This window comes from Callithrix jacchus, chromosome 10 (genome assembly GCF_049354715.1).
Source record: "Callithrix jacchus isolate 240 chromosome 10, calJac240_pri, whole genome shotgun sequence".
Classification (NCBI taxonomy): domain Eukaryota; kingdom Metazoa; phylum Chordata; class Mammalia; order Primates; family Cebidae; genus Callithrix; species Callithrix jacchus.
Genome location: NC_133511.1, coordinates 9653612 through 9725700, shown reverse-complemented (window position 1 = coordinate 9725700; position 72089 = coordinate 9653612). Strand labels below are relative to the sequence as shown.

The 72089-nt window shown below is 40.0% G+C and overlaps 1 protein-coding gene across 22 annotated transcripts; it reads right to left on the bottom strand.

The window, feature by feature from the left end:
* Positions 1 to 22051: 22051 nt before the first annotated feature.
* On the bottom strand, positions 22052 to 55214 carry LOC108593711 (uncharacterized). Of its 22 annotated transcripts, XM_078339402.1 has the most exons (8): positions 55141 to 55214; positions 50755 to 50835; positions 50089 to 50289; positions 46732 to 46815; positions 37904 to 37977; positions 37647 to 37802; positions 36073 to 36180; positions 32640 to 32890 (listed from the first exon to the last, which is right to left on the bottom strand). In XM_078339402.1, exons 4-8 carry the CDS (start codon positions 46760 to 46762, stop codon positions 32858 to 32860), a joined length of 402 nt encoding a protein of 133 aa, XP_078195528.1. In that variant the 5' UTR covers positions 46763 to 46815; positions 50089 to 50289; positions 50755 to 50835; positions 55141 to 55214; the 3' UTR covers positions 32640 to 32857. The 22 variants fall into 22 exon arrangements, 4 of the variants coding, with proteins under 4 accessions (XP_078195528.1, XP_078195527.1, XP_078195530.1 ...); XM_078339401.1 differs by lacking the exons at positions 50089 to 50289; positions 50755 to 50835; XM_078339404.1 differs by lacking the exons at positions 50089 to 50289; positions 50755 to 50835; positions 55141 to 55214 and adding an exon at positions 49576 to 50078.
* Positions 55215 to 72089: the final 16875 nt, after the last annotated feature.

The following is a 72089-nucleotide window of genomic DNA, read 5'->3' as shown; positions in this document are numbered from 1 at the left end:
TATTTATGGCTGGGCTTGGTGACTCATGCCTGTAATACCAGCACTTTGGGAGGCTGAGGAGAGCAGATCCTCAGAGGTGAGGAGTTTAAGGCCAGCTTGACCATCATGGTGAAACCCCATCTCTCCTAAAACTACAAAATTAGCTGGGCGTGGTGGCGTACATCTGTAGTCCCAGGTTTTCAGGAGGCTGAGGCAGGAGGATAGCTTGAACCTAGAAAGCAGAGGTTGCAGTGAGCTGAGATCATGTCACTGCACTTTAGCCTGAGTGACAGAGTGAGACTGTCTCGAACAAACAAACAAACAAAAAACCAATTCCATCATCTTTCTCCTTTTTGAGTATGTTTCTATTAACTGATAATTTTTCACATTGTAAATCACATTTTTCTGCTCCTCATGTTTATTCTAGTAATTTTGATTGTCTTGTAAACATAGTAAATTTTATGTTGTTGAATGCTGGATTTTGTGGTATTTCTTTAAAGAGTGTTAAACTTTGTTTTAGAGTAATCTAAAATTAAGTGAAGATTAGAAGAAGACTTTCATATTAGATCAAGAGTTTAAAAAAATTCCTTAATATAAATGTCCAGAGTACCTTTTCTATGGTTAATTTTATCCCAGTATGCGGTGTGACCTTTCTGAGATCTTGACTATGCCCTAACTCTTTATCAATGTTCTCTGTACTTCAACTATTGGGAACTCGAAAAATTCCGTCTTCCCTCAGCTCAGGGAATCGTCCTACTTACAAATGTCCAGTAATTACTCTTTCCCTAGAAGTTGATTTTTCAACTTGACCTAGTAAATGTGTATTTTGAATTGTGTGTATGGCCTCAGAACTGAAATTGATAATGAAGTCTCAAGTTTTGATAGCCCGTGAAGTGCATAAATAACTTAATTTTACCTGAATTGATTTGGGGGGAAATTACCAGTAGAATGCCTTGGTCTGATTATTTGATGGAACCAATTGTTGTACATAACACAGATCTATATATATATATATAAAAATCTATCTATCTATATATATATAAATCAACTTCTTTTTTTATCTTCCATTATTTTATATATATATATATATTTTTTTTATTTTTCCTGATTTTCCTGGCTGTGTGGAGTTTCATCCTATGCACATGAAGATTGGTATTCAGTCCACAACTCAAGCAGACTCATGTGCAGATTTCCGGTGCCCTTTCTCTTTGTAGCTCCCTGTTCTTTAGCACTGTCTTACAAATTCTGCCCATCTCAGTCTCTCCAAACTCCAGTCTCTGACTCCTCAATTCAGCCCTACTTCTGGGCTCTGCTTGGGTTCCACCTCTCTGCACTGTGCTTTAGATATTGTCTCCAGGTTGAAAGCTGGGGCAATTGTAAGTCTCATCTCATTTGTTTTTTTCCTTTCAGAAATCTTAGTTCTGTGTTACTTGTTCCATATCTGAAACTTGTTTTCTGTTCACTTTTTCCAGTTGTTTGTAGTAGGAGAGTGATTCCAGAGGCTGGTACTACCTAATGCCCAGAACGAGAAGTTCCAACCAAAATGTTATTATTAGGAAAATCTTAGGAACATACCACAATTTCTCTCATAGTCTTCTGATCTTCCTATGCCAACATATACATTTAATTATTCAGTTGTCGTATTCAATTTTTTTCTGGAAAAAGGCTATTAATTACAAGCATCATGAAGATGTTGCATTGCTGATGTAGAAGAAGGTCAACCAGATACAAAGCAAATCAATGTGCAAAGCTATATTATGGTCAGCCTACCCACCATATCTTATTTCCAGAGCTCACTTCACAGACCAAGTAGGCCAGAGTCTTTGGCTTGTGACAGATCTCTAGGTTCCAGATAGAAAGTTTCGTGGTCTCCTTTGAATCCAAGATTACTTTCTCTTTTTTAAGGAAAATATATTGTGCCTTTTACATTGCAGTGCACTTGAGTTCTGTTTCAGTTTACCTTTGCCCTGAGCATAGCGACAATGCAGCATATTCCTCACTATTCTTACTCTAGGAAAAGAAAGCCTTGGCAGCAATCTGGAGAAAGTTTCTAATTGGATGCAGTCCTTCTGAGAAAGGTGAAAAATGACCCATTTCCTAATAATGGACTTAACAAATAATAACCAGCAATGTGACATGACAAATAGTTTATTCAGAATAGGAATAAGAATTAAAATGAGGGATGTATGTTAAATAAAATAGTAACTAACATATTACTGATACTTAACGGACACTGGAGTATGAAGGGTGATAAAATGACTGTTGTGAGGTGTGCCCCTTTTCTGTCTCTAAGTGTCCTCTGCTGATCTAGGAGAGTCCTTCCTATTGGATCTACTCCATTGTCTGATAAGATGTGCTTAGCTTGTTGAGCACCTGAGTATGTGCATTTCCAACTTCTATTAGGCACATTCTCCCCTCCATTCTAGCTGGTAACAAAATAAAGCATGATAGCTCTTCCCAGACATAATAAAAGATAATGAGATTGAATAAAACAATCCATTTTGATTGCTTATTTGTTCATTTGCCTAGGTTCTTTTTTTCTTTTTGCAGGTTTGTTCTATACAGTTTTAGAGGAATTTCCTTCTTGGGAGAAAAATGCCAGTAGATGAACACACTCATAGAGCTGAAAGACTATTTTCCTTTAAGCATTATTCAAAAGAAACTAATTATCTTTAGAGAGCTGGGAGAATTTGCAATGACCTTTCAGGCTGAATTTGTGGTGACTTCACAGGAAGATTTCTGATTGCTAAGCTATACTCATCTAATTTTTAATTTTAATCTTTTTCTATAAGATATTAAAACATGATTCATTTCAAAACATCATTACACTTGCTCCTAGGCTAGTTTCAATTGTGTATCAGAACTGGATGCTGCTTTCAACATCCATCAGCTTTATTTCTTTGGTTCTGTTTTTTATGAGTATAGAATTTAAAAAGAAAAGTGCTCATGTTTGGACATATTTTAAGTACTGATGCTTATTCTCTGTCATCATAAGTAGGAGAAATATCACTGAACATCAGTTGGGAAGGAGACACTGGATTGCATCAAGTTCAGAAATGACAATTTTTATAGGCTTAGTTTGTTCTAATAGTTTTAGATGACAGGAGCTAAGAGCAGTCCTGGAATGGTCCAGGACCACATGGTAGATATATTAGAAAAACAGGCCGGGCGCAGTGGCTCATGCCTATAATCCCAGCACTTTGGGAGGCTGAGGCGGGTGGATCATGAGGTCAAGAGATCGAGACCATCCTGGTCAACATGGTGAAACCCCGTCTCTACTAAAAAAATACAAAAATTAGCTGGGCATGGTGGCGCGTGCCTGTAATCCCAGCTACTCGGGAGGCCGAGGCAGGAGAATGGCTTGAACCCAGGAGGCGGAGGTTGTGGTGAGCCGAGATTGAGCCATTGCACTCCAGCCTGGGTAACAAGAGCGAAACTCCGTCTCAAAAAAAGAAAAAAGAAAAACAGAGGACACACAAGTCCAGGAACAATAAGGGGCCTTCTATCCCTTGACATGCTTCCTGCTAATCATGTAGTTTACAGATTGGAAAAGGATTACTTTTCTTCTAAACTGAAGTGGGAAGAACAGAGAAGAAAAACTTTAAGTAATAAATCACGTGAAAAGCTGTTAACACTGAGGCAATGTAGTGCATTACTAGTGTGACATGAAGATCATATTAATTCATAGAAAGTGCTTAGAACACTGCCTGGTACATAGTGAGTACTGCGTGAGGGTTGTTAAATGTTATTACCTTGGTTAAAGTAACCCCTGTTTGCTTTCAAAGTCAGCCATTCATTAGGAAATGGGGAGCTTATGTATAGATCGAGGCTTGTTTTGGGTAATCAGTTTTTAGAGCTATAAATATTTGGACCATAGAACTTTGTCTTATTTCATCTCTAACCTGGAGGCTTATAAAGAAACCTTAAATGATTGACTTGATCTATTCTTTCCCATGCTAAATAATTTCTTCTGTAATTTGAACCTTACTTTACCTACATTTTTTTTCTACGTTTTGCTTTTCTTGGCATATTCGTAAACAGAAGAGAGAATAGACATGCAAAATAAATAGAAGAAGAAGTCATAAAAAAGGAAAGGACCTGTTGAGGAAGGCAAAATAAACTCACACATTTTTCTCTGATAATTGACTTAGAATACATCTCGTAAGTTTTCACATACAGTGTTCCATTATAATTAATATCTAAATAATCTGCAATTGAATTTCTATTTTCTCTTTGATCCTAGAGTTACATAAACTTATTTAAGTACATATACCTTTTTCTTGCCCTCCCTCCCTCCTTCTCTCCCTCCTTTCTTACCTTTCCTTTCTTAATTTTCAACTAATTAGAGATTCTTTGTGGTTTCTTTATGATTGTCTCTATTTCTTTTTTATGTGGCTATATATGGTCTGTACTGTTTCAACATTTTGAAATTGTTGAGACTTACATTGCTACCTAATATATAATTAGTTTTCACAGATATTCCATGGAAACCTGAATTGAGAGTACTCTCTATGAATTTGGCATTTATAAAGCTATTAAAATAACTTTATTTATTTTTATCTACCCAATTTTCTAAAAATGAGACAATGATATTAATTCCTTCATATCTACAGTAATTTATTTTGAATTTTAAAGATATATTTATATAGGATTGCATGTTATTTGGCACACAGGTTTATGACAGATAAAATTGATTGTGAATTGTCACTTTTTAACAGAAGTGGCTATATTTAATGTTTTCTTCCTTGATTTCTACTTTGATGTTTGTATGGAAATCTATTTTTTTGTTTTCTTTTATTGCAGTTAATATAGGCATATTATATTTTAATTTCACCATTTATCTTAACTTTTCTGAGTAACTTTATATATACATCTCCTATAGATAGCATATACAGCCTGGGCGTGGTGGCTCACACCTGTAATTCCAACACTTTAGGAGACTGAGGCAGGCGGATCACAAGGTCAGGACATTAAGACCATCCTGGCTAACATGGTAAAACCCCGTCCCTATTAAAAATACAAAAAATTAGCCGAGTGTGGTGGCACGCACCTGTAGTTCCAGCTATTTGGTAGGCTGAGGCAGAGAATCGCTTGAACTGGGAGGTGGAGGTTGCAGTGAGCTGAGATCACATGACTGCATTACAGCCTGGGTGACAGAGTGAGACTTCATCTCAATAAATAAATAACCAACATAGACATTTTGGTTAACAATTAATTGCATATATAATGGTAGCATCATAAATTATAATAGAGCTGAAAACTTCCTATTGCCTGGTGATGTCAGAGTGCAACACATTATTCCGGTGCTTGTGGTGATGCTTGTACAGACAGACCTCCTGTGCTGCCAGTCATGTAAAGTGTAGCACATACAATCATGTACAGTGTATAAGACTCGATGCTAAATGACTATGTTACTGGTTCATGTGTTTAGTACACTATGCTTTTCATGTTTATTTTAGAGCATACTCCTTTCACTTACAAAACACAAGTTAACTGTAAAGCAGCCTCAGGCAGGCTTTTCAGCAGTATTCTGTTCCAGGTATGTTCTGACAGGAGATGACAGTTCCAGGCATGTTACTGCCCCTGAAGACCTTTCAGTGGAACAAGATGTGAAAGTGGAAGTCTAATATTGATGATCCTGACCCTGTGTTGTTCTAGGCTAATGTGTGTGTTTGTGTCTTAGTTTTTGATAAAAAAAAAAAAGGAAAAAAAAAGAAAAAAAAAAAGTAAAGTAAAACGTAAAAAGAAGTTTAGAAATAGAAAAATGTTTACAGAGTAAAGATATAAAGATATAAAGAAAGAAAATACTTTTGTATAGCTATGTAATGTTTGTGTTTAAGCTAGGTGTTATTACAAAAGAATTAAAAAGTTAAAAAATGAAACATTTATAAAGTAAAAAAGTTAAAATAAGCTGAGGTTACTTTATTATTAAAGAAATAATTTTTTTCATATGCTTATTGGCCACATGTATATCTTCTTTTGAATGGGCCTGTTCATGTCCTTTGCCCAATTTTAAGGGTTATTTATATTTTGCTTGTAAATTTGTTTAAATTCCTTATAAATTCTGGATATTAAACCTTTGTCAGATGCACAGTTTGCAAATATTTTCTCCTATTCTGTAGGTTGTCTGTTTACTCTGTTGATAGTTTCTTTTGCTGTACAGAAGTTCTTCAGTTTGATTAGTTTCCATTTGTCCATTTTTGCTTTTGTTGCAATTGCTTTTGGCATCTTGGTCATGAAATCTTTACCAGGTCTTACGTCCAGAATGATATTTCCTTTTTTTTTTTTTAAGGTTTTTTATAATTTTAGGTTTTACATTTAAGTCTTTAATCCGTCTTGAGTTGGAGTTTTTATATGGTGGAAGGAAAATGCCCACTTTCAATCTTCTCCATATGGCTAGCTAGTTATCCCAGCACCATTTATTGAATAGAGAGTTTTTTCCTCATTGCTTGTTTTTGTCAGCTTTGTCAAAGATCTGATGGTTGTAGGTGTTTGACCTTATTTCTTGGCTTTTTATTCTGTTCTGTTGGTCTGTGTGTCTATTTTGTACCAATACCATGCTGTTTTGATTACTGTAGCCCTATAGTATAGTTTGAAGTTGGGTAAAGTGATGCTTCCAGCTTTTTGTTGTTGTTGTTGTTTGGTTGTTTGTTTCTTAGGATTGCCTTGGCTATTCAGTCTCATTTTTGATTCCATATAAATTTTAAAATAATTTTTTTCTGATTTTGTGAAGAATATTGTTGGCAGTTTGATAGGAATAGCATTGAATTTGTACACTGCTTTGAGCAGTATGGCCATTTTAACAATGTTGATTCTTCCTGTTGGTGAACATGGAATGTTTTTCCATTTGTTTGTGTCAGCACTGATATCTTTGAACAATGTTTTGTAATTATCTCTGTCATCTGTGAATAATGTTTTATAATTTTCATTGTGGAGTTATTTCACCACCCTGGTTAGCATATTTCTAGGTATTTTATTCTTTTTGTGGCAATTGCAAATGGGACTGTGTTCCTGATTTGGTTTTCAGCTTGGATGTTGCATTAGAGAAATACAAATTAAAACTACAATGAGATACCTTCTTGCATCTGTCAGAATGGCCATTATTAAAAAGTCAAGAAGTAATAGATGTTTGCAAGGTTGCATAGAAAAGAAAATGCTTATATACTGCTGGTGGGAGTGTAAATTAGTTCAGCCATTGTGGAAAGCAGTGTGGCAGTTTCTCAAAGAACTTAAAACAGAATTATCATTCAACCTATCCATGCCATTATTGGGTATATACTCAAAGGAATATAATTCTTTCTACCATAAACACACATACACACATATACTTATTGAAGCACTATTCACACAAGCAAAGACATAGAAGCAACTCACATACCCATCAACGATAGACTAGATATAAAAATATGATACATATATACCATGGAATACTACACAGCCATGAAAAGAATGAGATGATGACATTCGTAGCAACATGAATGGAGCTGGAGACTATTATCCTAAGCAATCCAATGCAGAAACAGAAAACCAAGTACTGTTATGTTCTCTCTTATAAGTGGGAGCTAAACAATGAGAACACATGGGCACAAAGAGGGGAACAACAGACACCAGGTCCTATTGCAGGGTGGAGGGTGGGAGCAGGGAGAGGATTAAAAAAAATTACCTATCAGATACTATGCTTATTACCCGGGTGACAAAATAATCTGTCCATGAAAGCCCTGCAACACAAGCCTACTTCCATAATAGTCCTGTACATGTGCCCTGAAACCTTAAACAAAAGTTACAAAAAGAAACAAACATTTAAAAATAAATTTAGTGTAGCTTAAATGCACAGTGCTCAGTGCTTGTAACGTCTACAATACTGTGATGTCCTAAGCCTTTACATTCTCTCACTACTCACTATCCAGATCACCTTTCAGTCCTGCAAGATCTATTTATGGTAAGTATACTATATGAGTATACCATTTTTTATCTTTTATACTGTATTTTTACTGTATCTTTTCTATGTTTAGATATACAAATGCTTACCATTGTGTTACAATTGCATACAGTATTTAGTATAGTGACATGTTATATGGGTTTGTAGCCTGGGAGCCATAGGCTATACCATATAGCCTGTGTGTGTAGTAGGCTATATTGCCTAGGTTTATGTAAGTGCACTCTATGATGGTTGCACAATGGAGAAAAATGCCTAACAACACAACGCATATCCACATCATCAAGTGACACATCACTATAGTTAGATTTTGTTTTTTGACCCGACATGAGTCTTTTCCTTTTAACAGATGAGATATTCCCATTACATTTCTTTTTATAACAAATGTTTATTACTTCTTGTATCTCATTTCATGTTTTCTGCTTTTCCTCTGTTTTATTTATTTTCTTTCTTAATATAACATCTGCAATTCTTTTGTTTAATTTTCTTTCAGTAATTCTGTGGATAAAAAGCCGATATTTTGTTTTGCTAATAAGTTATTTTAAATCTTTAGGTTCAAACTTTCTCAAGTTATTAATATAAACTGATATCTAATGAATACCTCCTATGAAGATAAGGAATTTATCAGAAATAATACTTTTTCCCATTTCTTAGGTTTCTGTTGGCCTCTTCAGGAAGTTTTTTCTAGATAGTTATTGAAGTGTTAAAACTCTATTTTTGAAAATGCATTAACTTTTATTTTAATAATCACATTCATGTCTTGTTTTTAACCTTACTTGCCAAGTCATTTGGATTGGATTACATGTTTTAATTCACACATCGGGGCCTTTCATTCCATGGTGTCTTCATCTGTGACTTCTTTATCTGCATCTCCTCTTTGCCGTTAGTACCTCTCTTTGGGTCATGTTTTTAGAGGGAATACACGGGCTGTATACTTTCTGAGAGTTGGCACATTTGATAAGATTTTTCTGTTATCTCTGTATGAAGACGATGCTTTACTAACATAAAGCTCTTGAGTCAGGCCAGGTGCTTTGGCTCATGCTTGTAATGAGCAATTTGGGAGGCTGAGGTGGGTGGATTGCCTGACTCCAGGAGTTCAAGACCAGCCTGGGCAATGTGGTGAAACTCTGTCTCTACTAAAAATCCAAAAAATTAGCCAGGAGTGGTGTCATGCCCCTGTAGTCCCAGCTACTTTGGAGGCTAAGGTGGGGGGGTCACATGAGCTCAGGAAGTCGAGGATGAAGTGAAACAACATCCCACTTCTGTTCCCTAGCCTGGGTCAAAGGGAGTGAGACCCCATATCAGAAAAAACAAAACCAAAAAACTCTTGAGTCACAACTGTTTCTTTTAAAGAATTATTGTGATCCCATTATCTTTTTGGCATTTATTGTTTCTTTTGGCATTTAATTTTGCAGAGAAGATGGCCAATTCCAGCCTGTTTTTTCCTTTTTTCTCTTAGATACCCTGGAGAGTTGGATGTTGTTGGAGAATATCATTTGTTCATTCAGCAACTTGAGTAGTGTAGAGAGGAAGTTGGGGTAACATGTGGGTCAGAAAAGAAGGGATGTATGCCACAGAAGCTCTGTTTTCTCTTTTTGTTGAGATACTGGCACTGGAGGCCAGTATTTTTATATCTAGTTTTCTGTTCAGGGACCTCTAATCTAAGTGCGCAGAATGGGTACAGCTTTCTCTGGGACCTTGCCTGGGGCTTTTATCCACCAAATTGGAGGAGTGTCCTGTCATTGTGGAATGCTATCCCTTTAATTTGAAAATGCATTTGAATATATCAGGAGGAAGTGGCCAGTTAGGTCAAATTTTGGATGAGAGAAAACTCTTGGGGCTGGCAGAGTTTCATTCCTGGCCCTGCTCCAATATACACTGTGGTGCCAGTAGAAGAAGCACCTCCCTCTTTCTCATGGTCCTTCATCTTTCTCATGGTCCTTCTTGCCTTTTCAAAGTGGGATTGAAGGTCCTACCCCAGTTCCCCATTTTAGGCAAGTGCTTCTTCATGTCAGTATGACCCTATGCTGCTATTGAAAAACTGGGCAGGTGGCTGAGTTGCTGCAGGGTTTTCTGATATACCCACAGACTTGCTTCTTCTGCCCTGCCCCCATAGCCTCTGACCTGTGGATCTGTTTTGTCCACTGTTCACCCTCATCTCTTGACCTCGTTTCTCATTATTCAGGATTGCTGGTGACATTTGTCAAGATTTGTTGACTCCTTATAGCCCTGTCCAGAGTGGGATAACCAGAGAGGGCTTTCAGTGAGAGATTTTGATCTTGTCACACCTTTGTTTTAATCTTCCCAGTATGTAGGATGCCGGCAACATGACTTACTCTCAACACTGAGATTTTGTACCAGTATTTTGTTTTTATAATTCTGTCTGTTTCTGGGAGAAGGATTTGAAAAGACCTGTCACTTTCCTTTGGAATTCAAGAGATTACAGAGAATTCTGCATAAATTGCAAAATTTGCATTTCATTTCCTTCTGAAGAATCAAACACCCTAGTCAATGGATAAAGTTTCTTTACTGATTTTTTTTTTTTCAGATCACTCTCAGCATGTGGCTCAGCTCATTCATTTTTCAGTTGATTCATCAAATTCCTTTGGATTTGTCCCCTGAATTTGAAGATCCTTCTTTTGTGAGGCCTATTGCCCAAAATGTTCTGACCGCAACTGCTCTGGAGGAGTGGGGTTCATGCCTGAGGGAAGAAAAGGAGAGAAATGGGAGGGAGGAGGAGTGCTTGCAACCAGCCTTCTCCCTGGGCCGCTGGCGGGTAATGGCTGATGGACTGTAGAGACGTCAGTTATTGGGATTGGACTCCGTCCATGCTGTCAGTGATCCAGCCCGCATCTCTTACTCTCTATGCACATAATTTATTTTGTTGATCATCTCTGGCAAAATTTTACTTTTTCAGCTTTGCTGTGCCCTTGAGAGTGCTATTGGGTATCTTTCTCCATCCCTCAGATAATTAATACCCAAAAAGGCAAACAAATCTTAAATATAATTGGGAAGATAAATCTACTGCCAATAATCATCTGTTAGAACACAAAAGCAGATACACAGGATTTTTAGATTATCTTCCCTGCTGAACATGACTGTTAGCATAGATGGTGAGTTGACTCTAACACCGTTGACGGTATATTACATCTATAATTCCTCACCCCATTCCTTAGGTAAATCCCTTACTGAAATGATTTTATAGACATTTCAGCTGCTTTCCACATATCACCTTAGCTGTCTTTTCGAGTGTTATCTTTAAACCATTCCTACCAAATGAGATTTAGATTTTGAATGTTATATATCATCTTTTTAAAGCATATTTTTACAGAAAAAGTATGCATTCTGATTTACTTTGTAAGGACTTCGAATGATGTTCTTATTTAGAATGTTTCCGTTTCTTTCTGACATTTACTAAGCTGTTAGAGAAAACTGATGAGTGTAGCTTGCTGTCTTCAAGTTACATCAGTTTCTTAGTGAGTTGAATGAGAATACATTAAACTTATTTTTAGAATGTTCCTTTTTATAAATGTATCACGTACGTCATGCAGACTTAGCAGCCCCACTAATGTGGGAAGTGAGCATGTCAGATGTCACTCCCTCTGCAGGGTCAGGCTTCATTGAACTTAGAGAGGGAGATAGGGAAGCACTGAAGAAGACTCCAAGTCACACAAGTAGTGGTATTTATAAACCTCTGAGTCAACAATGATTCAGCACTGAAGTACCCTGCTAAGAAGACTGTTTGGTTAAAGTGACAGTGGTGTGAAATTAAAGCTGAGAACATTTGGGGTTCTTGTTTGACATTGTGGATATTTGGCATTATGAGTAGGTAAAACATTTGCTACAAGACCGTTTTACTCTAGAATCATTTGTGTAACTCTTCACAAACTTGAAAAACAAACTTGCTTTCGTAGATGCTTCCTCCCAATTTAAAAAATATTAAAAATGGAAAAAAGACATCCTGTGTAGCTCATTTAAAATTAAAATTAGACATCTAATTAGATTAAAAAACAGGATTAGCATTTTACAGGATTGGCATTTACTTTATGCCAGACTCATTATGACTGCATGCTGTTGGTCTTACAATACCCATCTTACAAATCGTGAAGCTAAGGATTAGAGAGGTTAAAAGCCTTCTGAAAGTAACATAGTTACTGAACAATTTTCAGTCAAGATTCAGACTCAGGTCTTTGCTGTCAGACAGACCCAAATTCTCTACCCCAAGCTGCCTCCTGTGGTGAAAAAAAAAAAGGAATTGCCAGATTTAACTGGGCTGCGTCAAATGAGCCAAACTTCCAAACTCAAGTTGGGTTTCAAGTAAACTCCCTAAAATTTTAATTGCTAAATGATGGAGGTAACATAAGAAATGGTTTTAAGGCTGGGCGCGGTGGCTCAAGCCTGTAATCCCAGCACTTTGTGTGGCTGAGGCGGGTGGATCACGAGGTCAAGAGATCGAGACCATCCTGGTCAACATGGTGAAACCCCGTCTCTACGAAAAATACAAAAAATTAGCTGGGCATGGTGGCGCGTGCCTGTAATCCCAGCTACTCAGGAGGCTGAGGCAGGAGAATTGCTTGAACCCAGGAGGCGGAGGTTGCAGTGAGCCGAGATCGCGCCATTGCACTCCAGCCTGGGTAACAAGAGTGAAACTCTGTCTCAGAAAAAAAAAAAAAAAAAAAAAAGAAATGGTTTTAAAATTTTGGAGGATAAAAGCTTGATGTAAATGAAGATGAGACGTCTCTATCTTTGGTCTGATATTGGTAAAATTATAACCTCCAATTTTCATTCCTTTTTCTTTTGAATTTTTGAAGACAGATTCAGGTCAACTTTGTCAGAGTTGTGATGATTACTAAATGTCTATTTGAGAATTTTTTTTTTTCAGAATGACACTGGAATATGATGAGTTTCCTCAGTAGAATATGTGGGGACCAGTATTCAGGCTTATTCCCTCAACTGACAATGTGAGGCCAGACTGCACCAAGGATTTTGGGAGGCTTAGAAATACTCAGGCTCAGCAACAGTTTGCAAAGCAGTGAGGTCTTCTAACTGCCCAGGGTGGGACTCTGCATAATACAGCCCCATCCCTCCAGAGGAAAATCTGGCTCCTTGAATAGCTGGACCATTTGTACTGCTGGCCAAGGTGAATTTGCAAAGAGAGATGACTGCAGGAATACTGCATTGCGTCTTTTCAGCATGGATAGTCCTGAAAGCTGCAGAAAGCAAAGGTCAGAAAGCAAAGCTGCACATGTTTGAGCTCACAGAGAAACACATCATATATCAATCTATATGTTCGTCATCTAGCAATCTATATGTTCATCATCTATCTATATGTTCGTCATCTATCAATCTATATGTTCCTCATATATCAATCTATATGTTCATCATCTATCAATCTATATGTTCATCATCTATCAATCTATATGTTCATCACCTATCAATCTATATGTTCATCATATATCAATCTATATATTAATTTATTTGGGGTAACAGGATTGTCAAATTTTTATTTTTCAATTAAGAACATTAAGAAAACCCTCCTGTCCACTATAGTTTCATGAAAAAAGTGCCAGTTTAAATCTAAAAAGAGGAAGGATTAATATCAGAATAAAGAACAAACTTTTAGATAAAATAGATTTAGCTTCATGAAAAACTCACTCTATCAAACTTATCCCTAATTTTTCTCAGCCTGCTGGAACTATGCCACAGATCAGCACTGCCTATGCACTGTTGCCTGACGATCCCTGAATGTGAAGCACTTTGAAGCCACACATGAGTTGTAGAACTTTCATTCACTCACCAGATCTGAGGGAAATCGTGAAAAATATGAGCCCTCAAAAAAAGCAGCCTGGGCTGGGTGCTGTGGCTCGCACCTATGATCCCTGAAAACCTCAGGCAGGAGTATAACTTGAGTTGAGTAGTTTAAGACCAGTCTGGGCAACATGGTGAGACCCCGTTTCTACAAAAATAAAAACAATTAGTCAGGTGTGGTGGCACATGCCTATAGGCCTACGTACTTGGGAGGCTGAGGTAGGAGGATCACTTGAGCCTGGGAGGTCGAGGCTGCAGTGAACCATGACCATGACACTGCATTCCAGTCTGGGCCACAGAGCCAGACCCTGTCTCAGAAGATTTTTAAAAATTAAGAAGCAGCCTGGACCAGGGTCTGGTACATATTATGTACTCAAAAACATTGTTGAAACTGGAGAGAGATGAATGTCAAGTCCCAGAATTGAATCTAGGGACTGGTCCACAGAGGGGACAAAGAGTTCCTCAAGGCCTTCCTTCAGAGCTCCTCAGCCTCTTTGCCCCAGTAGTTAAAGCATTAGGTGTGGGGGCTGCAGCCGGAGGGTCAGAAGCCTTCAGGAACCAAATGGTCTCCACTGGGAGTCCATGTTGGAAGGGCCAGTCTGGGCTGGGCTACATGAATGGCATCTGCACATTCCCTCGAGGAGGTCCCCAGGTGTCCTCTGTGCCACTCTCTACCGTGGTGGGCCCTGAGATCCCGTTGCTGGGCTGCACGTGGGCCACAGAGGCATCAGGATGTGATGAGGAAAATCACTGATTTTTAAGACAGGCAGACCCGGTTGGAATCTTCATAACTAGACTTAATACTTAAAGGTGTCCTTCTCCTGAGAATAATACTGGAATATCAAAACATAAACGTGGCCAGCCATCCCAGAGTAAGCAGAAGAGGCATAAATAAACATACAGAAGTTACTTTATGGGCCAGGTGTGATGGCTCACGCTTGTAATCCCAGCACTTTGGGAGGCCAAGGTGGGTGGATCACCTAAGGTCGGGAGTTTGGGACCAGCCTGGCCAACATGGTGAAATCCCGTGTCTACTAAAAATACAAAAATTAGCTAGGTGTGGTGGCTCACACCTGTAATCCCAGCTACTCAGGAGGCTGAGGAAGGAGAATTGCTTGAACCTGGGAGGTGGAGGTTACAATAAGCCAGGATCGCACCACTGCACTCCAGCCTGTGTAATGAGAGAGAGACCCCATCTCAAAAAATAAAAAAATTATCCAGACATGGTGATGTGTGCCTGTAATCCCAGTTACCTGGGAGGCTGAGGCATGAGAATCACTTGAACCTAGGAGGCAGAGGTTGTAGTGAGCTGAGATGGTGCCACTGCACTTCATCCCACCTGGGTGACAGAGCAAGACTCTGTCTCAAAAAAAAAAAAAAAAAAGAAAAAAAGGTTACATTATGAAAGTGATTATTTAAATAACCGATTATATAATCAAGCTTTGTATCAATTAAAAAAAGATTTCTAGGGGTTTCTGCTTTATCCGTTTCATAAATGGTACCTTCATGTTTTATAACCTTTCCCTTCCTCCTGATTAATGCTTTAATCTTAAAGGCTGTGTTGGCTAATAATTGTAGCAGTCCTGCTTTCTTCTCCTTTCTTTTTTCTCTTCTTTTCCTTTCTAAAAAATATGTAATTTTCCTGATGTCTATTTACCTATTCCTTATTTTTTAACATTAAAAAAGTTCACTTTAAGTGTGCTTTGAAATCAAGATATAGCTGGTTTGTTAAGTTCAGTCTGAAAATGTTTGTCTTTGAAAGATGAACTCAGTTCATTCGTATTTAATTTAATAACTAATATATTTGATTTTGTTTCATCTTATCTCATGAATATTATTAATTTGATACTGTTTTTCCTTTTCTTTCCTTAATTTTGATAGATTCATCAATGTACTATAATTCTATTTTCCTTATTCCTTAATTTTGATAGATTCATCAATGTACTATAATTCTATTTTCCTTATTCAATTTAAAGATTCTACCACATATTCCCATTCTTTTAGTGAATGCTTTTCCATTCTGTTCACTCCTGTTGGACCACTGATTTCTCTGCAACTAATATGAAAACAAGATGCCAACCGTCTCTCTCTCTCTCTTTCTCAAATAGCTGTATTTTCTCACTGCCCCCTTCCACTTTTAAAATGCTTTCATTTCCCTGTGCTTATCTCAGATGAAACCTTAAGAAAATCTGCACTTCCCTTTCTACATACTCCCTCTTCCCTTCCCAAGATTTCGTGAAATAGTTTAGTACTTTGAGACATTTTTAGGTTTTCTCCTGCAGAATGCTTCTTCTATTTGTATAATCATTACTCAGCACTTATATTACAAATTCCCGGCCACTCTAGCATTTTCAATTTAGATTTCAATCTACATATGCCTAAGTGGGAAATCACACACACACACACACACACACACACACACACACTCACACACACTCACACACACACACAGATGTAGAGACTGAAACTCACGGCTGGTTCCTTACCTCCTTATGCCCTACCAGGGACTCTGTTGAGGTTCATCTTTTGTTGTGCTAGAGCCCTTCCTGAAGTATCTCCTTACATGGAATATGTGGGTGACATAAGCCTCAAACCCTTGCATATTTGTGTACACCTTTCTTTCACCCTGGCAGGTGCACTGCGGCTCTCTCAGCAGGCGGCGGGACTTGAAGCTGGAGCCCTGTGTTCTGCAGCTGTAATTCTTCTGTCTCCTGTGTTTGTCCAATTTATGTTGGTTCTCTCCTTTGTGTGTAGCACAGTTTTTATGCCTGACAGCCTGTATATTTTTTAATGCTTGAATTTAGGCTATCTACCTAGATATAACCAAGTATTTTAAAAAAGACAATTTCACCCCATAAGTTTTGCCTGGAACTTGAAGAGCACTTCACACTTGCAGAATTTAATCTTTCTTAAAACCAGGGAAAATTTCTCCTATTATTCCCTTAATTAATGCATCCCTACATCTGTTCCTTTCCCTCCATTGGAAGTCCTATTATTCATAGGTTTGGTCTCTGCATCTGTCCTCCAATCCCTTTTCAATAATTTCTCTCACATTTCCATCTCTTTGTGTTTTTGCTCTCTGCATTGAGCTATCTTTTTCCTTGATCTTACAGGCCGGAATTCAGTCCCCAAAGAGTCTAACAGCTCCTTCAATTCATCTTTGTAAAGTTGAGCAAACAAAAACTCCCTTTGAATTTCACTCTTTTTTTTTTTTTCACATTGGGACTGAATTTCTTTGAGTGCTATTGTTGTTGTTATTATTATTATTTTATCTCATTCAAAAATTACAGTTGTCCTCTCTCTTCTTTAGTTCATAAGAAGTTCTAGTTTATAAGAAGCTGCCAGTTTGGGGCATTCTGCTTGTTTGTTTCTCTCTCTGGTCGCTAGATCCTGTGAATGCTACTGTCACTTTCTTTTTTCTATGTGTGGCTCCATTCAACTTTGGGATATAAGCCCACCAGTTGAAAATACACTTAAGCGATGGCAAAGGCAGGTGGAAGCAGTAATCTGTGCTCCCTTGAACTTGCTTCCTGGCAAGTGGTCAGTCATTGCTCACGGAAGGGTCAATCTGTATGTTGCTGGTCAGGACGTTCTCCTCGACAGCTCTGCTCCAAGCAGGGACTGAGGCATGCAAGTCCCTTCCATCTAGTGGATCTTTAATCCTTTGGGACTTTTTCGTGATTCTTGTTGAGATCTGAGAAGCAGAGTAAATTACACACTTTATAGAAAGTTGCAAGTGCTATTAAAACAGAGCAGGATAAAGTATTAGGAGCACGTATGGGCACAATTGCAGTTTAAATAGGGGTGGTCAGGGTGGCTTTATTATGAAGGTGGCATTTGTTCAAAATATTTAGGAGGATTGAGCCATAAGGATATCAACGGCAAGAGAATAGTAAAAGGAACAGCCAGTGCAGAGCCATTGAGGTGACAGCAAGCCTAGAGTATTTGAAAAGCAAGCAGCAGCTCGTGTGGCTGCAGTGGAGTAAAGTTGGAGGAGAGTAGTAAAAGACCATTTGGAAAGGGATAGAGGGCCTGATCAGCTAAGAGACTACTGCCGTAATCCAGGCAAGAGGTTGTGGCAGCTCACTCTGTGATGGGAGTGGTGGAACTGATGTAAAGGTGTCAGATTTTACACATGTTTGAAGGTAAAGTCAAAGGGATTTCCTGACTGATTAGAGGGGACAGTCAGGGTAAAGAAAGAGATTAAGGATTTTATTTATTTAACATACATGTAGCATTTACTATGTGAAGGTGTTGTTCTAAACATTTGAAAAATGCTGACTTATTTAATCCTGTACGACCCTTAAGGGATATTACTATCCTGTTTTAAGATTAGGAAATCGAAGCACAGCAAAGAGAAGTAGTTTTGCCAAGATCACACAGCTAGCATCATATCTAGGATTTGAATCCAGGCAGGCTAGCTCCAGAGTTCATGATCTTAACCATCATTATATTGACCTTCATGTGGGGTTCTGCCAGTTGCTGAGAATGTCAACTCCAAATAAAACTTCAGGCACTGCAGAACTAATCACACTGTGGGCTTCTGGACCCACTGGGCCCACTGTGAGACTCAGGCCCAAATTCTATTTATTTCCTGACTTCCATAAGTTTCCACTGGGTCTGGTGGACCACAGTGGTGTTTTGGGTTCTCAGAAATGAACACCAATTTAGAACCAGTCTTAGTAAGCCCAGATAAGTTTGGGTATTTCATTTCCATGGTGCACAGTTGCCTTGGTAACTGGTCACATTCATTTGGGGAAGACTAGGAGGAAGATTTATGGTCCTCGTAGCATCGGATCCTTCCTCAAAGGGGTTTATGACATTTTACTAGGGTCCCTTTACACTTGGGAAAAGAAAAACATCTCCAACTTTGTGGACAGGAAATAGTAATTATGTGAATTTTGACTTGAGCAAGTGGAAGGATGGATGCTATGTACTGAGATGGAAAAAGTTGGGTGATCCAAGCTTGAGGGTGGCAAGATCAGGAGCTCAATGATGGGCGTATTAATTTTGAGATATCTTCTAGACATCAAAATCGAATTGTTGAATAGATGGTTGAATAATGAGTCAAGGTTTCTGGATGTGTAAATCTGGCAGTTGTCAATGTATTCAAAGCCATCAGATTCCCAGAGAGAATGTGTAGACAAAGAAGAGGCCCCAGGACCAACCCCTGGGCTTGAAGAAGAAGCTAACCCAGCAAAGCAAACAGCATTGTGTGGTCAGGAACTCCACGCGAAGAAAGTATTTCCAAGAAGCCGAATGTGATTGACTGTATGAGATGCTGCGTTATGTTAAGTGGGGTGAGGATGGAGCCCTGACTATTGAGTACAGCAATGTGGAGATCATCTGTGACTTGGGAAGGCAGGTTTGGGGAGTGGCAGTGGCAAAAACCTAATTAGAGTGTGATAACAGGGAATTGGAGGGGGAGATTGGAGGCAGTGCATAGTCAAATATTTTGAGAAGTTTTGTGCAAAGGAGAACAGAGATATGGTCATAGCTGAAAAGGGAAGTAGCATCCAGAGAGTGATAAAGGTGATAAAGGTCAGGTTGTATTTATATATCACTGGAAATGACCCAACCAATAGATGGGAAAAATGATAGATGATAGGACAGAGGGGAGAACATTCCTGGTACAATTTCTGGGCTGCTTAATTACAAATATGAATTAAACCATAAGCTCTAAACCACAGGCATTGACTAATTTACTACCTGTTTGCTTGTCTTCTGCCTTCAAACACAGTTGGTAATCACTGCTAAATTTTTATGCGAGTAATATGTCTTTATGCGCCGCTGTGGAGAGAAACCTTAACTCTTAGTCTGACATTCTTATGCATGCAGATCCATTTCACATTGTGACTCCACAGAACGTCCTCTGAGAATGGCCTTTACCGGGCTCCAGCCAGGAAGAGGTGGCCTAGGAGGGGACAATCACTAAATTTTAGGACCTAAAGAATATCTAGTTCTGTTTCTCATGGGACATCAGCAGCATTGCCCACCTGTGTACACATTTATGTTGCCCTGATGTTCTCATGGCATTTCATTAGGAGAGACCATAAATCACTAACTTCATTTAAAGCACATTCTGGAGCCTCTGGAAGACCGTTTCCTATTCTTCCTGATGGTCGGTTGTATCTAAGTACTCTTGTTATTTTGCTTATTCATTTTAAATTTTTTTGTTATTATACTTATTGATATACTGTAACTAAATATTATATTTTCAAATATTGTTTAATCCTATAGCTCTTTTGCTTAGAGATCAGGACAATGCCAGGTAGCTTTTAACTTGAAGAAATTAAAAAGTAAAAACTTTTAAACATTAATAATTACAAAGTTTAATTCTCTTATTCCTTTTATTTTTTTCCAAAACAAGCATATTTTTTCAGTAATATCTGTAATATCATTCAAAGATAGATTCCCAGTGGACATAAAATATTCCAAAGATGGCACAATCAGCCCCACAGTTTAATTGTCTGAGGCTTAATGAAGGAAAGAATATTAGATTCTGAAAAATCATCTCCCACTGGGTCTTATCTGCTGTTATTCTGATTACTGAGTCTCCTTATGCATCTAATTTTTAATTTAGTAGCTTCTAAATTCAAACCAGGCTGCATTTTGGTACATCATGTCAATGACAGCTGGAGGTGCCTCTGGACTTAACCATGGGACATTTGAGGGAAGAGAGGATGCGGTCATACCTTCTTCCCTGAGCTTGCTGTGTGTTTGCTTATGTACCGTTGTTACATATTAACATGTCAGTTTGCTCCTCCAGATGGTGTCTTATGGAGGGAGACTTCATGCTTTTTTACCTTCTTCTCTGCAGTGCCCAGTACAGTGTCTGCCACATAGAGATACCCAATAAATATTTGTTGAATGAAGGAATACACTATGTAATTAATAAACCATGTGACTTGGTTATCAACTTCTGCCTGAAAGTAGCTTGCAGTTTAGGAGATAATATAATTAGTCTTTCAGTATGAAATTGAGTTTTCACTTTATTAAATAAACTCAAAAAATAAATATATTTCTGTTTAAGCCACCCAGTCTGTGATTTTATTATGGCAACTCTAGCAAATGAATACAAGGACCTTGCATAGTTCCTGGCTCATTGTTCAATTTCAATAAAAAAGAGGCTGGGAGAAAAAGAAAGAAAGAGAACAGGAAGCTACAGATTGAATGAGACTTCAATCTGTAGGTATATATCTGTGGTATACATCAACAAATTGCAAATATGGAGTGTACTTGAATCCTTATTTAAACAATGAAAAAATAAATTGGGGAAATTTAAATGCTGAATAGACATTTGATGATATTAAGGAATTATTAACATTTTAGATATAATAATATTGTTATGTTTTTAAAAAATGAGTTCCCAGCTATAAGAAATACATACTGAAATATTTATGAATAAAAGAAAAAGTATAAAACTTCTTTGATTAAAAATGGTGCTGCCCCACATTGCTCATTTTAAAATTCAAGCCTGCATGTAACAATACACATAAAATTTGACAAGCAAATCCAATATTCCCGCAAGTGTGTACTGTGATAAGCAAAATGTCAGGCAAGGTTTAGGTGCATCTGTTCTGCTCCTGTTCTCACTGGCATTAATAATCAGATGGGCAAAAAAGTGTGCTGTTGTGCCATGATATTTCATGGTACATATTTTGGTGCTTTTTGTATGTAATGAGTGCGTTTTTTGACATTATAAAAAAAAATGAAAGGAACTCTTAGATATAAATTTTCAAATTTAAAAGGAAAAGCACTACTATATCTAATCTACCAGCAAGTTATTTTTTAACTCTAAACATATCCCAATTCCATCTGCTTCTCTCCATCTCCACCACCATCTCCCTGATCCATCTTGATCTCTCCCCTGAGGAGCACGTCAATAGTTTCCTGATTCCTTTCTACTTCTATTCTTGTATACCTTCTACAAAGCAGCCAGTCATCATTTAAAAATATGCACCTTCCCATGTCATTTACCCACCTAAAATTATACGGCGATTTCCTACAGCCCATACAAGAAATCCAAACACATTGCCCTAAGCCTTGTGGCCTTTGAGCTTTAGTCTTGGTCTACTTATCAGACCTCATTGCCTACCATCTGCCCCTGGCTCTCTTCTTGCTGGCCATGTTGGTCTTCTCTCCATTTTGTGAGCTGGCCAACCTCTTTCTCTCTTAGGTATTTTGCATCAGCTGTTCCTTTAATTTAACAATTCTGTAATAGAATGAGTTTCTTGTCACTCAGATTATGCTCAGAGAGGTCTTTCTTAGTCACACAATTTTAAGTCACCACTGGACTCTTTGTTTTATAGCAACCAATTTGAATTTTTTTTTACAGAGATTAATACCATCTTCTATTTTTTTTGTTTACATATTAGCTTGTCTTGTTATTATATATCTGCCCCTGCTAGAATGCTTTATGAGAGCATCTCGTCTCTTTGGTTCATTATTGTATCCCTAGAGCTTAAGACAGTATCTAATATTTTAAAGGCACTTAATTGTGTTCAAATGAATGAATAAAAGGTCTTCAGGTCCCAAACGGTCTCATTCAATCTCTACACAACTGCCAGAGTGAACTCTCTAAATCATGTAATACATCTCACCAAGTCCCAAGTCGCTTCCCACTTGAAATTCTCTAGAGGCTTCCCATTGCCAGGAGAATATAATCCAAATTGCTCAGTATGGCACACAAGACCCTGCATGACCTGGCCACTGCTTCCCTCTTCTTATTTCTCCCGAGCTCCCTCCATGCCTAGCAACTCACAGGCATGTAACCATTAGCATGTCCAAGGTCATGTCCGAGGTCATGCTGTTTCATCCTCTGAGCCTTTGATCCACTTCTTCACCATACCTGGACCACCCTTTCTCCCTGTTACTCCTCCACTTTAACCCCACATGTGGACTCAGTTTTTAAGACACAGCTTGAGTCAAAAAGCCAGTCTGACTCCCATATTACCCCAAACTCCAACTTTTTTTTTTTTTTTTTTAAATAATGTCTCTCTTTGTTGCTAAGGCTGGGATGCAGTGTTGATCAGAGCTCACTGCAGCCTTGACCTCCCCAGGCTCGGATGATCCTCCCACCTCAGTCTCCTGAGTAGCTGGGACTACACACCAACAAGCTCAGCTATTTTTTAAATTTTTCATGGAGATGGGGTTTGGCCATGTTGCCCAGGCTGGTCTTGGACTTCTGGGCTCAAGAGATCCGCCCACCTCAGCATCCCAAAGTACGATTACAGGTGTGAGCCACACACCTAGCCTCCAACATTTAGAAAGAGCAATTATTTTTGCCTCCATTAGAGCTGCCGCGACTCTTTGTTGGTCCTATTGCTTTCATGTCTGTCTCTGTACTTGGACTATAAACTCCATGAGGTGGGAGTAGTGTTGTATACGCCATTTTGTTACCAGATGTGACTTAGAGTTGTTGCTTTCACAAGTGTGAATTGACTGACTCACTGAATGTATGTATGAATTTATTCATAAAAATGCAAATGACTTGAGAATACTTGACATCTCTTGCCACTAGGGTTGACAGATGCCCTCATTACACTGTGTTTACTGTGGCTTGGGCCCCACTGCATAATAACTCAGATGAATGTAGAGGAAGGTTTTCAAACTCTTAGGAAAAACGTGCTTTAAAAGAACATAGTCATTTTGCTACCTAGAACTAATTCTTAGATCATTACAAGAGAAATGAATGGGCCTGACAAGAATTTGAAACACTTAAGGAAAAGGTGATTAAAGAAGACTTCATGAATGATGAATGATAAAATTTAACATCTGTGGGAGAGAGTTTTACTGACATTTAAATAAAGGCCACAACACAAGCTGCAATTAAGCACATACCATAGCAAATATAGCACCATCAAGGTGTTTACTCTGAATCACATTGTATCAATACTGTACATGCAACTCAGAAATAAATGTTCATGATCGGCATGAGTCATTGATTGGAGTCCTGTGTTTTGGACACATTTGTGTTGACCATGATGATTACAAGTCCTGCTATAACAAGGCAAGTGTGTTATGCCTCCTTTCTCTGGGTTCCCAGCCCTTCTTCAGTCCTCTGCCTTCTGCTTTCCAGCCATTTTTGCTTTTTAATGACACTTTTTCATAAAGTCTCCTGTGACTTCCTGACGAATAAATCCAGTGACCCCAGCCTAGAGTTTATGGGATATTTAATACATGGATTCAATGAATATTTATTTATCATCCACTGTGTGTCAGTGTTAGGCACTGACTGGGTGCACAATAATTTTAAAAAAGCAAAAGCCTTCCCCTCCTTCCTGAGAAAAGCCACCAAAAACTACAAACAAACAAGCAAAAAAAAAAAAAACAAAAAAACCCAACCAAACTAAGCAACAATAAAAAATAGACTTAAATGTCCTATTATGTAGTAGGAAATAGACATTAAATAAATAAGCACAGCAATAAGCGTTTCATTAAATTCTGATGGATGCTATGAAAGAAAAGCATGGTGTTCTCAGAAACAGTAACGGGGAACCTTATTTAACCCAGGGATCAAGGCAGCTTCTCCGAGAAGACCTCAAGGAGGAGAAGGAAGGAAAAATCCCAATGGAGAAAGGAAAATAAATGACAGTTTGCAAGATACGTTCAATAGGATAACCCATGAAGAATATTCCTCAGCTAGCAGATGAAGAGGAGGAATCTTCAGCTACCATCAAGAAACCAAAAACTCACGGAGATAAACATAATAGGTCAAAGAGAAAGCATTCACGGAGCCATATTTTAAAGATAAAAAGGAAATTAGCTGACAACATTCTTCTCATATTGAGGTGGTTTGGAAGAAAGAAGAGAGAACCAAATCGCTTGGTCATACATACAAGGAATATGAAATTTATTTTATAGATATTCCAGCAGAAGGGAGAAAAGAAGTTGACTCCCTATTCAAGACATTTCGCTAAATTCCACTCAACACACCAGAGAATTTCTGGGAAGTTGATTTTTCTTCTGACACGTAGCAGATATTTCCTCAGTCCTTGACAGCACCTGAATGTAGGGCATATCCACAGTCTCGGGAATGAAGAGGAGATCACTGGCTGCAAATTGCTTAACGCGTCTATGATTGCAAATGGTAAGTATGAAAGAGAAACTGAGAGCTGTTACAGAAGTGAAACTTCCTTTGTGTGGTTAGCACATGTGATGAAGACAACGGCAAAGGGTACTTACTAACCCTGTGTGGGCTTTTCTGGATCCAAGGAACTTTCTTATATAGCAATAGGGAAAAGGTGTTTTTCTTTCTTCCTCTTAAAAATTAAAAAAAATGTTTAAGCAGTATAGTTCTCAACCCCATTACACATCGAAATTACCGGTGGCACTTTGAGAACTCCCTATGCCTTGAAACCAACTCGGGAGCTCCTTATTCAGTGGGTATAGGGGTTAGGGGGCGGGGAGGCTTAGGGATCAATAGTTTAAAAAGCTTCCCAAGTGAATTTGATGTGAGCCAAGTTAGAGAACTATTTCAGTAAGGCCTTATTTACCCTAATCTCTTTTTTCTTTCAAAATAATTTTTGTTTAAAATCAAATAAGCACTGAGGAAACTTTAAATAACTAAAATGATCAGATGTTTTTTCTTTTAATAAAAGGAGAGGCTTGGATAACTTCCACCAAGAATATCTGTGATCTTATAGTTTTGGCCTTGTCCCTTACTTTAAAGGGAGTGGTGGGATGGGGCAGCAGGTCCCAGTAGGCGAATCTGTCTTTGATTGGAGGACTTAGCAGGGTTTCCCAAATATTCTCACCTGTCATAACTTCCACAAGACTCTGCATGTCTACAACACAGTCCCATATCTGATGTTTTCTCCCTTGGACAGATCACATGTTCTAATTAGTGCTTCTGAAAATAGGGCCCTTGGAACCATGTGAGCTTCTCCATTTCCCTTGGCTTCCCCTCCCTTTGCCCTCATTTAGCTCTCGCAGATGCCAATGTGGATCCATAATCCTTTCTCCAAAACCCTTGGAGCCAGATGTGGGTTGGAACTCAAGATGGATTGGAACTCAAGACTTCTGAAGGGTAAACTCTGCATTGCATATTTTACACACTGTCTTCAGTGTCGTTGGAGGAACACCCTATGATCAAACATTTCATGTTTCTACAGGAAACGCAGAACTCCTGCGAAGTAGAATGAATAAAGATTACAAGCAGCCTCATATGTGTTCAGTTCAGGTTCTGCTACCAGATGACCTTGCCAGAACTTTATGAATAAAAAAATGCAGGAGTGTGAGAGCTCTTTGGATTTTGAAATAGTGAACGAGGAATGGAGAATCCTTGGCAGCTTCATCATTTAAAAATTGATCGACAAAATGACCTTTTCATAGACTTTACTAGTTTTTCTCATCCTTACAACAAAATCATAAGTAATGTGAAGGGAAACCAATTTCCATTTTCAGTTGCTTTCTAAATGTTAATTTACTTCCAGAAACAGAAAATTACTTCCAGAATTGGGAACCCCGAATAACCTAGTTTTTTTTTTTTTTTTTTTGGCAAAACTGAAATAGAATAATAGTAATAAAAAAAGCTGGGTGCGGCGGCTCACGCCTGTAATCCCAGTACTTTGGGAGGCCGAGGCGGGCGGATCATGAGGTCACGAGATCAAGACTATCCTGGACAACATGGTGAAACCCTGTCTCCACTAAAAATACAAAAATTAGCCGGGCGTGGTGGCATGTGCCTGTAGTACCAGCTACTCAGGAGGCTGAGGTGGAAGAATCACTTGAACCCGGGAAGCGGAGGTTACAGTGAGCTGAGATTGCACCACTGCAATCCAGCCTGGTGACAGAGCAAGACTCTGTGAAAAACAAAAACAACCCAGACATTTAGAAGCTATATCATTGAATCCTGGTGGCTCAAGTTCAGAAGTCTAAATAGCTGCCTTGAATCTAAGGTGGGCCATGTTTTAAACCCATGGTCATCCTATTAACTCCCTTCTTCAGCCTTCAGACATCTTCCCCCTCCCTCAGCTGTAAGTTAGATAGTTTTCATAGTTGGATTGGCTAACTTTTTCTTAGATTGGCCTTGCCCCTGGGGTTCCTGGGGTTAGATGGGCTTGCGGGAGAGACTATATGGGTAAATGTCATGTGACCTCATTGTTTTTACAGGCTGGTGAGGCCCAGGAGACATTCAAGTTCGGTGCATTTATTTTCCCATTAGGTTAGCTACTGTTTTAGGACAGAGTTTCTCCTTGTGTACTCCTCAGACCAGGTGGTACAGTTTGTGGGTGGTAAAAAAAAGGGGGGAAAATTTCTTTTTAAAATAGTTCATAGTAGTATTTGCTTAGGGGAGGAATGGTCTTGAAAATATCTTTTTATTTTAATTAAAAAAAGAATGCTTATTTTCTATCAACTTTATTTCCATCTTAAGAGACTGTGGACGAGCAGCTTAAAATCACTTGGTGGTGGTTCCTATCCCTTCAGTGGCCTGAGCAGGAGGAGCTGCAGAACATTCTTCCATGGCAGGCTGAGCGTGGTGGTCTTCGGTAGAAACCTGCTGAATGGCCACGGGGGCATCTGCACGCCTTCAGACCATTCTGCAGCCTCTGGTTGAGTAGCAGTGGAGTCAGGAGCTAGGGCCGGCCATTCACTCTGAAATTCCTCCTTGGTCACAGCCTTTCCAGCAGCAGCCTGTTCTTCCATGTCAATCTCTCCAGGATCTCCACGGAAATAGAAATCAAGCCTGACCTTTACAAGTGTTCATAGGAGATGGTGCCACTTGTATGCAGAACTTCCTGGACCAGACCCACTGAGTGAGCTCCCTTTTTGTTTCATGGGTTGGAAATGCCCACATAGCATGGAGGAGAATCTGCAGAACACAGAGCAATGGCAGGCAAGTTACTGTAAGAGGTCTCTGTGAGAAGCTAGTGGTTAGCCCTGGGATCAGTAACCACCAAAACACACAGCTTCTGGAAGGCTGCCTGGATGGGGTTAGTGAAGATTCCAGGAATAAAGAAGTCAGCAGTAGGATTTGCTCCAGTGGCAGTAGGATTTGCTCCAGTGGCAGTAGGATTTGCTTTAGTGGCAGTAGCAAATTTGAGCACAGCCACTGGCCAGGATTCCTGGAGGACATGACACGGACATCAGCAGGGTTTTCAATGGCAGCAACAGATGAGCTGCCAGAAGAAGCTTCTCCCAGATCCTCTTCAGACTGATGATGTAGATGCTGTGATTTTTCCTTTGGAAATCAACGTTGGTCCCACCTAAGTGGGTTCCTGCTGCCAGGAATTTAAGGACATCCTCCTCCTGCATTTGTAGGACATCAAAGGCTTTGGACAGTGTAAAAGTTTCCCATGAAGATACAGAAATCCAGAACACATCTTGATGGAGCATTTGGGAATGAAATATCCTATCCCCATCATAGGATTGAGAAGTCTTGGGGCAGAACAAATGGAAGGTGGAATTATTTTGCATTTAAAACAAAATTTCTGATGGGGACAGGGGTCGTATAGGAGAGAGAATGGCTGAGCAATGTGAAAAATCAGCAGAGAGACTATAGAACTAGGATGACTATTATTCAGATCTAATTGTTTATGGGTCAACTGTGCAAACCCTGTATATTTTCTAACTTCTCTAAACTTTCTATAAAACCTGCTAGGCAAAGTTTTTGTGTGAATGACATTTTGTGTTTGTGTGTAAAGCTGAGGAAGATAGCCAAAGTGGAGAACAAGAAATTAGGTGAAGCAAGAGGCACTCAGGAGAACATAAGTCCTGGAGAAATATAAGGAAATCTTGCAGAGGGAACTGGACTTTCAATATCAGGTGTGCTGGAGACTGGACATAGTCTTGTCTAGATTTTTAAGAGACAGAGTGATCCTAGATATCACCTAAGTTGTATAGTAAATGGTCAACAAAAATTATAAATGACTTATTTAAACAATGGTAAACTGGACTTACAATGTCACAGCCATCTCATAATGGAAAGAGTCCTGGAAAGGGACTTGGAAGTCCTGGGCTTGAGTTTTGTGGCACAATAATGACATGATTGACAGCTAACCACTATGAGGTAGTTTTCTCATCTGTAAAGGGAGGAAGGAAATGAATTATTGGTCCTCTCATTTGGAACATGGCCCAGATATAACTAGCACATCCTAGGAAAAAGCACAGAAACTTGGAATCTGAAATGCCCATGTGAAATAAACAAACACATCCTGCTTCTGCCATGTGCTGGCTTTGTGAGCTTTGGTCAGCTGCTTAAATTCCTAAGCCTGATTCGTTATCTTTAAAGTAATAAGTATGCCTCAGGTGGTTTGAGGAGGATTAAATCATTTAGCCTAGGTAAAGCGCCTGTCATAGAGATGCTTGATAAATATTAAACCCATATCTCTCAGATATAAATCAATTTATTTGCTTAGTTTCCTTCCCCATGACCTTGTGGGAAAAATATTTCATTTCTGTTTTATAGAGTAGTCCAACTTGACACCCACTTATCCTTGTTGAGCAGAAAAAGAAATCACACCAAGCAACAATTCAATTGCACATTTTGCCAATTATATAGAATTTAAAACCATATATTCAAATCCATATGCTGCTATGGTTACTGATTATAATACACTAAGTGTATTATAGAAAGAAAACTCTGTATAGGAAACAGTATTCAGAGAAGTGATAAGTTTTACCTGATGATTCCTTCATTACTATGTGGTTTCTATATTTAATGTAAAACTTTCCCAACATCAATTCTAAATTCCAAGTAAGTCTGTTTGTTTTAATAATCCTGAGAAATACAGTAGTAATGGAATTCTTAACCTACTTGTTTTTTTTTTTGCCTTGTAATAATTGGAGGCTGCCTCTGTCGTCCACTTTACTCCTAACTTCACAAGCCAGGGATAGTTTTATTTAGGCTTGTATTGAAAGGCAGCTGACAAGTGAAGAAGGTATGAAATCCTCAATTCTTCCATGAAAATGAGACATCCCTCTCATGTCCCAGTTTTCTTCTCACTAGCTAGTTATCATCACGATGCCTTGGGCAGGCCTCCATCTCACTAAACACTCTCTGCAGTACCACTGAAGAACATCTAGAGTGAAAGGATAGGTCTATCTGTCTTCTTTCTGTCCACGTTTCTTGGGTGCCTAGGACTTTTCTCTCCCTAGAGTCCTAGTGCCTTAGGAGAGGAAACCAAACTTTTCCCTGTACCTCAGATGTATTGACAAGGCCAGGTTTCCTGCACTAAATCTGCCAAGTCTATTTCCTGCTGGACCTCATTGTGTCTCCCTTTTATCCACAGTGTGTATCTGACCCTTACCTATTAAAGGACTCTAGAGTAAGGAAAATGGGTGTGAGGATAGGTGGAAAGCATGGGTCATTATACCGAACCATGCAATTGCATTTTCTTAGTTTTGGTTCACATTTTCACTGGTTTACTGAATGGAATAAATATTGTATTGACCCAACCCCCATATAGTCACCCTCGGTTGAAAAAATAGTTCTTAGCTGATGAAGAATTTCCAAACAATTATTGTACTCCAAAAGATGCTCATTTAGGCATTGTGTTGAATATGGGCTACCTGTATTTTTGACCTAGTATTTCCTTTTATTTGGGTAGGTTATAGTTTTCTTTTATAAGTATTTGTAATCCTAAATTTTCCACTTCCTAAGGGAAATAAGTAGATTGTGAACGTTTTTCGACTACATTTTCACTAAGATGGTAATGAAGTACAAAGATATTTGATGTTAATTTACTTCGTTTTCCCTGGGGGACCCAGCATGTCCCCTTAAGGTATAATTGTGTGTCTGCTTGAGGCAGAGAAGTCAGTGTTTCGGTGTAGGTATGACATCAACACTATGTCTCAGATTTTCACTGATGGGCAAGAAGACCTTTATCAGGTCAGTGTGACCAAATCGTGTTCATGTGGCTTGCTCTCCTAAGGGAAATGAGACTTAGGGGTTCAGACTTTATCAGAATTTATACCTGAGAATACAGGTTGGGGCTCTAAATCTGATAGTCTCATAGTAAACAAAGGTGAAGGAATATTTAACATTTTCTTCTTTTTTTTTTTTTTTTGAGACAGTTTCACTCTGTCACTCAGGCTCGACTATGGTGGCATGATCTCTGCTCATTGAAACCTCCATCTCCTGGGTTCAAGCAATTCTCCTGCTTCAGGCTCCCAAGTAGCTGAGATTACTGGTTTGCACCACCACACCCGGCTAATGTTAATATTTTTAGTAGAGATGGGTTTCACCAGGTTGTTCAGGCTGGTGTTAAACTCCTGACCTCAGATGATCCACCTGCCTCAGCCTCCCAAAGTTCTGGGATTATGTGTGAGCCACTGCTCTGGGCCATTTAAATTTTGAAGAGCTCATTTTCTGGAAGGTGATTGTTTTGGAACTCAGCACAATTGCACGTAGGACTGAAGTTACAGGTGGCAGTTGCTTTAGGCCTGTATACACATATGCAAATGTAGAGCACAAGGCCTGTGAATCTGGAGCTCGGTCCAGGCATGGATTGAGGGAGCTGGAAGAAGACTGAGCATCAGCTCAGTTAGAGCATCAGCTTTGTAGTCAGCGCAGGCTAGGGTGTGAATGCTATAGGCTGTTTCTAGCGATGGCGCTTGGCACCATGGCCTTTGGTTTATTGAAGTCTGATCGGTAACTACAATACCATATCAATTTGACTTCCCAGGCACTTACTAAATCTGTGAAATTGTCTTTGTATTTATTACTACCAACACAGTATCACATCCCAACAGGACTCCTGGAATAACTTTCTAACCGATCTGCTTTAATCTCCTCCTTCCCATTGAGTCTCCACAATACAACCAAACTAATGTTTCAACAATTAAATTTTTAGGGAACCATGGCTGTTTTGAAATCTGTTAGTGGTTCCTCATTGTCCTTATAATAAACTCTTATTATGCCCAATCCTTACTGAAGTCTACAAGGCCCTCCACAATCTGGGCTCTCTGTACTTCTGCAACCTGATACTGGGCAGTCCTTCACAGTGATCTCACTTCCATTCTCAAATACACCAGCCTTTCCACATTGGGGCCTTCATGCATGATGCTCCTTTTCCTGAAACACTTTGCCCCAAACTCTTTGCTTGATCCATGGGCAATATCCTCATATTGGCAGGTTCTCGAACATCCATGATTAAACTCAAAATCATAAAACATTGGATAGAGGCTTTTCACAGGCTGATTAAAACATAGAACTGGATTTATTTGATTTGAAAGTCTTTAGCATATCCTATACACACACACATACATACCCCATTATTAAAATGAAAAAGGTTTCATAAAATATGTTAGTTGGGCAGGGCATGGCGGCTCACACCTGTAATCTCAGCACTTTGGGAGGCTGAGGGGAGTTAATCATGAGGTTAGGAGATGAAGAGCATCCTGGCTAACACAGTAAAACCCTGTCTTTACTAAAAATACAAAACAAAAAAGTTAGCCAGTCATGGTGGCACACACCTGTAGTCCCAGCTACTCAGGAGGCTGAGGCAGGAGAACTGCTTGAATGGGCAGCAGAGGTTGCAGTGAGTTGAAATTGCACCACTGCACTCCAGCCTGGGCAACAGAGCAAGATTCCATATAAAAAAATAAAGTTAGTTTATGAGCTGTCATTTAATCTTTATGAAACAGGAGAGTTCCATGACCCCCTTGCAAAATGTGCAGCAGGGATGTGGCTCATCTGTTTGGCTACTGTGCACTCAAACTCCTTATAGGAGGGGGAGCACACAGATAGGCAGGTGCAGGAGCCAAAGCAAGTGCTTTTGAGCTCTGACCCCATGGTAGCATCTAGTGGTGGGGGCCTGTGATTCTCAAAGCCCTAGTGGTTATGCTTCAGTGCTCTTTTAGCCCTGCTGTCTGCAGATAGCTTAAGTGTTAACCAGCTCAGTGCCCCCTTGGTACCTGGGTTCTTGTCTGGCTTCCAGAAAGAATCAGGTCACACATGGACTTGAAGGTTGGTGGATGTGGAGGGTTTATTGAGTAGTGGAGGTGGCTCTCAGTAGGATAAATGTGGAGCTGGGAAGCGAATGGAGTGGGAAGATGATCTTCCCCTGGAGTTTGGCCATCCAGCAGCCCATCTCTCTGACCAGCCCCAGCGGAACTCTTCTTGAGGTTCAAATGCTCTATCTCTTCTCTTCTCTGCTGCACCATTCTGCTACTCTTCTGCTCTTCTGTTCATCTGCTTGTGGAGCCTGGAGTTTGGGGTTTCTATGGATACAGGATGGGGGGTGTGGTGGACCAAAAGGCAACTTCTGGGTGCAAAACCAGGAATGCCCATTCCCTTTTAGGGCCGCGGGTTTTCAGGCTTGGGGGTGGGGCCTTTGCTGGGGTACCATCCTTTTCTACCCAGTATTTCTGTGCCTCCTGTCCATATCACTTAGAGCTAATATTTTAGTTCACAATAGTTAAAGTTGCATTTCAAACATGAATCATATCTTGATAATTCCAGGAGGGTTAAAAAAAACTTTGATCAAAACATTTAAACTCTATCAAATGTTATTATAAGGTAGGCAGATTGCTCTTCCGAACAAATGGTTCTAATAAAAAGGAGACTTTCCTTCATTTGCCAATTAATTGCCATTGTAAAATAATTCTAATATTTAATATAACTTAGGTTCTATTCAGTGTTCATTTACTGATGGTCTGTAGGCCAGAACTAGTTTACATGTGTTTTATCTGTTGCATATTAAAAACATTTGAAGCAGCATTTAAAAATGGAGAGAATTGAAATAATGGAGACTTCTGCTTCCCTTTGAACATGGACACACTGATGACCTACGATCCATACTCCCCACATGGAAAAAATCAACTGGAGAGGAGTGGGAGGTATTCCTTTTAGGTACAGCAGTATTCCTCAAACCTGAGTGTGCATCAGAGCCACCTGGGGGGCTTGTTAAACCACAGTTTTCTAGGCCTCACCCTAGAATTTCTCATTCAGTAGATCTGGGGTGGGGCCCCCAAATTAGCATTTCTAACAGGCAGGCTTCTGGGTGACGCTGATGCTGCTGGTCAGGGTCAGAGCCCACACCTTGAGAAACATCGAAGTAAGGACTATGCGTTTCTGCTCACAGCAGTGCCCCTACTTCTTAACCTGAATTACCTTAACCTGAATATCCACTGCCATTTATCAAACTCACATTACTACCTTTTGGATATTTAGAGAATATTTTTCCATATGTATTTATCTTGAAAGTGTGAAGATAACAAAAAACAGGAAAAAAAATGTTTGTAGAAGCAAAGAATATTCCAACGTATTTGCTACGCAAACACTTGGCCGCCTTCCCTCGTGCGCATTTCCTGTTAGTACATGGCTGCTGGAGCCTTTGTGAGCTCAGTGTTATGGTACTTTTCACACAGAAGAACCCTAAACTTGGGCAGTAGAGCCTTGACTTTTAGTCATTCGGACCTGGGTTTAAGCCTCTGGATCTGTAGTTTACTAGCTCTGTGACGCTGGGAAACTTTTGAATCTTATTGAGCCTTGTTTCCTCCTCTGTAATAGAGGCATCTTGGCAATAACTATTCCACTGGGTTATGCTGAAATTAAGTAATTGAATGTGATGTGTCTAGCATGTAGTAAATGTCCAATAACTATTATTTGTCAATGTATTTATTGGCATTTTAATACCAATTTTAGAACATGACAACTGTGAGCTGGAAGGAGAGGAAAGAAACTAAGCAGAAATGGAGTCAGGAAACCAGAAAAGCTGAGTTGGGAAACTGAAAAAGCTGAGTCAGGAAACCAGAAAAGCTGAGTCGGGAAACTGGAAAAGCTGAGTCAGGAAACCAGAAAAGCTGAGTCAGGAAACCAGAAAAGCTGAGTCAGGAAAGTTAACACCCAATGTGAGTAGAGGATTGCAAAAAGCACAAAGGACAACAAAAGTGGAGTCTCAAAGTCATTTTTAGAGTTAGAAAAATAAGGAAAGAATACTGATTACTTAAAGAAAATTGTCTAATGTTAATAGACAATAGGAGAGAAAAAAATCCCAGAACTATTGAATCGGAGTTTAAATTTTTTTTCTTCTTGGGCAAAGAAAAGTATTTTCAGTCAGAAGGGAAGAATGAATATTAGAGGAATCTAAATTCTTAAATTTCTCTAAGAATCAGAAAGAGCTATCCAAATGAGTTCATATTAGCCATGTTTGTATAAACCAGGTCATAAGTTCCTGGGAGAAAGTGCAGGTAAGGTTGTGGAACCATAATTGACAATCAATGAGGAATTACAGAGCATGAGAACGTGCCCATACAACCACAGAGACCCATTTTAATTCTGATTTCCAAAAGAAAGAAGAGAAAGTGTCTACTCATTCTTATAACTTTATGAAGTATAAACCAATGGACTTGCTGTGTACCCCAAGTGAAATAGTAAATGGATTGATCATCAGCATTTAGGAAATGAAAAGAATGATTATAAAGTGGTGTAATTGGTTCTTAAATATAAGTTTTATCAGTATGCATGTTGTCTTTTTTGATAAGATTATTAAGCTAGTGGATCATGAAAATGATTAACTTACTCCGCAACATTATTGAATACTAATTAGGTGCAGGCACATGGTCTGTTTCATTGTTTATTGGAGAATTAGCCAATTAGGTCACCTGCTAATGAATATGGAATAGAATCAAACATTCTAGGAAGAATGGAACAGAGATCAAACCAAATATACAAAGAAAGAAAAAAAAGATGGTGGTCTTTATCAAAATTGGAATTATAGGACTTGCTGGATGAGATAAGAGAAAACGAGTTAATTTTAGGACTTGTGTTTAAAATGTGTTAATGATATAGCTGGAGATGTCTATTAACGTACAGGCAGGGAGCTCAGAAGGCCCTGGGCTGGAGAAAAGGATCTGGGAATCATTAGCTTGTATAATTGTCAAAGTTATTACAGTGCCTATTTCCCAGGAGGGGCTTGTCGAATGAGAGCCCCGGCCAGAATGCAGGGAGCTTCAATATCAAAGAAAAGAAAAAAAAAGAGCTTATAAAGAAGACTTAGAAACAGAGAGCAGGGTGGCAGGAGGAGAATCAGGAGAGCATGGTGCTACCTGCCACGGGTGAGAGACATCCCTGCAAAGTGCTGATGGCCAGCTGCATTTGGAAGCCTTGCTTCAGTTGTGACACCAACTTGCACTGATGTGGGATTTTTCTCCAGCAGCTCATGGTGAGCCACTGGCATGTAGGAGAGGAAAAGGGAGATAGACTGAATGGTCTATATTAGGAGGTTTGCAGAAATAGTAAAGCGGAAGAAAAAGGAAAATAGTAAAGAAGTTATTAAAGAAGTACATTCATATGGTGCTTAAATTTAACATAGTGTGATGTTGGATGAGCAGCCAAAATCTCGATTGTCTTAATTAATACTCAGAAGTAGCATAATTGGGCTGTGCGTAGTGGCTCACACCTCAGCAATTTGGGAGGCTGAAGTGGGAGAATCACTTGTGCCCAGGAGTTCAAGGTTACAGTAAGCTATGATTGTGCCAGGCTGGACAACTGAGCAAGACTCCATCTCCTAAAAAAAAAAAAAAGGAGCATAGTTGGAACAGATAGTCAAATCTAGCAGAGGAAAACATTTAATGGGGATGCATACACATTCTACACTTTGCCAGTCAATCATCAGAGTGCTGAATGAAGCAGAGACGAGGACCCATTCCTATGCAATGAAGCTAGACACTTACTCTACTTTCTTCTTTTCTCTTTCCCCTAAAGTGACAATGAATCTTTAATTAATATTTTCTCTTTAAGAATGGATTTTAAAAAGGCAATGAGTTGAACTAATGTTTTTCCATCTGGACATAAGATAACCATGTGGAGGTCAATTGACATTCAGATTTTGTAGTTGACTTTCAACTTACTGAAGTATCATACTGTAAATATTATAAGTAACATTTTATGTGTTAAGTAGTTTTAAATGTGTTTATGAGTATAGTGGATCTACAAATCAGAGTCCTCAGACTTCATTGATCTAGAAAGATCACATTTCGTCTAACTTAATTTGATGTTTTATCTTTGTACTAGCAGGCTAAGGTTACCAATCTCAGGTTATTGTTGGTTTCTCTCTTCTGTGGGATTGAGACGAAGACCCTGTTGGGATTTGCTTAGTGCCTTGAGCAGCGCTGGTCCTTGAGTCATCTGTTCCCATCGAGTAACCCTGAGACAGCATTTGGCTTGCAGCATGTGAGAACTGGAGGCTCACACAGATGTTTTGCTGTATTGCTGAGGGCTGGAAATCTTTAAGAGGCAGTGGACCGGTGGACCTAGACTCTGCACTAAGCCATCTCCTCTTCGGGGTATTGCTGCCTCCTCCCAGGAACTGCCCAGAAGGAAGGAAACCTAGCTCTTGGAGCCCTCATTCTGTCTGTTCTCGTCATTATCTCCCCTTTACACTCTCTGCCTCAGACCTCAGAGAATGCTATTTTAGGCAGTGGGTGGAGGAAATCAATGCTCTTTGACCTCTGTTTCTCCCACACATTTGATCTTTACATCATCCCCAAAATTCTAAGTTCCCCTTTTTAAAACACAGAGATAAAAAGTGGTAATTGGCTATTTATATGTTCTGACTAATTGCATCCCCTCCCTGAGGCAGTGAACTCAGGATTGCCTATATACACTTGGAAACGGGGAAAGAACAGAAGAAAAATGGACCCAAATAACTTTCCCACCACACCCACTTTAAATTCATTATTCTTGTAGCCACAAAGTTAGAAAATTAGCTAGGACTTTTGCTTTAAAAACGTCCTTCCAAATCTATAATTTTATCAATGTTAGACTAAACCAGTTGGTTTGTGCTGCTAGCAAGGATGGAAAAAACCATGGGGCAGATTTTGAGGCAGATGACAGCAGCTGATCAGACACTGACAGCAAGGGCCGTGGACCTCCAGCCCTCTAGTTCTGAGAGTGCTTGGAAAGATTCTTAAGAAATGATAGTGGCCAAAGTGGAAAACTTCGCTGGTGCCTAACTTTGACTGTGCTGCTGACCATTAAATGGCGGTTTTTCACTTCTCTGTGTGGCCAGGCCTGGCTCTTCCTCCACTCCAGTTTCTCTTCTGATTGTGGCTCAACAGCACGTCTCAGTCCTTGGTGACTCTCAGTCTCCTGCCTTGGGGTCAGGACTATGATGCATCCTGGTGGCCTCTGAAATTTTATAGAACTTTATTATCAATGAGCATTGGTCAATATTAATTACATAGAGCTCTGAGCTAAGGTTTAGCATATTGTAAAACTCAAGGGCTTACAGTCATGTTGGAGAGATGGGGCACAGTCCAGTGCAGCGTGTCCCAAGCACCCTCTATGCGATGGTCCCAGGAGTCTGGGGAAGGAGGGTAGCACAAAGCACAACTGTCAACTGCGGAGCCAAAAAGGCGTGCAGTGTGACACTTGAATTGCAGCTGCTTTTTAGAATCTACCTAAAAATAGCTCCAGCTCAATCTGCAGAAATTCTGACCTTAATGGATATGCTCGAGTTCAAGAAAGATGAGTTATTCTTAGATCTTTATAACCAACTGTGAAGGAAGTCTCAATCTCAGCAAGATCAGTGATTAATACTAATAATATCTGTCTCCCAGACACATGCTTTGAAGATGCAATGAGACAATACAGGTGAAACAACACTGATTGCAATTCAGATATTTACTGGTACTGTTCATTATTCTCATATATCCAAGAGGTACAATGGGTACTTTTACATTTTAGTAAGGAGTATTAGATACAGAGCGAGGTCCTTCCCTCGCATCCACCAAATTGATCACTCTAGTGTTTGCATCAAAACATCAGTATCAGTATCAAAATAATCAGATTCTGAAAGCCACAGAATACCCAAAGCAACCACTTCTAAATTGCTATTTAAGATGAATGCTCTACCTTTTATGTTGCATTTTTGAAACTGATTCAATCAGAATAGTACTTTGATGTTATAAATACCTACACATCAGCTCATCTACTTTTAAATAAATCAAAATATTTAGGCATTTTGACAGAAATTTCTTATATTCATAAAACAAGGCAATAGTTATTTACTTCCTGGTATGGTAATGTGTTTTGAAAAATCTCTATTAACTTGCATAAAAGGAATAAAAGCTGGTTTCACAAAACTCCATTGTCAGAATAATGAATGTTTTAAAAATACACTATTCAAAGCCTGCCCAACTCTCTTCCTCAGGCTATGCAGAACGTGTCTCCAGTGAGTCTCAGAAGGAAGGAAACCCTTCCTTCACCCCACTTCCTGTGCCTCCTTTAGAGCTGGGCTTGTAGCCAGGGTGAACAGAAAATGGCAAAACTGTTAAAAGGTTAACCGTCAACATGGTGTTCTCAGCATCTCTCTAAGGCACTTGGGAAAGTAGTTGCAAGGAGACAGTAGCAGCCAGCGAGCACCCCAGAGAGTACACTTGTGTTTATTATTCCACATGATTACATATTCAAATTGCTTTTAATTCCTGGGCAGCCGTGGGGATGTCGGGGGAGGTGGGAAGTCGCTTTCTGGAAAGGGGCAAGAACAGAGGAAGGAGCTGGTCTGGCATTAAAGATGTGCTGCAGATACTTCCCTAAGGCAAATGAGCTTCACGATTATGAATTCAGGCAAGAAAAAAAGAGCTGTGGATCAAACAGACAAGGTTGAATTCCCACGTTACACATGATAATCCCTTTCAATACATTAAGAATTCTACTTTGCATCAGCATTACAGATTTCTTTCTCTTGAATCCTTCATAAAGGGCTTTTACAAATTCTGCTGTGGCCAGGTAAGTTAACCCATACCCATGCTGCCTTCTAGACTCAAAAACCCCAGGAATTATGAGTAAATGTCTGTGACATTTTGGTCAGGTGGAGTTGGTGTTAGGGAACTTCTGAGCATTCGTGGCTACAGGCATAACCTTTGGCTGTCTTCACCAAATGTGGTTTGAGATTCACAGCGGTTACGTTTGAAGGTGTGGGCAGAGGCAGGGGAATTTGAAAAACATATGCAATTGTTTATTAGCTTTGTATGTTTGTGATCTTTTGATGGCATTTTCAAATAAAAAAAACTCAGCATTTAAAAAGCCATATGTTTCATTGCTAGAAATAGAATATACACATGTAGATAGCAGTGAGGATAATTTATTTAACACACATTATAGGATTTAAACATCCTTATCAGATTTGCCATTTCATTCAGGAGTCTGTGATAGAACCTAATTGAGATGTGTTGCTAGACACGGGAGGATTAATCACAGGGGGATGAGACTGAATTAGGAGGAGGTGAGACTTGAAGAATGAAATGCAGCAGGGACTTGGAGGAGAGGGATTGGCTTCAACGCAGCATTGTCTAGAAGGTATGACGACAGATTGCAGGTGAGAGACCATGTAATAGTAGGAGAAGCCAACATGAGGGTGTGGGCAATGGGAGTTTTGACAAAGGAGGATTTCAGAGCAAGTGATATTTAAAGGTCTAAGCAGCTCTGTCCAATAGAAATAAGTAGTTTCAAATTGTCTAGTATCTATATTTTAAAAAGTAAAAAGAAACATATACAATAAATTATAATAATATATTTCATTGCACTCACTATATAAAAAATATTATCATATCAACTTGTGGCATTAGAAACACTTCAAGTGCCCAGTTGCCACAGGTGACTATTATATTGAACAGCATGAAAATCAATCAGGTCTTTGGCATCAGGTAAGTCTATCAGGTCAGAGGAAGACCAACATCATGACTGGATGGAAAGGAACATGATAAATGGACATGTTAACTGGTAATTTGCAGAAGAGAAAATATAAATGGTTAGACAATTTATAAGAATTTCCATCTCACTTGTAATAAAAACTATAAAAATTAAAATATCGGGCCGGGCGCGGTGGCTCAAGCCTGTAATCCCAGCACTTTGGGAGGCCGAGGCGGGTGGATCACTAGGTCAAGAGATCAAGACCATCCTGGTCAACATGGTGAAACCCCATCTCTACTAAAAATACAAAAATTAGCTGGGCATGGTGGTGCGTGCCTGTAATCCCAGCTACTCAGGAGGCTGAGGCAGGAGAATTGCCTGAACCCAGGAGGCGGAGGTTGCAGTGAGCCGAGATCGTGCCATTGCACTCCAGCCTGGGTAACAAGAGCGAAACTCCGTCTCAAAAAAAAAAAAAAAACAAATAAAAAATAAAATATCAGCAAGACATTAGTTCTCAACTCTCAAAATAGCTAAAGTTAAAATAATGGAGTTGTTTGAAGGTGTGCTAAAACTCATATGATGCCGTTAGCCGTATAAAGTGATATAACTTTTGGAAAATAGTTTTACACTTCATTTTAAGAGCTTTAAATTGTTTGTCCAACTTTTGGAACTCTACAACAAAAAACAATAACAGTCATTACTGAATGCTGGTTACATGAAAGATGATATGCTCAGCACTTAATTATTTTAAGTCTTTCAATCATCACAACAGCCCAGTGAAGTAGATGTTATTATCTAGTTTTAACCCTATGAAAACAAATCAAAGTATGGAAAACATGCATTCATGTCTTATTAACAGCATTGTTATAAGAAGCAAAAAATAGAGGTCAAAAATAAATTCAGAAAAAAACCTGGTATTTCAGAATCAGAAAATAGTGAACTAAGTGAAATTTTTCAATGGAATCAATATATTTACAAGAGTGCTATTTAAAGAATATGAAAAGACATGGGAAAATACATATCATAGTCTGCTATTGCCTCAATAAAGCCACATAACAAACATTAAATCTGCGTGGCAGAAAACAACAAACATTTACTTCTTTTGCGTATGTTTGCAGGTTATCTGGCATGAGACTCTGCTTTTGGCTTCAGGCGAACTGGCCTTGGCTGCAGGTTGCAGGTCCCGGCTCAGGTATGTTGCATGGTGTTCCTTCTGGAGCCCAGGTTGACAGGGTGTCTGCTACCTGAGGGAGCTCTTCTCATGGGATTCTCGTAGTGGGCAGGAGGGTGAGTGCAACCACACAGCACATTGTAAGCATCTGCTTGCTCAATGTCTGACAACTTCTGATTGGCCAAAGGTAGTCACATGGCCCAGCCTAACGTGAGGGGTGGAAAATACCCCCTGCTTGTTATGAGAAGATGGCAAGAATGTGTTATTTCTAATTCTCTTATGAGGGAAAAAAGAACTGGCACCAAGAATTCAATCAACCCCAGTCTGCTTTCCATTACCTTTCGCCACATCCCTCCCAAAGGTGCTCACGTCCATCCCAAGATCCTTTCAGATCTCCTCCCCTGCTGGCATCATTTTCATATGAAAAGAGTGAGGTGCACATAGAGGTCATGTCTATAGCCACTGTGAAATCCTGGTCAATGAATGTTGCCACATTCCCCTACCTTGGGAGAAGGGAATATTCTTATTGGCTTAGACCCTCATTACTGCTCCCTGGGCATAGCTTCCCAAATCTCAGTTCATTATTTCTCTGTGGTTTTTGGCTCCACTCTTTGGGAAGTCCTTTGCCAAAATCCCCCTTGGTCACTTCTAAAGAGGCCATTGGAGAATATGCCCTATCTGGTGACTGAGCCACCCTCTCAGCCTGCACCCTCCCTGAAGAACGCTGGGGTAGGAGGAGGCTGGGGACAGTTTTCTATCTCAAAAACTCATCACTTTTAGTCCATGCTAATAGAAATTTTCTCGACATAGGGTTATTTTTTATTCTCTGTAAATACAGGATTTCTGGGCCGTGTTTATTTACTCTCCTTTCCATTGCAAGGTAGCCATGCTTTCCTTGAAACCTGTATTAGTCAGGGTTCTCTAGAGGGAGAGAACTAATAGGATAGATGTATGTATGAAGGGGCATTTATTAAGGAGTATTGACTCACACAAACACAAGGCAAAGTCCCACAATAGGCCACGTGCAAGCTGAGGAGCAAGGAAGCCAGTCTGAGCCCTAAAACCTCGGAAGTAGGGCAGCCGACAGTGCAGCCTTCAGTCTGTGGCTGAAGGCCCCTCCGCCTCTGGCGAATCACTGGTGTAAGTCTCAGAGTCCAAAAGCTGAATAACTTGGAGTCTGATATTTGAGGGCAGGAGGCATTCAGCCCAGAAGAAAGATAAAGGCCAGAAGACCCAGCGAGTGAAGTCTTCCAACTTCTTCTAGCTGCTTTATTCTAGCCATGCTGGAGGCTGATTAGATGGTTCCGTACCACCAAGATTGAGAGCGGGTCAGCCTTTCCCAGTCCACTGACTCAAATGTTAATCTCCTTTGGAAACACCCTCACAGACACACCCAGGAATGACACTTTGCATCCTTCAATCCAATCAAGTTGACATTCAATATTAACCATCACAAGTCCACCCTTTGTCAACTTGAATCCCTATCAACATGAACCCATACATAATCTTCAAATAAGACAATCAATAATAAGGTCATAATTATGCCTAACTTAATACAGCTATTCTCTATACAAACAGGAAGTGCATTAATCATTAACCTAAATGCTATTACATAAAGTTAACAACACTTAAATCCTGATATAAAGTCAATAAATCTTATGTCACATGATGAAGGAGAAAGGAAATAAAAGTGAAGATATTTTCTTAGTACAAATGTATACATGCACAAACATGCTCTTAACAAAATAAGGAGGAAATCCTCATGACAATTACAGTTCTCATTTCTGCAACTGGTTGTGTGGTCATAGCTGGTATTGATGACTGTCTTTTTCTATTACCCATTTTGTATTCCCTTTGCCTTCAGTGAGCACTTCAGTGGGTCATGAATTTTTACCTGGTGGAGTGACCCAGACCTTCATTCCTGAAGGGTCTGGGTCATCTGAAGTCTTGCCTGGTTTGGGTTGTTGTAGTTTTCCACTGACCTTAATCACAGGGTATGGTAATACTAAGAGATGCCTTAAGGGATCTCCTGTATAGACTGTTTTCATCTTGACAGACTGGGTCAGTCACCCCAGCCAACACTGTAACTCCCTTCTTACCCTGTTGACTTAAAGGTAGGAGGAGCCCAAAGTGTCCAGGTGACATCTTAATTTCTAGTTGAATGGAATCATTGTTGTGTCTCCTAGTGGCAGCATTCCTTTCTCCGGAACTAAGACCTCTAGGCCAGCAGAACATAGTATTGCAGGAACAGTAAGCAAAAATTTTGCTAGTGGGTTACTAGGGGTGATGGTGAGTGGTGCCACTTCCACTTCCATCCCTTGATTCCTGGACCCAGGTATACTGGCTCTGGGAGAAACAGTACCATATATTGGATGCTGATTCAGGGCATACACAACCCTCTGGAGAACTTTGCCTCAGCTCTGCAAAATACTGTCACCTAGTTGGTGGTGTCATTGTGACTTCAAAAGACCACTCCACTGTCCTATCAATCTGGCTGCTTCAGGATGATGGGGAACGTGGTAAGACCAGTGAATTCCATGAGCATAAACCCACTCCTGCACTTCTTTAGCTGTAAAGTGAATGCCTTGGTCAGAGGCAATGTGTGTGGAATACCATGATGGTGGATAAGGCATTCTGTGAGTCCACAGATGGTAGTCTTGGCAGAAGCATTGTGTGCGGGATAGGCACACCCATATCTGGAATAAGTATCTTTTCTGGTGAGAACAAACCATTGCCCTTTCCATGATGGAAGAGGTCTGATATAATCAACTGTTGAGATTCATTCGGGGTGGCTGGCAAAATATTAGAGAAATATTAGGGAAAGTTATAGGTTAGTCTCAAACCTTTTGGAAGGTCAAAAGTCCATTATGTGAGGGAAAAGACAGGGATGATAAAAGACTTTCCCAGTTAAGTCTGTTTACCCCACATCACTTTGTCTCTACTCTAAATGTTGACTCATGTAAACTTTGTGCTGGATGGTCCATTCAGGGGGAGATCAAAGGGGAATTACCCATTAATAGTTTTTACTCTGGGCCGGGAACCTAAAGCTTTTTATCTTTCGTAGAACCACTCTTTTAATCATGTTAATTATCCACAAACATGTTGACTTAGAACCTCTGTAATGAAATTTATACTGAATAAATGTGAGGATGGACAGGGGGTCTTGATGGATTGGTTGCATTTTACCCTCTGACAACAGCTGATGACCATCCCTAGCCCACTTGAATCACTGAACTAGGTGTGAGAGTACATTTATTCATCCGTTGTTGAGTCAGGGTCTACAGGACAGATCTCTGCAGGTGGTGATAGACATTTCAGGTGGTGACCTCAAAGTGACCAAGGTCACAGGCGGTGACCCCAAAGTGACCAAGGTCACAGGTGGTGCACCGTATGAGGATTGAACTCACAACCTTCATATTATGAGACAGATGTTGATCACCACCTGTAAAGGTCTGTCTTACAGACCCTGACTCAAGGACGGATTATTTATCAAGGCACTCTCACACCTATTTCAGTAATTCCAGTGGGTTAGGGATGGTCATTGACTGCTTTCAGAGCATGAAATGCAGCCAATTGACCAAGACCCCCTGTCCATCCTCTCATTTATTCATCCGTCATTGAGTCAGGGCCTGCAGAACAGACCTCTGCAGGTGTATCAGTGTCTCAGGTGGTGACCCTGATGTGATTGAGGTCACAACCTGGCACCAAGTAGCTGGCTGATCACCCTGAGAAATGGTGCCATATTGAGAGCTCAGTGTTGGTCTCTGCTGCTGGAAATTGGGCGCTCAGTGGTGGCTGTAGCCAGGACAGCCGTGGCGAGTGGAAGTCTGTTTTGCTGAGCCCATGCATAACCTCCACCCCTGCCACCATGGCCACATTTTTCATGTGCCTATTGGGTGATGACAGGGTTGGCTAAAGAAAGAGGCTGAGTGGTGTCCACAGAATGAGTCATCCTATCCACTTGATTATTAAAATCCTCCACTGCTGAGGTCACCGAACATTCACAGGAGACACAGTTTCACAGTTTTTTTTTTTAGCACTCAGAGTGGTCCATCCACAAACCTTTTCCCCAAATGTCTTTGTCCCCAATTTTTCAATCATGTTTCTTCCAATTCCCTGACCATTCAGCCAAACCATTGGCTACAGACCAAGAATTTGTATATAATCACACATCTGGACATTTTTCCTTCCAAGCAAAGCACACAACCAGGTGCACTGCTCGAAGTCCTGCCCGCTGGGAAGCTTTCCCTTCACTGCTGTCCTGCAGGGAGATCTTAGAAAGGCACTGTAGTGCTGTAAGCTATCCACTCCAGGTGGAGGCTGCCTATTGTGCAGAGCCATCTGTAAATCCGGCCCTAGTCTTCACTTCCTTTATCAAAGGAAGTGTTCTTAGGGGACACATAGGGAAACTAAGCGTTCTTAGGGAACTCCCCATGAGGTCATCATTGCAGGTAGGGGAAAAGAAGGCAGGGTGGCAAAGTGGAGACCATGGGCACTTGAACCACTTCCTCATGTAACTGACTTGTGCCCTCAGGACCTGCTCTAGCCCAATCACATATATACCACTTCCATTTCATTCGATGATGGAATGCTGCTGCTGTGCGTGACCCACGGTATGGCCAGATGGGTTAGAAAGTACCCAGTTCATGATAGGCAGTTCATGTCGCATGATGACTTAATGACCCATATTCAAACGTTCAGTTTTCACCAAAACCCAGTAACAGGCTGAGAGCTGTCTCTCAAAAGAAGAGTAGTTACCTGTGGAAGATGGCAGGGCCTTGCTCCAAAATCCTCGAGGCCTCTGCTGTGATTCATATGTGGGGGCCAGTCAAAGGCTTCAAAGAGCATCCCTATCTGCTACTGACATCTCAAACACATTGGATCTGCTGGGTCATATGACCCGAGTGGCAAAACACTTGCACAGCAGCCTGGACCTGTGGCAGAGCCTTCTCCTGTTCTGGACCCCACTCAAAACCAGCAGCCTTTGGGTCATTTGATAAATGGGCCAGAGTAACATTCCAGACGAGGAATGTTTTGCCTCCAGAATCCAAAAAGACCTGCTAGGTGTTGTCCCTCTTTCTTGGTTGTAGACAAGGTCAAATGCACAACTTATCCTTCACCTTAGAAGGATATAAAGATATATATAAAGATATAGGCCCTACACTGCTGGACCTCTAGAAATTTTACTGAGGTAGAAAGTCTCTGAATTTTAGTTGGATTTATTTCCCATCCTGTGGCATGCAAATGTCTTACCAATAAGTCCAATGTGTTTGCTGCTTCTCATCCACTGGATCCAATCAGCATAATGTCATCAATGTAATGGGCCAGCGTGATATTCTGTGGAAAAGAAAGGTGATCAAGGTCTCTGTGAACAAATTATGACACAAAGCTGGAGAGTTGATATACCTCTGAGATATGACAGAGAAAGTGTATTGCTGGTCTTGCCAGATGAAGGCAAATTGCTTCTGGTTGGCCTTAAGGACAGGAATGGAGCAAAAGGCATTTCCCAAATCAGTGACTGCATACCAGGTACCAGGAGATGTGTTACTCTGTTCAAGCAATGAGACCACATCGGGTGTAGAAGCTGCAATTGGAGTCTCTACTAGGTTAAGCTTACGATAATCCGCTGCCATTCTCCAAGACCCATGTCTTCTGCACAGGCCAGATGAGAGAGTTGAACGAGGACGTGGTGGGAATCGGAATCACTTCCCATACATCTTGCAAGTCCTTTATGGTGGCGCTAATCTCTGCACTTCCTCCAGGGATGTGATATTGTTTTTGATTTACTATTTTTCTAGGTAGAGGCAACTCTAATCACTTCCATTTGGTTTTTCCACCATAATGGCCCTCACCCGACCAGTCATGGAGCCAATGTGGAGTTCTGCCAGTTGCTAAGTATGTCTATGCCAATTATGCATTGTGGCACTGGGGAAGTGACAACAGGATGAGTCTAGGGCCCACTGAACTCACTGTAAGTTGGGCCTCAGTTAAAACAACATTAATTATCTGACCTCCAAAGCCCATACTTTAACTGGCGGACAACAATGACGTTTTGGGTCCCCTGGAATCAACATCAGCTCAGAGCCAGGTTCCATTAGTACCCCAAAAGTCTGATCACCCCTTTCCCTAGTACATAGTTACTCTGGCAAAAGGCTGGAGGTCTCCTTGGGGAAGGATGGGAGAAAGATTAACAGCACAAACTGTTGGTAGTGTAGTGTGGTCCTTTCTCAAGGGAACTGGCCTCTCCTTCATTTAAAGGGTTCTGGGTCTGTAAACTGTCTCAAGTCTGAAATTGATTGAAGGGCCATGATTCTCTTTTTTAATAATTCAAATTAGTCTTGTCCACTTGACCTGGAAGTTTTCTGCTTTACAAATCAAGTAGGAGTGTAGCAGGCTTCCTATCAATTGCGCTTCTAGGAACATTGTGATTCATTAGCCAATGCCTGAGCTCTACTTGATTCAGACTATTCTGATTGCTGCTTTGCCTCTGCTGTGCATTACGGTAACTATGCCTACCTTGCTTTTGATGGTTGAGTGCTGCCACTTGGCCACTGCCACCTTGAGATCCAATTATTCTCATTGCATTTACATTTTCTAATTGAGTGACTGTGGTTCCCACTGTAAGATCTGGCAGACAGAGAAGAGCAATCACAACGCTCTTCAAGGATATAGGTTTTTCCCCTGATAAATCTATTTTGCAAAGTATTAGTGAGGGGTATGTCTTCTGGACCCTCCCAGCTGGAATGAGTAGGTCTAAAGTGACTAATTCACTCTAGCATTCCAACCTCCCTAAGCCTTTGGATCGCTTCCTCTACATTCAAACCCAGGGAGATCAGGCATTTCCAGCTTGCTCACAGTGGGCCATCTTTTAATTTGTATTTCAGCTAACAAAACAAATAAACTATTAGAACCTTTTTAAACTCCCCAAGCTGCAGCATTAAATGAAGGATCCCTGCTTAGTGGACCCATATCAGTGAGTTCAGGCTGATCCAACTCTGTGTTCCTTCCACCATTATCCCATAACCTTAATGTTCATTCCCTTGCCTATTCTCCAGATTTCTGCTTATATCAATTAGAAACTCCAGCAGTTCTTTTGGAATGTAGTGCACCTTCTCATAGGTCCTACTCTGAGCCTCATCTCTAGGGGACTTCTGGGACTTGAGTCTAGTTATAGGTCTAGAAGCACAAAGGGGTGTCGGGGTTGGGTCCTGAGAAGAACCCGCATTATCTTGTCTCGTCACTGTCTGAGGCCATGACGGCTGGCTCAGTCAGTGCAGGGTTCATCTCCTCAGACAAAGGTGGAGAGGCTGATGGTCATGGTGGTGGGGGAGGGGATGTTGCCACCACTGGGGGTGGGGAGGCTGTTTCCTCTGGCAAAAATGACTCCTCAGAGTTTACAGGCTCAGTGTCCCCAGCGTCATGAAGGCCCTCCTACACATCCCCACTCCAAGTTGCAGGACCTTATTCTTTTCCAATCAATGCTCTCACTTTAACAATAGACACCTGGAGAGACTGAGCATGCACCTTTCCTTGCAGGTCAGCCATTCTCATCATAAGAGCTTGTGCCTGATTTTCTGCAATTTTGGCCCTTTGTCTACAGGAGATAAGGCTTGGAGCAATCTTAGAAGGCTTGAGGCTCAGTGTGTTTCTGGAGTCAGGATTTAGAATCCTTGAGCTCATCTTCCTTCATCAATTCGTCCGATGAGCAACTCATCAGCTTCATTATATTCCCTGATTCTTCACATGTGGTCAAAGGTATTACGTACAGAGTCACTAAACTCCTTGCTTCTCATGAGTGATGAATCAGGAGTGTCGAATGCATTTATTCTGCATAACTCTCTAAACAGTTCACTCAAAGGACCATCAGTTTTCTCCATACTATTAGAAGTAGAGTCCTTAGCATTTTTGGGTCTAATCATTTTAAGCAGCCAACTCCAGAAACCCCAAAACCAACTAAAGAAATCCATCTTTAAAATTCTCTTCCTCTAGAACTGCTCCTGGTACCAAAATCTGTATTAGTCAGGGTTCTCTAGAGGGACAGAACTAAGAGGATAGATGTATATATGAAGGGCCGTTTATTAAGGAGTATTGACTCACACGATCACAAGGTGAAGTCCCACAATAGGCCACGTGCAAGCTGAGGAGCAGAAAACCAGTCTGAGTCCCAAAACCTCAAAAGCAGGAAAGCCGACAGTGCAGCCTGAGTCTGTGGCCGAAGGCCTGATAGCCCATGGCAACCCACTGGTATAAGTCCAAGAGTCCAAAAGCTGAATAACTTGGAGTCTGATATTTGAAGGCAGGAAGCATCCAGTGTGGAAGAAAGATAAAGGCGGGATGACTCAGCGAGTCAAATGCTTCCAACTTCTGGCTGCTTTATTCTAGCCATGTTAGCAGCTGATTAGATGGTGACCACCCAGGTGGGGAGTGGGTCAGCCTCTCCCAGTCCACTAACTCAATTGTCAGTCTCCTTTGGCAACACCCTTACAGACAGACACAAGAACAATACTGTGCATCCTTCAATCCAATCAGGTTGACACTCAATATCAACCATCACAAAATCCATCTCTTATCATAGCTTTCAAATGCAATTCAGCAACCCACTTATCTTACCAGCACTGTGAATTGAAACTTGTTTGTTTATCATCCCAACTTTATCAGGTCCATTGTCTGTCTTTTGGTTTATTGAAAGTAACAGTTGGGCCGGGTGCGGTGGCTCACACCTATAATCCCAGCATTTTGGGAGGCCGAGGCGGGTGGATCACAAGGTCAAGAGATCGAGACCATCCTGGTCAACATGGTGAAACCCCGTCTCTACGAAAAATACAAAAAATTAGCTGGGCATGGTGGCGCGTGCCTGTAATCCCAGCTACTCGGGAGGCTGAGGCAGGAGAATTGCCTGAACCCAGGAGGCGGAGGTTGCGGTGAGCCGAGATCGCACCATTGCACTCCAGCCTGGGTAACAAGAGCGAAACTCCGTCTCAAAAAAAGAAAGTAACAGTTATAACAAATGCTCTACTTTCACTACTATATAACGCGGACCAACATTTTTTTCAGGCTTTTAGAACAATACCCTTCCTGTCTAATTTCCATTCCTAAAGCTGATGGCACATATTTTGGGATTGGTTATGGCAGCACCCCACTTCCAACATATTCAGCTTTGCCACCATAATGCTCTGTAACAAACAACCACAGAATCTCGGAGGCAGGCAGCAATAAGCATTAGTTTCTGCCTTATGCGGGCTGCTGGCTGGGCGTCAGCTGGGCTTAGCTCCTGACCTTGAGTCGGGTCCAGGCCTGCTCTCTGTGTGGCTGTTCTGTAACCCTGGCTGCACGAGCTTTTCTCACTGCAGACAATCACTGCAAAGAGAACAAGCCCGACCACATTAGCACATTCCAAGCGCTTGTTTGCGTCAGGTTGCGCTCATCACTCACGTATTTCTATTCTGTGTTTGTTGATGCTTTGTCATCTTGGGGCCTTGCTGACCCTGGAGGGACCACCTCTCCCAGGGTTAGCTAATTCCTAGAGATAGCAGACTACTGGCCTGAGAATGCGCTTTTCCTATGCAGACCTGCCTCACACCCTCCCCACCACCTCCTTCGATGAACTCTTAGCTTCCGGGCCTGTACTCCGGGACTGAATACTGGACAACTGTAGCAGAGAGTCCACTGAAATTATTCTAAGTGGCCAATTCTAAACCTGCTCGCCCTGCCTCGCCCGTTATTTTCCCCACAGAAACCGCAGTAAAGATCTTCTCCCTGCTCCCTCTGCCCCTGGCTGAGCCTGGTGCTTCCCCCTGTGACCCCACAGTATGGCTTGGCATGCCCTTTTGTCTTGGTGTCTGTGAGTGTAACAAACTATCTTTCCAGTGGTACTGTCTCCTTATCTATCGGCTTTTTGCCATATCTAAATAATAAAACCTACATTAAAAAATATTTGTCCACTATTAACCCTTAGGCTAGTGTAAGTCACTTAATTAATCCCAAAATCAAGGTGTTGGGAATAACTCCCTGCTTGCCAACCTGGTGACAGTAAAGGCATATGTCTATTAGAAGGGAGAAGGATTAGGACACTTCCCCGGAGTGGCAAGAGTGTGGATATAGAATTCTGTCAGAGGGGAGTGAAGAATTGAGACTAATAATTCAATCTGTAACCACTGTTAGATCAAAAGTCATATGATGCTGGATTAAAAAATGAGATATATAATATGATGTCAAATATGTAAAATAGAATCTCTGTAGAGAAAAAAGTCTTGAAGGAAAGGCCTTAAAATGTTAATAAGGCATATCTTTGGGTGCAGACACTGCGGATGATTAAAATTACTCCTTCTTCTATTTTATAAATTGTCTTTCATGAGAATATATTTATTTTATAATTTAAAAATATACTGTATTAGCTAGAAGTTGAGTCTTCTAAGTATTAAGCTAAAATTGCTTGACTATCTTCTGCTTGGGATCAGTATTGGTCTTAAAAACAGAGCCAGGAGGATTTGCCTGATTCCGCCTGGGAGAACAGAAAGGTTTCCATGGCAGGGAAGAGTGTCTGACAGGGGTTGTCCTCTTTTGTTCTTTGCCATTTAAAGTTTGGTTCACAGCTCACCAGCATTGGCGTCACCTGGTAGCTTGTTAGAAATGCACACTCTCAGTTCTCAGGCCAGAGCTATAGAATCAGAATCTGCATTTTAAGAGGATTCTCCAGGTGGTTTGCATGCACATCGGTTTGAGATGCACTGAATTTATTCCGTACTGTTTATTTTAGTCTCATTTAAAGTAAATGAATTTTTGCTTCATGATTCAAAATGGCTGGTAGAAATGGTTGTGAAATAGGCTAACAGATGGGCTGGCTTAACGACCTAGTACTAACAATTTTCATGAAGCAAAAGTGAATTATTCAGTCTATAATGTTTATTGATGGACAGTCTGATGTGGGCCCCTGTTCCAGGTAGAATAGCGTTTCCCTAAAAAATTGTAACAGAGCTGTAATTCTGGAAGGTATTAGTAGGACATTAATGGGTCCCACTATATTAGTTTCTTATGGCTGCTGTCATAAATTATAACAAACTTGGTGGCTTAATACAACACAAATTTATTATCTTATAGTGCTGGAGATAAAAATCTGAAAGGGGTCTCAATGGGTTAAAATCAAAGTGTCAGCCATGCTGCATTCCTTCTGGTGGTTGGAGGGGAGAATGTGTCTCTTTTCCAGTTCTGCAGCTTCCCACATTTCTCAGCAGTGAATGGTCACGTGCTTCTCATGCTACATTGCTGACACTGTCTTCTGCCTTCCAGTTCTAGTTTTCAGGACCTTTGTGATTATCTTGGGTTCACACAGACAATCCAGGATAACGTCACTATTTTAAGATCAGCTGATTAGCAACCTTAATTCCATTTGCTACTGTACTTCCCCTTTGCCTTGTAAAATTCCAGGGATTACAAAATGGACAGCTTAGGAGACCATTATTCTGCCTACCACATCCATGAAATGGAAATTTTGTGGTCACATAAATCTGCAAGAAAGATTTCTTTCTTTTGAGCTCTGCAATATACACCAGTATAGTTAAGGCTCTGAGAATTTTTGGAGTAAAGAAGGCCCTTTAAGTTTGCTCAACCCAGGACCTCTTCGTTTGCACATTTCATGAAACAGAGCCAGAGAAATATAGGGAAATTCAGAGAAAATTAAGAACGGTTTTCTGCCCTAAAGGAATTGAAGACAGCTTTTTATTTTCTCAATCATCGATTGCCAATGAATACAGAAGTCATTAGTGCTGAGGGAATGCAGGGCAGGAGAGGGAGTGAGAACATGTGTAGAAATCAGAAGCCCTAGTTACCAGGCTTCTGTTCCATACAAGGCAATGATGAGAACAGCAGTAGCTGTGGGAGTCTGTGCCGATTTCCCTCTCGCCATCGACATATTGTGGCATTATGAATCATTAAAAAAATCTGCCCGGGTCATTTTCTCAATCTCTGTGACTCTGTATCTCATATGTAAAGTTGAGTTAACATGATCTCTTTCATCCAGTACCATTAGGGCTTTTAATTAATGTTCAAGTGCTCTTTGGCATTGACAGGCAGAAAGAGTTATTACATTTTGGCGCCAAAGATTATGATGGTAATGAGAACTTGCTCACTGACATCTCGCTCCATGTGCAACTTTTTCCCTAAATCACCCATGGCCACATACACTATTATCCCTACAGCCAGAACAGCTTCTTTCATCTTTTAGATATCTTATGTTGACACCGAGAAATACAAACCAGAGAAAGCTGAGTCTTATTTAAAAAATTCCCAGAAGGCATTGGTTTTATGTGGTGAGCATAATGATTGCTGACAATAAAAAAGCCTTGAAAGGTCTCACTTGTTCTAAGATTATTCATGCAGCAATTATGCTATTGATGTCAATTTGTTTTTATGATAATATATTATAAACTATTCTGAACCCACTCAACAAAGCATAGTATAATGCTTGCAATCTTCCCCACGACCTTTCTTGCTAGGATACCTATTCAATTCCTTGTTTAGAAAAAGCCAAGGAATATAGGCATTATAAAAACAGATGAAGTGTAGATTATTTGAAATCTAAAAATGAATTGGAACTTGTAATTTTGAAGTGAATAATCACAAAAGAAAGAACAGAAATCACAAAATAGCTGGGTATTCTGACTTACATTCTAGATGACGTTATGTATCTTAGTACAAATACTGTCCAAATGAGCCCCCCTAAATTGTATGTGTGACATGAAGGGAGGGGAACTTGTATTTATTTTGTTGTTTCCCAAGAGGAAAGCGCTGTCTCAACTTAAATTTTGGACGTCTTAAATTTGTTCATCTTGAATTTGGCTTTGGATTGCTATAGGTTTTCAGGTAACTATTCATATTTCAACTGATGATTATTATTTTGCTTCTTAAGGTTCTTGTTTTTGTAGAGTAGGTAGCATATTAATGTATTGCACTTTAAAACACAGTTATTAAGGCTGCTTTGCCTGGGTAAGTGTCTATGTAAACATGTTTGAAATACTTCTTAAAGGAAGATGTACTCCCTCATCTTAAGGAGGTTAAATCTCACTCTTGCTTCACTGTTTCAAGTTTTATTATGATCTTAAATTGAGGTTATATTCACATGGACACGGCAAAAATTTACCACTGACATATCTATTTGATGCTGTCAGCCATGTTCACAGCCAGTCTGCAAAATCCATTAGTGATTATGTAAAAGGTGCTTTTAATCCTCAGCAGCAGGGTTTTTTCCTTATTTATTTTCGTTTTGCCTTGTAGATATAATCTGAGCAAATAATTTGAAGATGGGTGAATCGAAGTTTGACTGAAGCTGATGAGTATAAGCACATTGCTTAATATTCTTATCTTTTTTGGAAGCTGCATTACAAAAATATATCATTTCTGTAAAATAAAATGTAAAAATAGGCATAGAAGTCAGGGCAAAGGCATATGACTAGAGAGAAGTAAAATGAAGCCAAATGTGAGATGACACCCAAAAGGCAGCCTGTTCTGTAACATACATAAGCACTCATTCAGCCTAAACAGTGTGCACAGTCATGTCCCAGTGGGCCACACTCTTTAGTTCCAGGTTTTCAGTAGCCCATGAAATGAGGGACTCTATTGTTCTCTAAATTGAGCTGTTCAAAGAACAAAATTTTAAAATCCACTTACCTCTGTTGGTTTCAGAAAGGAGGGGAGTGGTGTGGCTGATGATCTGAAAACATCAGATGATACAGCATAGTCCTATTTTTAGCTCTGACCATGGGACTTTAAAACAACATCCAATGTGCTTTGTGAGAGATGCCACAACCAGTCACGACTGCTGGCACTGCGGAAAGCTGAAAGCTACGGCAAAGGGAATTCCTGTTGAGAGCGAAGACCTGGGGGACAGGCCTCATGCAGTCACTGGTGGCTGGTGGGTTCGCTCCTGTGATACAAGAGTTTTGTGGGTGCTTCTACATCTGAAGCAGCGACATCTGTTGAAGCCCGTGTTTTCCATCATCAGTGACTATGGGTGAAAGTGGCTCTTGATTTTGAATGCTTGCTTGTCTGGGTGCCTTGGAAATGTGCAATCTTGTACTGGCCCTTTCAGTGACTGGCTTTGTGGTCCTGAGATAATTGCTTTCCATTTCTTCATCTATTTCCTCTCAATACAATGTGAATTAGATGCCTTCAAAGCCCCTTCCAGGACCAAAACTTTAAGCAGGGTACTTAAATACCCTGCAAACCTCACACGTGTAAACATGGGATTCTGTTTTTTAACCCCTCTGTAGTTGAACTCAAATAGCCCCTATTTTAAGGATGGTGAGAGGAAAAAAAGAAATACAATCAAGTAAACAAACAACAAACAAATTAATTTTGTCACTTTGATTTTCTTCTGGTTTAGGGTTTAGCCTTTTGGTGTAATTACCCAGAACTTAAATTTTGTTGATTCAAAAATCAGGTTGTCAGAGGTGTTCTTTTCTCTCAAGGGCTCCTCTGACTCTTTGCCCCACTCTCCTGGTTGTTCCCCTCCTCCTTTTGGTGCTACTTTACTGTTGATGAAACAGGAGAGTTCCCTGATTCCCCTAGCAGGACATGCAACAGGGGTGTGGCTTGTCTGTTTGGCCACCGTGCATGCTCCAACTCCTTACAGGAGGGGGAGCATGCAGATGGGTGGGTACAGGAGTCAGAGCGAGCACCCCTGGGCCGAGGCCCCGGGCAGCATCCACGAGGGCTATCCTGCAGCTTCCAAAGCCCAAGTGGGTGTGTGTTACAGTGCACTCTTTTAGCCTTGCTGTCTGTGGATGGCACATGGGTTAACCAGCTCAGGGCCCTCTTGGTACCTAGGTCCTTGTCTGGTATGCAGGAAGGATCAGGTCATACACAAACTGGAAGGATGAATGCGGGGATTTTGTTGAGTGGTGGAGGCAGCTCTCAGCAGGATGAATGGGGAGCTGGAAGGCGGATGAAGAAGATGATCTTCCCTGGAGTTTGGTCATGCAGTGTCCCATCTCCTCTTTGTTCCCAGCTGATCTCCTCTCCACATTCAGATGCTCCTTTTCTTCTTTCTGCTTCACTGTTCTTCCATTCTTCTGCTCTTCTGTTCATCTGCTTGTGGAGCCTGGGGTTTGGGGTTTATATGGGTACAGGGTGGGTGGGGGATGGTGGGCTAAAAGGCAACTTTTGGTCACAAAAACAGAAATGTCTGTTCTCATTTAAGGCTGTGGGTTTCCAGGCTTGAAGGTGGGGTCTTTGCTGAGGAACCATCCTCTTCTATGCAGTATTTCCCTGTCTCCTGTCTGTGCCACTTATGATGGCTTCTGGGTCCAAGTGGAAGCTTATATAGTAGCTTGGAAGGAGTGGTGAGCTGTCCTGCATTCGCCTCTGCTTGAGTATCTCATTCTCCTGGTCGTTTTCTGCTTGTATTGCCAGTCTCTGCTCATCCTTCTGACCTGCACCAGCTTCTGCTGCTGATCCCCTTAGGTGTAGCCATACTGTCTGATCTTCAGGTCCTTGCATTCTGGGCCCTCCTCATTCTGTCACTTTCTTGGCTTTCTGTCCCCCCACCGCTTGCAGGAACTGCTGGATAGGAGCTGACTGTGAAGCCAGGAACACTAAGGCTCTCTACTTAAGTATGCTATACTTTCATTTCTGCTTCCCTGAATCTATTCTATGATGGCTATGGCACACAGCAAGCTCGTTTTCCATGACTCTTTTTTTCTTAGTTTAAAACATACTCTTCTGTCCTCAGATCCTCAAACCTACTGAGGGGTTTACATTTTTCACTAAGTGTCTCAGTTCTGGGGGTTGGATACTCACCTCTGTCTGCCTCTGTTTCCTGCCTCCCTGATGTCTGGGAGGAATGTTTTATCTTGTTTAGTGGGATATAATATCCATATTATATCACATATCCTGTCTTTTGATATCTTACACTAAACATTCTATACTCAAATCCTCTACGGCTTAGCTCTTTGAAATCTGTAAAAGCATTTTTTCTCCTTTTGATGAAATTTGGCTCTTGCAAATGAGAAATAAAAGATCTGGCTTTTTGTCTTTGAAATATGCATCATTAGCTAATTTAAGAAGTTAGAAGCTTGAGTAGGGCGCAATGGCTCGTGCCTGTAATCTGAGCACTTTGGGAGGCTGAAGCGGGTGGATCACTTGAGGTCAGGAGTTCGATACCAGTCTGGCCAACATAGCAAAATTCTATTGCTACAAAAATACAAAAATTAGCCAGATGTGGTGGTATGCACCTGTAGATCCAGCTACCTGGGAGGCTGAGGCAGGAGAATCACTTGAACCTGGGAGGCGGAGGTTGCAGTGATCAAAGATTGTGCCATTGCACTTAAGCCTGGGTGATAGAGCGAGACGCTGTCTCAACAACAACAACAAAAGAAGCTGAATATTCACTATCTCTTCCCTGCTTCTATGCCAGAGATTCTAGGACTTCTAGGGCTGGAGAAATAATGGCTAGCAAGAATGAACAAAAATATAAAGATATAGAAAACCTCAACGATATCGTTAACCAACAGGCTCTAACTTAACTTTCATAGAACACTCCACCCAACCACAGTAAATACACTTTCTATGCAAGGGCCCATAGGTCCCATAGAACAGGTACAAAGATAGATCATACTCTGTATTATAGAACAAGCCTTGACAAATTTAAAATAATTGAAATCATACAAAGTATGTTCTATGGCCACAACAGAATGAAAACTCAGTAACAGAAAAAAATAACAGGCGAGACTTCAAGTACTTGGAAGCTAGCACACTTCCACATGACCCAGAAGTACTGTGGACTGAGTGTCGGTGAGCCCCCTTCCCCGATTTGTATATTGAAGCCTCATCACCAACGTGACTGTGTTTGGAGATGGGGCCTTTGGGAGGTAAGTAGGTCATAAGGGTGGAGAAGAGACAGCAGAGAGCTTGTGCTTTGCTTTCTGCTCTCCAGCATGGGAGAATACCACAAGAAGGCTGCCATCTGCAAACCAGAAGGTGGCCCTCACCAGACGTGGGGTCTGCCAGCACCTTGAACTTGGACTTCTAGCTTCCAGAATTCTAAGAGTTAAATGTTTCTTCTTTAAGTCACATGGTCTACAGTACAATTGTTATTGCAGCCCAAATTGACTAAGACAATAGATCAAAGAGAAAGTGTTAAGATGAATATATTTTAAAAAATACATAGAACTTGTAAATCTATGAAAATGACTGAGGTGAGTCTCAATCATTTTAGGAGGTTTATTGCCAAAATTAAGAATGTATGCTCAGGATACAGGACTGTGCCTTTCTCCAAAGATGATTTTGAAGGCTTTGATATTTAAAGGGGAAAGAACAGACATGGGGGAAAGAGAAGGAAACTGTTTGAAAGGTGTGGATAGATAAAAGACAAATGGTTAAATTTTTTGAGTCTTTGCTCAGCCTTTCATGGAGTACACAACTTACATGTAACAGGGGAGTAGATGAATAGTCACAAATAGACACTTATCCTTCGTCTGGCCCAGAGAATCTGCATATTTACATAAGGTAATGTAAACAATAGGGCAAAGGAAGCAATCAGATACATATTTGTTTCAGGTGAGCAGAGGGATGACTTTTAGTTCTGCCCTTTGTCCTGCACCTGTGAAAACAAGTTATCAATTTACATTGCCAGGGTGAAATCCAGCAGAACTGTTTTAGGGTAAAGATCTTGGGGCCCACAAGGAATTTCCTTGCAGGCAAAGGGTGGGGAGGTATGTAGCTTTTCATCTTTGTAGCTATTCTATTCAGGGACCAATTGGGAAGCAGATTTCTGTGACCCAGTTCCCAGCTTGCCTTTTCCCTTTGGCTTAGTGAGTTTGGGGTCCTGAGATTTATTTTCTTTTTAAAAACTGAATGAAAATAAAATACAACATATCAGAATATGTGGGACACAGCTAAAACAATGAATGGTAAATTTATAGCAATAATGAACACATTTACAAGAGAGGTCTCAAGTAATCTAAGTTCCCACCTCAATAACTTTGTAAGAAAAGAGTAAAATAAGCCCAGTCAAGAATAAGGTAGGAAATAATAAAGATAAAAGGAATAATTTAGAAATTTGAAAACAGAAAATGTTAGGAACAGAAATCAATGAAAGAATTAGCAGGTGAAAGTTGATAATATTCATATCAGGCTGTGTTTAGAAAAACACAAACTGCTTTTTCCTTCTACTCTCACAACAAACATCAGCACATAAGACTTTTCCCAAAATTTGTGGGAAATTCTCCCGACGGCAAGCAAGCAATCAATTCTGCAGTGGACAGCAGCCGTGTGTCCTCCTGTTCAATTCTGACACCATTTACTTGGCTATAGCATTAGGTCCCACAGGCTAGGGGCTCAGTTCCACAAGACTGCCCTAACTCCAGACACCAGTCACCAGTCCATGCCTCCAGAACTCCTGACTTACCAGCTTCAAGTCGGGGCTCCCATGACGCCCTCTTTGAATCTGATTAATTTGTTGGAGTGACTCACAGAACTCAGGAAACACATTTGCTTGTTCCTTGTAAAGGATGATACAAAAGATACAGGTGAAGAGATGCATAGGGGAAGGCATAAGAAAAGGAGCATGGAGCTTCCATGCTCTCCTTGGGCATACCACCCTCCAGGAACCTCCAGGTATTAGGCTATTCAGAAGTTCACTGAACCCTGCCTTTGTGGTGCTTTTATGGAGGCTTCATTATGTCGACATTACTGGTTAAACTGTCGGCCAATGGCGATCAACTTAAACTTCAGCCCCTCTCCCCTCCTGGGTATTGGGGGCTGGGGCTGAAAGTCCCAATTATTTAATCATGGCTGTGTCTTTCTGAGGACCAGACCCTTCCAGAAAGTATTAGTTAACATTACTTTACAAAAAGGCAGCACTTTGGAGGTTCCAAGGATTTCAGGAGTTATATGCCACGAAAGGGCAGCGAAGACCCAATGTGTATTAGAGGGGAATATTAGCTGCATAAAATCTCTTTTCTTAAAGAGATTGCATAGAATCAGCTTTAATTCTTCTTTAAACACTTGGTAGAATTATCCCATGAAGCCATCTGCACCTGGAGACTTATGTTTTGGGGGATTTTATAATTATGAATTTAATTTCTTTAATACTTATAGGGCTATTCAGATTATCTACTTTATATTAGATGAGTTGTGTAGTTTGTGCTATTTAAGAAATTGATCCATTCATCTATTTTCAAATTTATAGGTATTGAGTTATTTACAATGTCTTCTACATTTGAAGAAGGATTAACACAAATTTTATACAATCTTTTCTAGAATAGGAAAGAGAAGACAAAATTTCTTAATTAGTTTGTGAAGCTAATATCCTGGCACCTACACTAGACAAAGAATAGTACAGAGAAAACTATGGACCTACATCCTTCTGAATATAGATGCAGAAAGTCTCTGAAAACACTTAAAATACGATTCAGCTACATAAAAAAAGATTATCCATTATGAGCAAATGGAGTTTATTCCAGGAATGCAAAGCTGTTCAATATTTCAAAATCAAGCAATATAACCATGTTAACAGGCTAAAGAAGAAAAACCACATAATCATATTAATTGATGCAGAAAAATAATGTGACAAAATTTGAATTTAATCTGTGATTTTAAAAACTCTTAGACAAATAGAAATAGAGGAGGAACAAATAGAAATAGAGGAGGAACTTTCTCAGTTTGATAAAGAATATCTACTTAAACCCAATAGCTAACATTATATTTGATGGTGAAAAACTGAATGCTTTTCCCCTGTGTCAGGAAGAAGGCGAGGATTTTTTTTCATTACATTATTCAACATAGTAGTCGAAGTTTTAGATAGTGCAATAGGGTATAAAAAGAAAATAAATCACATACAGGTTGGGATGGAAAAAATAAAATTTCTCTTATTTGCAAATGACCTGATAGTCTGTGTAGAAAATCCCAAAGGATCTACAAAAATATGACATTACTTCATAGACATGAAGTAAATATCTAGTTCAGCAAAGTCACACAATGTCAGTTAAATGACGGAAATCATTACAGTCCCTCTCTCTATATATATGATATAAAAATACTGTATGTATTCTATACTATAAATGGACAAATGACACAAAATTAATAAAATACTATTTATAATTATCAATGATTGCAAATATATTGAACACAATGAAATGCTTAGATGCAAATCTAACAAAACACATATATATGTATATATATGTAATGTGTATGCTGAAAACTACAAAACATTTACATAAGTAAATGGAGAGATATATTCATGGATTAGAAGACTCAATATAGTAAAGATGTGAATTTTCCTCAAATTTATACTCAGATTTAATATAATTCCTATCAAAATCCCAGAAAGGTATTATTGCAGTTAAAGACAAAATTATTCTAAAATTTAGATGGAAAGGAACTAGAATAAAACCAAAACAATTCTGAAAATAAGGGAAATGGGAAGAATCAGTCTACCTGATTTCAACACTTATTAAATAGCTACAGTAACCAAAATTGTATGGAATTTGTAGAGTGGTAGAACAGATTAGAGAACCCAGAAATAGATCTGCACAAATATGTCCAGCTGATTTTTGACAAAAGTGAAAAACCAATTCAATGGAGGAAAAAGGCAAAATATAAATAAATGAATCTTAACCAAAGGCAAAATATAAATAAATAAATATATAGGCAGAATATAAATAAATAAATCTTAACCAAAACCCCTCACCTAACACAAAAATTAACTCAAATGGATCATGAACCTAAACATAAAATGCAAAACTGTAAGACTTTCAGTTAAAATTTTTTTGGGGGGGGTTCTAGGACTGGGCAAAGAGTCTTAAACTTAACACCAAAATTAAGATACTTAAGAAGAAAAATTGATAAAACAAATTTCATTAACATTAAAAACTTTTGCCCTGAGAAATACTCTATTAAGCGAATAAAAAGGCAGGCTATAACTTGAGAGAAAGAAAATAGAATCCCTTGTGCTTCAAACCACATATCTCACAAACTACTAGTATCTAGTATATGTAAAGAACTACCGATATGGTTTGGCTGTGTCCCCACCCAAATCTCATCTTAAATTGTAGTTCCCATAATCCCCACATGTTGCAGGAGGAACCCAGTGGGAGATAATTGATAATGGGGATAGTTACCCTCATGCTGTTCTCATGATAGTGAGTTCTCACAAGATCTGATAGTTTTTCAAGGGGCTTCCCCCTTTGCTCAGCTCTCATTCTTCTCCTTGCTACCACTATGTGAAGAAGGACATGTTTGCTTCCCCTTCTGCATGATTGTAAGTTTCGTTTATAAATTAGTCTCAGGCATGTCTTTATTAGCAGTGTGAGAATGGACTAATACAATAAATTTGTACTGAGTAGTGGGGTGCTGCTTTAAAGATACCTGAAAATGTGGAAGTGACTTTGGAACTGGGTAACAGGCAGAGGTTGGAACAGTTTGGAGGACTCAGAAGAAGACAGGAAGATGTGGGAACGTTTGGAACTTCCTAAAGAGTTAGAGGGCTCAGAAGACAGGAAGATGTGGGAATGTTTGGAACGTCCCATATCTTGAATGGCTTTGACCAAAATGCTGATACAATAAAGTCCAGGCTGAGGTGGCCTCAGATGGAGATGAGGAACTTCTTGGGAACTGGAGCAAAGGTGACTCTTGCTATGCTTTAGCAAAGAGACTAGTGGTTTTTTTGCCCCTGTCCTAGAGATCTGTGGAACTTTGAACTTGAGAGAGGTTATTTAGGGTATCTGGTAGAAGAAATTTCTAAGCCACAAAGCATTTAAGAAGTGATAGGAAAATTCACAGCCAGAAGATGCATTAGAAAAAAAAAAACCCATTTTCCTCGGAGGAATTCAAGCCAGCTCCAGAAATTTGCATAAGTAATGGGGAGCCAAATGCTAATCACCCAGACAATGGGGGAAATGCCTCCAGAGCATGTCAGAGATCTTTGCAGCATTCCCTCCTATCACAGGCCTGGAGACCTAGGAGGGAAAATGATTTCCTGGCCTGGGTCCAGGGTCCTGCCTGCTGTGTGGAGCCTATGGGTTTGGTCTTCTGCATCTCAGCTGCTTCAGCCATGGCTAAAAGGGGCCAAGGTACAGCTCAGGATGTTGCTTCAGAAGGTGTAAGCCTCAGGCTTTGGCTACATCCACATCCTGTTGGTTCTGTGGGTTTGCAGGAGATAAGAATTGAGGTTTGGGAACCTCTGTTTAGATTTTGGAAGATGTATGGAAATGCATGGATGTTCAGGCAGAGGTCTGCTGCAGAGGTGGAGACCTCATGGAGAACCTCTGCTAGGCAGTGTGGAAGGAAATGTAGGGTTGGAGCTCTCACACAAAGTTCCCACTGGGGCAGTGCCTAGTGAAGCTGTGAGAAAAGGGCTGCCATCCTCCAGACCCCAGAATGGTATAAGGGACCCACCAACAGTTTCTGTAAAAGCCACAGACACTCAATACCTGCTGTCAAGGCAGCCAGGAGGGGAACTGTACCCTGCAAAGCCACAGGGGTGGAGCTGCTCAGGGCCATGGGAGCCCTCATCTTGCATCAGCATGAACTGGATGTGAGACATGAAGTCAAAGGAGATCATTTTGGAACTTTAAGGCTTAATGACTGCCTTATTGAATTTCAGACTTGCATGGGGCCTGTAGTCTCTTTGTTTTGGCCAATTTCTCCCATTTGGAGCAGATGTATTTACCCAATGCCTATACCCACATTATATCTAGGAAGCATCTAAGTTGCTTTTGATTTTACAGGCTCATTGGTGGAAGGAACTTGGCTTGTCTCAGATAAGACTTTGGACTTCAACTTTTTAATTAAGGCTGGAATGAGTCAAGAATTTGGGGGACTGTTGGAAGGGCATTATTGTGTTTTGAAATATGAGAACATGAGATTTGGGGGTGGGGATGGGCAGAATGATATGGTTTGGCTGTGTCGCCACCCAAATCTGATACTGAATTGTGATTCCCATAATCCCCATGTGTTATGGGAGGGACTTGGTGGGAGGTACTTTAAACTCTCATGCTGTTCTCGTGATGATGAGTGAGTTCTCATGAGATCTGATTGTTGTATAAAGGGCTTTTCCCTCTTTTGCTTGGCTTTTCCATGTGAAGAAAGACATTTTGTTTCCTCTTCCGCCATGATTGTAAGTTTCTGAGGTCTTCCAGTCATGCTGAACTGTGAGTCAATGAAACCTCTTTCCTTTATAAATTACCCAGTCTCAGGTATGTCTTTATTAGCATGAGAATGAACTAAAATAACTACAGAACTCTCAAAACTCAATTAAAAAAAACCAGCACCAAACCAAGTGATTAGAAAATAAGTAAAAGACATGAAGAGATATTTCATTAAAGGACATATACTGATGGCAATTAAACACATGAAAAGATGTTCAAGATCATTAGCAATCAAGGAAATGCGAATTAAAACCACAATGAGATATTACTAGACATCTACTAGAATGATTCAAATAAAATATAATGACAACATTCATACATTGCTGGTGGTAATAAAAGTGGTACAGCCTCTCTGGAAAACAGTTTTGTAATTTCTTAAAATATTAAATATGTAATACTTATATGACCTAGCAATTATATTCTTGGACATTTATTCCAGAAAAATGAAAACTTATGTTGATACCAAATACTGTACATGAATGTTTATAGCTGTTTCGTTTGTAACACACAAAACTAGAAACAATCTAGATATCTTTCAATGATAAGTAGTTAAACAAACTATGCTATATTCAAACCCCAGACTATTATTCAGCAATAAAGAGGAATAGTCCATTGATACATAACAAAAACTTGGGTGAATCTCTAGAGAATTATGCTGAGTGAAAAATCGATAATGCATGATTCCACTTGTAGAATAATCTCAAAATTATGACAAAATAATCTCAAAATAATGACAAACTTACAGAAATGGAGACTAGATTAGTGGTTACCAGGGTCTAAGACCATATATGGGGTATGGGAAGGAAGATGTGTGTTTCAGTACAAGAGCGCCATGAGAGATCCCTGTGGTGTTGGAAATATCTGTTTTGACTGTATAACGTCAATATACTGGTTGTTCCATTGTACCATAGTTTTGCAAGATGCTACTACTGGAGGAATCTGGGGAAGGGTACATGGGATCCTTGTTATTTCTTAAACTGAATGTGAATCCACAATGATCTCAAATAAAACAGTTAATTAAAAAAGGTAAAAAGTTGTGAAAAAACAATAATTATTCTGTATTTACTGCCTGTATCCTATACGTACTTCTTAGTACCTAGAACAGTTTCTGCTAAGTAGAAGATGTTTAATTTTGCTGAATGAATTAATAAGCCATGAGTTTAAAATGAGGAATTAATGAACTTTTGATATTTATTGAAGATTCATACATCTTAAAACTTCCAGGAGAGGTAGACACTCTTTCTCTTCCGTGATCTGTAGGTGTTTAAAGCTCCCCTCGCCCCCGTAATATTGGTTTATTTTTCTAAGTTTGTGGACAGAGCTTTGAAGGACTGAAGAAAGCAGAGAATTCCTGAGAGTACAAACTGCTCATAGAAGCCAGTCAGAACATTTTAATTTTTCTAAAGAAATTGTATTCATTTTTGCTCTTCCTTACTCATCGAAGGTGCCAGTTTAATAAATTACTTTCTACTCTGCACATACTTGAGATTAGGGTCTTGTTGGCACAGAGCCCAAGCAGCCACTTGACCCACGATAAATGACTGGGGCGATACCCTCCCCGGGTTCCTGTTGTATGTAATCCAGCAGTCAGTGAGTGTTTTGGAAATGAATATTTTGCAGAGAGCAGGAGAAGGGGGTTATCCTTCTGACCTGCTTACTGATAGAACTACCCACGAGGGCACAGTCAGTCTATCACTCCTCTTCAGTAGAGAAACAATCTCAGCAGCTTAGGAGGCAGAGTCACAAGATAGGCTGCAGAAAAGAAACCAAAACTCTGAGAACCCACTCTGGTTCAGAAACAGGAGTGTTTGTTTCCATCCTTGCAACGCTGAGGCCAGGAGAGTTTATTCTGCAAATCGTGAAGGAGAGATGATTGGGTCAGTGACCAACCACGTTTCTGAAGAAATTGCTACAAAACCATCGTTTCAGAGTCACAGCCACAGGAATGAGGACGCCTGGAGACAACGTCTCGTACAACTGATGGAGCAGTGCCCTCTAGTGGTCAGAGCCTGCGCTATTGAACGAAGCAAAAGCATGTCTCGTAATTCCACAAACGAAGGCTCAAGAAAAGAGAGCCTTTTCTTAGTTCAGGCCATAACTAGCAAGCTCTGATGTTCATAAATGAATTTTTAAGATTTGTGAAACAAACCAACTTCCATGGGCACCAAGAAGGGACCTAGGTTATGATTGGTAGACAGCCACCCAGATGTGAAACTCTGAGGCTGATGTCTCTTTGACATCTCAGCCTCCCTTTCTAATAAAAAAAACCTTCCCTGTGTCACAAAGCTTCTCGATTCTCCTGAGTGCAGCCCACGCTATATACGTTATAATACTGCTGCCTTCATCAAGATCTGTGATCTGGTATCAGACGGTTACATTTCTCTGTGAAATTGAGTATTTCCCAATGGAAAAGCATTCTAAGCCTTGTTTAATCCCCATAACAACCATGAGGCAGGTTTCTGTTTTATTTCTTATTTTTCAGATGGAGAGACAGAAACATGGAGGTTATGTGAAGTGCCCAGTGTCACCTAGCTATAAGGCTTCCGGACTCAAATCTTGAACTTGTGTAAAAAGACCTAAGTTATGCTCCTGATTGTGTGTTTTGGTGCAAGCTCTGAAGCACCTCTGAGATTTTACCTATGAAATGGGGATAATAATTCCTGCTCTGTGTACTGTGCTAGGTTATGATGAGACCATTCATTTATTTCCCAAATATTTGTTGAGTGCCAACCACATGTCTACTGGAGACACAACTGTGATGACAGATGTGTTCTTGACCTCATAAACTTTTTATTCCAACGAGGAAGACAGAAGCAAACAAACAAAGTCATTACCAATTGTGCTAAGGGTTATGAAGGCAATGATGCAGGAGTTACATAGGGAAGCCAAGCGGAGGGCAGCGGAGGGTGTGTGGTGGTGTGGCTGCATTACTTCAGGTCAGGGAGTAGGGTGATCGGCAGAATCTCAGCGGAGATGACATGTTAGTTGAGACCCGGGACTGGCTGGGAGCTTGCAATGGAGAAACACTGAAGAGGATGGGAGAATGGATTGTTCCAGATGGAATGACATGTGCAAATGCCATGCTGGGAGAAAGAGCTGGCTCTGTTTGGAGAAACTGAGGAAGGCCAGTATGATATGATCAATGAAGTTACCTCACGTAACGATGTGGAAAGAGCTATAAAAATTAGGGAGTCTAAACGCTCTGAAACAAAGGCACAGACACATTTGCTGCACTTAGGCCAGCTAAAACAGAAGGTTTCACGCAAAATCTGGTTTGAATGCTCCCAATGCTCTTTCCTCCTCTTTCCCTGTAGATGCACGTGGCTACCGATGCTTCTGCCCATTTTTTAGTGTGGCAGGACCGTTTATTGAAACGTTTGGGTTTATTTTTCTGTATTTTCTTCTTTCTTGTGCTCCTGCACTTAAAAGCCCTTGTGTGTTTTGTCTCAGGAATTTTTTTGCAGTTTTATTCAGTCTTTTTGTTAAAATCCTAGACCATGGAAAGAATAAAGCTGGATGCCATTTTTCTCTCTCTATTGGCTCTCCATGCCATTTTTAAAAAATTATGTGTTTCATTTACCCAAGCATTATATAGTTATTGTAAAACACAAATATGTAAATTAAATAAATTTAAATCGCCTTAGTATCCTACCAGGCAGAGGTAAGCATTATCAAGATTTTAAAGAATACGTAGTCTTCTATAACCTACTGTTTTCCTTTGATATTTCTCTGCAATTCTTTTTCACTTTTTATATTTTTCAAAAATTGATTAAAATAACTAGGCCTTAAAAGTTACTAGCAAAGATCATCTTTTAAAGAATTAAACATTAAAGAAAAATGTATAGACTATACTTACTATTATTTAACTTCAAAGCTTAATTATATGATGAATTATTAAATAATGTTTTATCACACATTTAAAGTTTACTTTGTTGTCAAAAATCTCTGGAAAACTATCCACAACTTTGAAGATTCTGGTTTGGTAAATGGTAACATTTCTGTAGGTTTTGCTATTAACTTAATCATTTCCCTTTTCTTCTCTCTGATTTCTATTTCTCTAAGTTATCCTTACATCAGAGAGAAGATAGAAACAGCTATAGATCCAAATTTTAAAAATTCAAAAACCTAGCAGAGTATCTGGCATATGATAGAGATTCAATAAATGCTAATTCCTTTACTTCCATTTTTCTTCTCTAATCTAAGAACATAGAAGCCACCCGGGTTTATTTTTTCCTAATTAGATGAAGATATTTTCCTTCTTCCTCTCCCTCCCTCCCTGCCTTCCTGCCTTCCTCCCTCCCTGCCTTCCTGCCTTCCTCCCTTCCTGCCTTCCTGCCTTCCTGCCTTCCTGCCTTCTGTCTCTTGCAAGAATTATTACACTTCTCCATATTCTCTTTAGCTGGATATTTAAACTACTTATTTCTAATTGTTTGGGTATTTATTACTTTTAGCAAGCCCTCAATCAAGAAATATTTAAACCTGGTATGTGCTGGCAACTATACTTGCATCTGTTGGATAAAGGGATGGTAACAACGAAAAAAGAGACAAAATATAAGTCATGTGCTTTGTTTTACAAATTACCTCTACGGTTCTTTCAAAAATAGTATTTCCCCTCAAGTCCTACTTCTCTTTCACAGAATGTTACATTCTGAACAGAAATTAGAAAGGTTTTAACTCATTTCTATTTTTTTTTTTTTTGTATTTGGCCTAAGAGGGCTAAGGTAGGGTTATGTATTTCTCACTTTTTCTCATAATGTTGGGTGAAAAAAAAAATAAACCCTGACTCCCTGAATCCCAACTGCTACATCTTAAACATACAAGAATGCAACTGGAAGGTCTTTGAACAAAAAGATTATTGGGCTTCTTATTTTAAATATTCTCCTTATGTATGTCATTTAAAACACTCATATAATTTTTGGAAATAACCTTATTTTAAAAATATACCTTTCTCCATAAAAAGCAAAACAAACAAAAAAATAAATAAAATATACCTTTCTGAGGTATTATCTTACCTTGCTGTTGCTACTATTTCTCTCTGTCTTCTTTCCTTCCTCTATCTCTCCCCCTACCCACCCCCCCCACACACTAGCACATGCACCACACAGTCACTTAATCTCATCCTCTTGCTTTGGGGACAAGCTTGGTAGTAAGCTTGGGGACAAACTGAAAAAATGGCCGTGAAGCCAAAGAAACCAGATTGCAGCTTTCATCTACCAAGAAACAATCGTATATAGATGAGAAAATATTGAACATTTCTGACAGCAATTTAATGTGATCCATTTAAAAGTCAAATGACAGTTTTAAATATGGAAATTTTAGTTTCTCATCCATATCAACAGATATTAAAATTTCTACAATTCCTTATGGCTGTGTCAGTCTTGATGTGCATAATATCTTTTAAAAATAAGACTCAGCAGAAAAATCTCCATACTAATGTGGAGCTTTGGAAGAAACAAAATTACTTTTTTATGACAACCGAATAGCTTCTTAAATCATTAAAGAGCTCCTCCGTTTTAGCCAGTGGTTCCAGCTGAAGGCCAAATCTTGAAAACTAAAGTATTTTCTAGCCTAAATATTGGAAGAATGGCCTGGTAGTTTGAGGTTGGAAGGACTCTTGGAGCCATCTTCTTCTTCTAGGCCCATACTCCACTTCTCAAGGGACTTGTTCAAAGCCAGTTGAAGCAGGGCTGGGCTGAGAACTCATGCCTGTGAACTCAATCCAATCCTATCCCATGTGCTAAGTTGTTCTCTCAGTCTGGAGGACTGTAGCCTCCCAGTGTCTTCTCTGAGATCTATTCAATGTTGTAAAAGATCCATTTCTATTGAAAGAGAGGAGTACGTAAATATCAGAGCAGGAATAATGAATCCTACACCAAGGTTCTTAGGCACAGAAATGTAATTCTCACACATAGACATAAACAAAACGTCAATGTGATAGTTTGTCTTCAGAACGGTATATCTAATGCTTTCTGTAATACATTTTACTAATATTTACAGGATGCATAGAAGCAAGAACCAAAATCATACAAAAGAATGATTTGCTAAATATGAAAACGGAAGTTCTTCACCTAAGATACCCGTAACTATGGCTTTCATTTGTTTTCTGTTTTCTTAGAATCATTGCATAAGCAAAGCATCACACTTTTGCAATTTAGTTTTGAGTCTTGCCTACTCCTAGAAGCTTCATTTGCTACTTTAGAGAGGGAAACTTTGCATAAACATGGTCTCTTCTTCCAATTTTTTTTCCCTATAAACAGCAATTCTGTGATATTTCCTTGTATCTTACTGAGACAATTGAGAATGCATGTGCAGTACTAAACATTTCTCTTTTTGAAATATAAATAACTTGACTTCCTTTGTTGACATTTTCAATTCTCCAAAAATTGAGGAAACAATGAGGGATTGGCTTCCTGGAACTTAACTCTAAGTAAAAGAGATTTAGAGTGAGACTAGATTTCTTAAGTGCTAATTAATGGTTACATCTATGTTTGTGTTTTAATTTAGGAAATAATAGTTAAAAATAGAGAAATCTGATGTTTATTATTCTTGGAAAAAAGCATGTAGTAAGCAGTGCTGTGAAGACGTGACCTGACTTTAAATGAGGGTGACTGAAGACTGGTTTGGGGTGTTGGCAGAGAGGTAAGAGAATGCCACCCTCATCCTCTCAGGTCAGAAATACAGGCAGCTAGAGAAAAAAGGAGTGTCAACTTGAAAATATCTCTAGAGAATGGTGTTCACTGGGGAAAAATTTAGATTTAATTTTGTAAGTACACCTTTATCTGGAGCTCACAACCCTTTACAACCCTTTCTTCAGAGAGGTTTCAAATGTAAGCTCGTTTGATCAAACACATGGGGAGCTCAGTCAATGATATTTTTATTGGTGTTTCCTGAAAGTAATATCAAGTATAATTGTTTCAATGTTGTTGAATATTAAAGATGGAAGAAAGCTAGTTCTATTTAGTCTCTTATTCCGACTTTGCCAAGATACATATTGTCACTCCCATATTTCTCACCATTCTCCAAAAGTCAAATCACAAAGGTTGATTAAATGTCTCTTTATGCAATTAGTGGGATGGAGGTTCCAGTGGAGAAACGGACCTGTCGAGACTTTTCCTACATTAAACCTTTGATTATTTCTCATGCCTCTGACTTCACCCCCTTAGACATACTTCACCCATTTACTACTTGTGGACTCTTCCTGGTTCTTCAAAACTTCAGCTTAAATTTTACCTTCTCTTACATGTCTACCCAGGTTCAGCTAAACCGTTTTTTTTTTTTTTTTTTTGAGACGGAGTTTCACTCTTGTTACCCAGGCTGGAGTGCAATGGTGCCATCTCGGCTCACCGCAACCTCCGCCTCCTGGGTTCAGGCAATTCTCCTGCCTCGGCCTCCTGAGTAGCTGGGATTACAGGCACGTGCCACCGTGCTCAGCTAATTTTTGTATTTTTAGTAGAGACGGGGTTTCACCAT

Bases quoted from the DNA above. Each gene is read 5' to 3' on its own strand.
- LOC108593711 (XM_078339402.1), bottom strand. From the start codon at position 46,762: ATGAGAAGCAGCAAACACATTGGACTTATTG. The intron at 36,181-37,646 runs GTCAGCAGCACA...TTTTTTTTTTAG, and splicing joins TGAAAAACCGCCATTTAATG to GAGATGGAGTCTTGCTCAGT. The intron at 32,891-36,072 runs GTGTGAGCCACT...CTGTATCCATAG, and splicing joins CAGCCTCCCAAATTGCTGAG to AAACCCCAAACTCCAGGCTC.